The sequence below is a fragment of the Empidonax traillii genome, unplaced genomic scaffold (genome assembly GCF_003031625.1).
Source record: "Empidonax traillii isolate 1590-97213 ecotype Southwest subspecies unplaced genomic scaffold, ASM303162v1 scaffold229:size1690559, whole genome shotgun sequence".
NCBI lineage: Eukaryota > Metazoa > Chordata > Aves > Passeriformes > Tyrannidae > Empidonax > Empidonax traillii.
Genome location: NW_020955422.1, coordinates 1,200,196 through 1,272,045, shown reverse-complemented (window position 1 = coordinate 1,272,045; position 71,850 = coordinate 1,200,196). Strand labels below are relative to the sequence as shown.

At 42.7% G+C, this 71,850-nt stretch overlaps 3 protein-coding genes across 4 annotated transcripts in view; 2 read left to right on the top strand and 1 right to left on the bottom strand.

Moving 5' to 3' along the window:
- Nucleotides 1-2,832: 2,832 nt before the first annotated feature.
- CITED2 (Cbp/p300 interacting transactivator with Glu/Asp rich carboxy-terminal domain 2) lies at nt 2,833-5,778 on the top strand. The gene is made up of 2 exons (XM_027888027.1): nt 2,833-3,127; nt 3,767-5,778. Exon 2 carries the CDS (start codon nt 3,774-3,776, stop codon nt 4,491-4,493), a length of 720 nt encoding a protein of 239 aa, XP_027743828.1. The 5' UTR covers nt 2,833-3,127; nt 3,767-3,773; the 3' UTR covers nt 4,494-5,778.
- Nucleotides 5,779-22,087: 16,309 nt separating this feature from the next.
- Nucleotides 22,088-55,154, top strand: TXLNB (taxilin beta). 2 transcript variants are annotated; one of them, XM_027888018.1, is made up of 10 exons: nt 22,088-22,278; nt 27,216-27,632; nt 29,616-29,707; nt 33,293-33,463; nt 39,931-40,125; nt 41,776-41,874; nt 47,062-47,136; nt 51,902-51,994; nt 53,078-53,173; nt 54,262-55,154. In XM_027888018.1, the coding sequence occupies exons 2-10, from the start codon at nt 27,230-27,232 to the stop codon at nt 55,066-55,068; spliced, it is 2,031 nt and encodes a 676-aa protein (XP_027743819.1). In that variant the 5' UTR covers nt 22,088-22,278; nt 27,216-27,229; the 3' UTR covers nt 55,069-55,154. The 2 variants fall into 2 exon arrangements, with proteins under 2 accessions (XP_027743819.1, XP_027743818.1); XM_027888017.1 differs by having other exon boundaries at nt 41,755-41,874.
- A 13,292-nt stretch (nt 55,155-68,446) lies between these two features.
- HECA (hdc homolog, cell cycle regulator) overlaps nt 68,447-71,850 on the bottom strand; it is a 32,582-nt gene continuing 29,178 nt past the window's right edge. The window contains exon 5 of the transcript XR_003571673.1: nt 68,447-68,459. The gene's annotated coding sequence lies outside the window, so the exon portion shown is untranslated. The remainder of the gene's footprint in view (nt 68,460-71,850) is intronic.

Here is a 71,850-nt window from a genome sequence, read left to right as displayed (position 1 = left end):
TACCTGAAAAAACACCATCTGGGACTCTCCTTTTTGCTTTTCCTTTCCTTCCTTTCACCACACTCTACAGACATTCCAGTCCGGAAGGAATGAACAGGGATGCATCTGCAAGCCAGCCTCAGTGCCTGTCTGACCTTCCAATCCAAAATATTGACACTCAACCCGGGATCCACCTTTCCCTTTCTTTTCTATTGTTGCGTTTGACTTTTCTCAGTGATTCTTCCTCGATGGGCACATAAGTCACATTCCACTTTCAACTCTGCTCAGATTCTTCATTTGAGAAGCAACTCTGAATCCTGCTGCTTTCATTCCCACCTCTGGCCGTCTCTGGCTTTCTCCTGATATGCAGTGCCCTGATTTCTTGCTGTTCGACTGAGGAACCAATGCATGTATATTCTTCTTTGAAGAATATAAGTGAAAAGATTTCTTTAAATAACCGTGGCTTAGATCAGGAGAGGCAAACAAATGAGATTCGGGGTTTCCTGTGAGATTGGTGGTGATGGGCTCATGCTTTGTCCTGCATTCCCTTAGCTGCCTGTCACAAGTCTTCACACCATTTCCTGGAAAGCAACCAATTGATTGCGTTCCCACTTCGCTAAGGCCATAAACAGTGAAAGACTTGGCTCACCTGGTACCACTCTGCTGAGCCTTATCTGGACCCCATTGCAACCCCAATGAAGAAAACACCATCCTGCCTAATTCTCTGTATGCCGGGTGCAAATACTTGAAGATATGCTTAGTATGAGTGAGGTATCATGGAGGCTGTAACTTCCCTACTATTGCTTCTGGCAGTCTCACGCCAATTGTCCATAACTCACTTTGGCAAGCTGGCAGCTTCCAGCATCTGAAAGCTGAAAATAGGAAAGGGCATTTGCAGGTCGGTGATACGATGTGTGCTTGGCTTTAAAAAGGATTGCAAACTTAAGGCAGTGGAGAGCAAAAAGGCATACCAGTATCACCATGGATATGTGACATTAAACAAACCACTTGTCATGATACACAGATGACTACTTGCCAAATGGAACAGGATCTTCTTATTATTCATTGTTTTGCCCTGCAAAACCTGCACACCAATGAGAAAGAAAAAACTCCAGAAAAGTACTGTAACTTTTCTGATCATCCCTGGCCATACTGGTGATCTTCATTCAGTCAAACTCCCAGATGTCCACCTACTCATATGCATTTGAAGACCAAAAGGTGAAATTGTAGTGGGCACTGTACTTGATCGCTCCAGGAAGGGAAGCTGCAGGATGAGGTAACTTCCTTGAGGTAACTCTGACACTTTTAAAGCTTCCTGTCCTCCCAGCGCTTTGATTCCACCCCTGTTGTACCTCACAGCTGGGTATTTTCCTGGTGTCCCATGCATGCCCAACCACTACCATCTGCCCACATGGCTTTGTTAAGGCTCGCACCAGTCACACGGGAAATCACTCATCCATTATAGCTCATCGCGTTCAGGACCCCAGCTCTGCCTCCATGCAAAGGAGAGATGAGGTGGAGCTTACCCTGCTTTTGGTTTCACCTTTATATTTCACTGTAGCCAAGCCCACCCAAAAGGGGGCAGGACATGCCACATGGACTGCATCCCTTTTGCCCTCACCTGTGCCTCCTCAGGGAGGCCCTCCAGCATCACTGTACCTTGCAAAGCGCTTGGAAGAGCGCTTGAGAAACCTCATGTCAGCCTACATGATGGCTGCTCTGACCTCCATTCACAATTCCTACCTACTACTGTCCCCTCCGCGTGCCTGCAGACAGCTGAAAGCAGGAAAACAGAGGGGAAGCAGAAAGCCAGGAGAAGGCACTATGGAAAAGTGGCCCACCATCCAGCACTTCCCTGAGGCATGCTTCCCCCGGCCCCTCAGTTCGTCCCTACTACATCAGCATGGCTGCCCTTCAGGGAGGAGCTGGTGGATCTGGAGCAAGAGGCAGGAGGGCCGGTAGGGTAGGGGGTGTCTTAGATACGAATGGCCCCGCTGTGCAGTGAGGCAGGGCATTGCCGGGCAGGGGGAGCGACAGCACACGTGCCCAGCCAGGGCGACTGCCCGTGCAAAGCGTGTGCCCACCCGCACTCCTCATGTTCTGTTCGTCTTTGACACTGCAAGATAAAATCGTAAATAACGGTAATAAACCCCACCACACCGGCCAAGAGCAAGAGTGGGTAGGCACTCGCCCTGCACAGCCCGGGGGGCTGCGGGGCAAAAACAAGGGATGGAAGGACGTGGGAGTGGGAAGCGTGCCGGCACCCCCAGACGCACACCTCCCGCACGCGGCGCCCGTGCCTGTGGAAAAAGGTGGATTTGGGATCTCGCCTCCGGGAGAGCGCCTGGCCCCAAGGACGCCCACGCGGGTTCTGGGGCCTCACGCCGGCGGATCCGGGCACCTGCACCGCGGCGGCGCCGGAGGGATGGGCCTCGCCCTGCCCGGGCAGCGCCGCTGGAGCGCTCGGCCTCACGCGAGTCCGCGCCCGCTGCGCTGCAGCGACACGAGCGGACGGGGCACGGGGGGCGCCGGCGATGCCGGGACGCGGAGCCGGACGGGGCCGGGGGCGGAGGGTGAGCGGCCGCAGGGTGAGCAGGGAGCCTCTCCTGCCACCCCGCCACCGAGCCCCGCTTTGTTCCCGGGGGAGGCGCTGAGCGGGGCGCCGCAGAGCGGACCGGGTGCAGGGAGCGGGCTGCCTGGGCACCTTCCCGACCCTCCGGGCCCCTTCCCGCGTGTCTCCCTACACGCGCGTACCCCGCTCTCTGCGCGCGCGCGCTGGGTGTTCAGTGTTTTGGCTTTTTTCTATCCCCCCCCCCCTCCAGTTTCTTCACCCCCACCACCTCCTTCCCTCCCCCCGCCCCGCTTGCTCCAGGTTTTACTTCTGGTTGCCTGTAAGGGTTTTGCTCCTCCCTTCTGAAATCCTATATTAGCCGCGGCCAAAGCCGTGTAAGGAACACAGCTCATTGTTGGCAAGTGCCGATGCGACTCGCGGAGGGGCGAGAACCAGCTCCGGGGCTGCGGCAGCAATCGCGGCGCCCTCACGTCAGCGCCGGGGAGAGGGAGTCGGGAAAGCCCTCTCTATGCTGGGTGACTCTCGCTGACTGATTTCACCGCCACCTTTGAAGGAGAAAAAGAAAGAAGCCGGGAGGTGAGTGCGGCGGTTCTCGTGGCTGGTGCCGGGTGTCCCTTTTGTGTGCAACAGGAAAAACGTGACTGTATAAACACGCGAGGAAAGGTGTTTCTCAGCTGCCTCGGCTTCACGTCCTCATTTGTGCAGTACCGTATTTTTAACAAAATAATTGAGACTGAATTCCAAAAGTTGCGGACAGCGGCTAGGTGGGACTTGCCAATTCTTTGCTTGTTCCCTCAAGTTAGCGTGAGTGCCGTGGGAATCCGCTGCCTTCGCGGGCGAAGCCGGGGGGCTCGGGCGCCTTCGGGGCGCGGGGAGGCGGCGGCCGAGGCCGATCGGGACGCTCCCCGCCGATAGGTATGCGCGACTTGGAGTGGGAAGGCGTGCTACCCGCCAGATTAGCGGAGGGGACCGGGATTTTCGTGCCGCGGGCTCCGCTTTTATTTTTCCCTTTGTACTCCATGGTGGAGCCACGGTAGATTTTTGAGTTTGGGTTGGTTTTGGGGTGTTTTCCCCCTCTCCCGGGAAAGAGAGGACTGCAGCACCAGGGAAGTATTTTCAGCCATGGCCAGGCAGATGTAGCTGGTCCGGGAGAGGGCGGCTGGATGTCCGAGGAAGGGTGTATTTTCCTAATGTATTCACACGCTAACTTTCCAGGTGAGCAATGGCAGACCACATGATGGCCATGAACCACGGGCGATTCCCCGACGGATCCGGCGGGCTTCACCACCACCCTGCGCATCGGATGGGCATGGGGCAGTTTCCCACCCCCCATCACCACCACCAGCAGCAGCAGCCGCCGCAGCAACACGCCTTCAGCGCCCTGATGGGCGACCATATACATTACGGAGCTGGGAATATGAACGCGAGCAGCGGGGTGAGGCACGCCATGGGGCCGGGCAGCGTGAGCGGAGGGCACCCGGCCGGCAGCATGCCGCCCCCCGCCCGCTTCAGCGGCTCCCAGTTCATGGCCCCCCCCGTCGCCAGCCCGGGAGGGCAGCTGAGCGCCAGCATGCAGCTCCAGAAGCTGAACAACCAGTACTTCAGCCACCACCCCTACCCCCACAGCCACTACATGCCGGACTTGCACCCCGGCAGCCACCAGCTGAACGGCAGCAGCCAGCAGCATTTCAGGGACTGCAACCCCAAGCACGGCGGTGGCGGCAGCGGCTTGCCGCCCGCCGTCCCCCACGTCCCCGCGGCAATGCTGCCGCCCAATGTCATAGACACGGACTTCATCGACGAGGAGGTCCTCATGTCCTTAGTCATCGAAATGGGGCTGGATCGCATCAAGGAGCTTCCCGAGCTGTGGTTGGGACAGAACGAGTTTGACTTCATGACAGACTTCGTTTGCAAACAGCAGCCCAGTAGGGTGAGCTGCTGATTCATTTAAAACAAACAAAGGACTTTTATCGGTGCGAATGAAAACATTCCCCTAGACACGGTGTCTCACTTTTCAGGGCTTGAAAAGGTGAGAATCTGGAAAGCAGAGTCAAATATGCGCTTGAATTTTTTTTTTTTTTAAATCGCTGCCACCATCTTTTTTCTTTTTTTTTTTTTTTTTCGTAGCTTTGTCACTAACCTCCCCTTCCGTAGTAATAATATCTAGCAAACTCTGCCTTTTTATGTTGGTCACTCCCCACCCCACCTCCCTCTCTTAATTTCCTCGCAGTAACATGCCCATAATTCCCACAGTGCTGAACTGGTAGATATTAATCTTGGCAAATTCCTTAATCTTGTGGATTTTGTAAACGATGATTTTCAATTACTTGAACTGCATTCAAATTCTGAGTGAACAGGGAAAAAAATCGCATTCATTAGTTGGTTGCATGAACTTTGAAAGGCAGATACTACTGCACAAAAGCTGCCATCTTGCTTAATTTTTAACTATGCATTGCAGTGCAGACTAATTTTTTTTTTTTCTGAATACGCTAAACTGGAAGCTTAACAGATGTGGGCCAAACCTTTCCAGATCAGGAAAAGTAATACTGTTACTTAAAAAGTCTGCTACCCATTCCCCCTCCCCCATATGTATAGACAATAATATGGTGTGGATGGAATGTTGACTAGTGGCAAACATTTCACAGATATTTTTTTTTATTTTGTTTCTGTCTTCAGCGTTTTGACACTGTGCTAATATAGTTTATTCAGTACATGAAAAGATACTACTGTGTTGAAAGCTTTTCAGGAAATTTTGACAGTATTTTTGTACAAAACATTTTTTTGAGAAAATATTGTTAATTTATTCTATTTTAATTTGCCAATGTCAATAAAAAGTTAAGAAATTCTTTAGTTTTTCTAGAAGTCATTTACCAGTATTTTTCTTCAAAACTCCTCCCCACTGTCCCTGGTAAGTAGAACATCTATCTGTACAACCGTGTTGGTGTGCAAAAAGACATTCCAAGATAGAAAGTACACTACACCCATATATATGTCATGGTGAACTCGGTAGGTGAGTGGGATTTGAACATACTTACAGCATAAAGCCTCATGCGTAACATTGTAATATGCCTGTCAGTGTGGTTTTTCTGAAAAATAAAGTTGCCAAGGCGCAACTTTTTTGTGACTTGCCAACATACTTGCTTTAAATGTAGTTGTCCAGAGTTATGATGCATAAAGTATTTATTATATTTATCTATTAAACTTGTAATTTTATAAATCTGTTTTCATTTATATAGTAGACTTTGTTCTTTTGTATATTTATTATATCACCTGCAAGAGTTATGTAAAAAGGCAAATGTAAAAAGTATTTGTAATGTGGTGGGAAGGGAGGGTGGTGGCTGTCATCCTGCCCCTCTCACCTCACAACAGACTGCTGCATCTGTCCAGATCTGCATCACACTGGAGCCGATTGCATTTCATTTCCAGTGACTTAGGAGAAGGGGCATAGCATATATCCTTGAAGTATTCCACAGTGGGACATCTCTTACCCCTCTTTCCCAGAAACTGCTACCAACTGAAGCCACTGAGACAAATCCATACAGTTCTATTTAGAATATTTTGGGGGAAAATGTCCTTTATTTTAAGGCAGCTGATACTTTGCTCCTTGAATGCCAACTGTTGCTGCCTTCTGCCCTCATTGGCCCTTTGGCAAAGCTCCTGCACAAGTTTTTAGTTGAGAGAGCTGTGGGACCAGGACCCTAATAATACATTTAATCCTGTTTAACCATGCTTTTCAAGTTTGATACAGGAGCAGTATCACTGTGCTTCCTTTTTTGTCTACTTTTTAATCCATGTCTTTTGAATTTATTAGGAATAAAACCAGCATGGTGGATGTAGTTAAATTTTAAACCTGGTCACATAAACAAGGGAGGATATCACCACACAAGGGGAGTGTAAATAGCAGTGTTTTGAATCCAGCTGGGAAGTTAAACTGATTACAATTGCTAAGATTGTCCCAGCTGGTGAGAAAAGTGATACTTGGCCTTCTTTGCCTTTAAGACAGGAAGCAGCTAATATGTTTTATGAATGTTAAAAAACCATAAAAAAACAAACAAACCCAAACAAACCACAAGTAAAGTATCAGCAAAGGTAGAAAGAAGGAAGTGTACATATCTGGGAAAACCTGAGATGAAAAATTCTCTCTGCAGGCAGTGATAGCCCATTCTTAGACAATTCTCAGTGCTCAACAATTTAAAGAAAAAGCAACCTTCTGTTTTCAGCCAGTGATGGCTAACATTTTGTGACAGAAAATTTACCATCAAATGACAGTGAATGATAACTTACCAACTCGCCAATAACATAAGAGTGTTCAGAAGAATACAGCTGTTGATTTAAGACCCGTTGCCCAATTTGCTACTATATAAATCCTTTTTCCATTTCAAGGCTGTTTGATTGGTGCACGTTTCATTGCCCTCTTCTGCTGGAGTTTGGGAGGGTGATTTTTCTGATTCTAATCAACTTCTTGTACAACAGACTATCAAATTATGTGCATACCAAATTGCATGGATGTTTAAAGCCTCAACAATCTCCTAAAACAAAAGGGAATACTCTCACTTAAATGATGGGCACTTTTGCTTCATAAAGTTGGTTAAACAACAGATTCTTCACAGTTGAGACATCACTACTTAAGTCTGTCAACATTAAATCCTTCCATATAAGCTTTTCCAAGAATAGGCAGTTCCACGTGCACACGGGTAGAGTCTATTTGCATACAACTCCTTGTAAAACTCCTGAGAGCTGCTGCCTATAAGTAACAGCAGCTACTGAAAGCACTGGCTTTGGGCAATGCATCGCCAAGGGTTTTATGATTTCTTAAAAGTTGACCCCGGGGAAATTTGCCAAACAATCATATTGTCTACCTTGTCCCTTAATATCTAATGAAGAGTCATATACTAGTGGATAACACAACTGTGTATTTTCTTATTCATAATATCCACCAAGCAGTTCTGGGGGCCTGACCCTCATCTTGCCGGTGTGAACCCATTGGCAATACTCCCGATGGCTGAGGCAGTAATAGACTTTCAAGTAGGTCCTCTCTGGCCTCCACACTGCTTGGAAATACACTGAAGTAATTTATTATTGGAACCCAGCGATTAGTGAAGGATGCATGGCGACCCAGTTCTCCAGCTCCTCACGAAGGACACTGCCGTCCCGCTAAGTTTCTGTCAGTACAGGAAACTTGACCTCTGTACTTTGGCTGTTTTTCAAGAACTTCCAACATGGTACATGAGATCTGCTCCTCTTTAAGCCGCGGCCATAAATAGCCGCGCTGCTTTATTTGGAAGGGAGATCAGCCCTAAGCCGCCCCGCCACGCAAGGCGCGCTCGGTGGGAAACCGGGCGCCGATTAGCGCAGTCCTCGTCCTTCTTCCCCCGGGAATGAAGAATTCACGGGTGGGCGCCGGGCTGGAGGCCACAGTGGGGGAGCACCTACCCCCCTTACCCACGGGGCTGTGGCGCCCGGCGGCGCTGGGGGAGGCCCGGCCCGGCCCGGCCCAGCGTGGCGCGGCTGCCGCAGCCACCTGCGCGGGCGGGCGGCGGCGCCACGGCGCCCCCTGGTGGCGGCCGCGCTGCCCGCACCGCTCCTTCGCGGGCACGGTGGGGCTGAGGGGGGCGAGAGAGAGCCGGCCCATGGCCCAGGGCTCCCTGCCGGCCCTGGGAGGAGTTCAGGGGCAGTGCGGGGCCAGGGGCCCGCGCCGAGGTGTGGCATGGCTCGTAGGGAGGGGAGCCGGCCAAGGGCTCCTCGCACCCCTGCCCGAGGGGCCCCTGGAGTGCCGTGCCGGGAGCGCCGTGCCCGGGAAGAGCCTTGCCGGGAAGAGCCGTGCCTGCCCGGCACCCTGCCCTCCCGAAATTTCTCCTAGCGCGTTTAGAAGGAGAAGCAAACAGACCTTGTGAAAACATGCCTGTTGGTCTCAGGTTTTATTAAAAAAAAAAAAAAAAGTTATATAAACAAGGATTATCCCCTGCTTATCTTGTCTTGCTAGGGGGATTGGAAAATTCCAACATCTGGATTTGCAGAGTTCCTTTCATTTGTTTCTTTTTTTACTTTCTCCTTTTTTTTTTTTTTTTTTTTTTTAACTTTTTCCCCGGGGAAATGTTTTCCACACTGAATTGGATACAAAGCCCAGTGGATCTCTGGTGTTCAGCCAAAAGGCTTATGTCTTTGGAGCCCTACAGAACAGAATCATAGAATAAACCAGGTTGGAAAAGACCTCTGAGATCATCAAGTCCAACCAACCCTTGACCCAACACTGCCATAGTTACTAGACCATGGCACTTAATGCCAGTACTTCTTCTGAGTAGTAGTCGTCTGAGTAGTAGTAGGGTGGCTTCTGAGACAGCATCTGGCTGTAGTAGTCGTCCTGTTCCTAGCTTGTTCCTACCCTATTTCTTCTGCCCTCTGCCTCTGCTCCCTTCTAGCTATTTGGCACAGCAGGGCTTAATGTGTGCGCTGGTACCCAAGGGGCCAATACACCCTTGTATCAGAAACCCAGCAAAATTGGGGTGAGAACAGGCATGGGGGGAGGGAAGTGAAGTCAGAAAAAGCAGTTCTTGTCCCTGACCCCAGAACTGTCCTTTTTGAAGCCTTCTTTTTCTCGAAAATGCTCACTGCAGGTTTACTGCAGGCAGGAATAAGAAATGCCAATGTTACAGATCTGGGCTACACACACCAACCTTAACCTGATCTATTTCTGTATCATCACTCATAGGGATAGCAGTGTGAAGAAGGACTAGGTAACATTGACGGGAGCTGTTTAAATTATAAGACAAAGCATTTTTTAAATAGTCTGGCAGATATATTTGTCAGATAACACTGCATGTGGAATAAAACTTAGATGAGGAATAGAGGATTTTGGAACCCAAGGCAGCAGCATTTTCTCAGAATTTCATGTATTCTAAGTGCATCATTTTGTCAGTACAGAGGAGGTGTTTTACATAGTTTATGAAAATATATTTACACATTTCAATATGGTGCCACTATTGAGCTCACGCATAAGATAAAGCTGAGTTGGAGAAACTGCAACAATAACGAGATACATCAAATGACTGAACAGATGAGCTGCTGTTATGGTAGGTTCTCTGTTATTCTGTTTGCCTCATTTTAGAAAAAATTTTGCAACACCAGGTTTTTAATAGAGTTGGTTCAGGTACTGCAGTCCCTCTCTCAAAAAGTGCCCTTCCCTCTCTCAAAAAATTACCTAGGGCCAATTTGATCACAAGCCTGAAACAGATTCTGAAAGACATATTTACCATATTAAAAACTAGCAAAACATTTTCCGCCTTTCTGGGCTTTGTGAAATGCTAAGCACTTTTCACACCTTTTTCTTTCACTGGGTCATTTTGTTATCTCTCTCTATTGCAGTATTTATTTGACAACATATTACCTATTCTATAAGCAATAAAGTAAAAGAAAAGAAACTTCCAGATGTATCAAGTTCCTAAAACTGTGGCTGAAGTTATTAGTGTGAACGCACAGCATTCAAAATATTCAGCAGATGCTCATCACGATAAGATACTGAAGGCACACCTACTTATGTGCAGTTTTGACCAGAAGCCTCCTAACAATTGACCTGTGAGTTTCCTACTGCAAGCTGCTTTGCTAGCACTAATGCACTGTGCAGGAGAGGGTGAAGTTTCTGAAAGTGTATAAAATGTCTTATCTGCTGCTATTCAAATAGAGGTAATTCAGAGTATTTCAGATTTCACTCTCTCTTCCTGCTAGGATAAGCATTTAAAGGCTTGTTACTCAACCTCTTTTCTGTTTACTTCAAGCTACATTATTTGGTCTAATAATTGATATTATCTCTGCCTATAAACCCCATACTGTTATATGGGGTTTATACATCAACTTTGTATGAAGTAGAGTATGTATTTGAAGGCAGAAATGGATTCCTGGGATTTTCCAACAATGGGAAAGGACACCAAGCTTCTTCACATATCTGCTTTGTAGAGAAACTAAATAGTTACATTTTAGATTGCTTATAGGATTATAAAGGTTATAGAGTTATATTTTCAGTTCCTTCTGGGTTGCTTATCAGCACGTTGCACTAAGGCTAGTGTGTGATCCTACAAGAAGATGAAGGATGAGGTTCAAGCATGTATATGGAGATGAATATAAAGTCTTTCTAAGTAGCAGGCAGAAAAAAAATTAGTTATGACCATCACAGACAAAGTTTCAGGGAAAAGGTCTGAAGACTAGTAAATCCTAAACCACATGAATGAACAGGTACCTCTCCATGGAGGGATGGGGACAGGTTGGTTTTGCTTGTCATGTATGACAGGCACAACACTGTATGCCAGAAAAGTAGAGAATTCAAGAAAATGTGAGGTGTTAACCTTCCTTATGGACAATTATTTACACCAAAAACCTAAATTTTCTTTTGTGGATGCAAGTGATCAAAGCTGCTGTCAGATGGAGCCAGTGAAGCCTGCAGATCTGGGCACCAGCTTCTCTGCTCTTAAGTACGGACACAGGATTTGTGTCCTTGCTCCTGGGATGCGAATAGGGAGCAGTCCCATTCCCAGTCAGTCCTCACACTGGAAGCCATTGTAGCCAAAACTTAGGCTTGAAGTCTGTGCTCAGTCCTGCTTCTAAAAACCATCTTCTCTCTTTTTAAATCCCCTGTAATAACGTATCTCAGCTTCATCTGGTGGGACTCTCATGGCCAGGAAGCACCACAGCCCTGTGCTTCCTCATGTCCTCACTTCAGTTTGATCAGGGCAAATATAAGTCACTGAAAGTGTTTGAGGCAGCAGCATGTTTGCTTTGGGATGCATGGTCAGCCATTGTGATGGGTTTTTGCAGCTGTGCCCTGGGATGGCAGGGGCGGGCGACAGCTGGTCTGTCACAAGTCACCCTGTGTGTGACTTTGCCCTATAAGGAGAAGAGCAACCTCTGACAGGCATCTCACCCTGTTCCTGGCTTCTCAGATAGGGACCTACTGCAGGGCAGCCTGCCATCCCATCACCTGACTTCTTGGTCTCTTTCCTAGGCTGTCTCCTTTTTAGACAGGGTCCCCCTGCCCAACATTTTAATTAAGTGCTTTACATGAAAGATGACAATGAACAGATAATCACACAGATTTTTACAAGGAGCTGTTTAAATTTTTGATACTTACGTGTAGGTGCCTAGTTTCGGTTCACAACTTCTATATTGAAGCAGAGCAGTAGTTATTTACCATAACTGATAAAGCCTCGGTGTCAGAGCAGCTGCGGAGAGGCTGCAGTACTGGGAGCCTGTAGCTAGGTGTAGCTGAAGCCCTGCCTTTCTTATTGATTTAAGTACTTGAAAAAGCAGCCTTTTAATTTGATTTATCATATACATTTTAACTGAATGAATGTAGTCAGGCTGAATAGTGATGGATGCTTATGGAGTAGAGCCTTTGCCGAATGCAAGAATTGCATCTTGGCAATTCCACAATGCCTTCATAAAAATTAGAGTAATACTCATAAGTGACTCTTTGCTCTACTGGTTCCTCTTGCCCAGACCTTTTAGTCCTTGAGTCTTTTTAACATGGTTTGTTTTACTTGTAAATATTGCAAGCAAAGAAGTCCTCTGTTAGAGGTCTGTGTGTTTTTCCCCAAGGCTCTGTTACCAAGGGCTGGTGGAGGAGATTTTCTCCACAGGAACCAGTGAAGCAGAGCACTTCTAAATTCCAAAGCTGAACTAACAGTATTTTGGCCTAAGGAAGAAAAGGAAACTACTTGTCTTCCTTGCCTCTCCTTCAGATCTCTCTGGCTCTTACTGTACATAACAGCTTTGCCCTGAATGGTATTCTCATAACTGTGATTGAAGATAAGACAAAGCTCAGGAGGTACATTTGACTCTCTCTTCTTTTTTTATATGTTTACCTTTCAAAAAACAGTGGTCTTGATTTATTAATTGCGAAGAGTAACAGGACTTAAAATTATTATTCACCTGTGATTTTGTCCAGATAAGCTTCATCACCAAAATCTGTATCCATGGTCTCTGGGTTCATCTGATATAGGTAATTGCTTGGCCAGTGAAGTCCAAGTTAAAAATCAAGGCCTGACTGACTGATGGCTTACCTGGTATAGTCATAGTGTTGTAATGCCTTTTGGAGTGCAGGCAGCGCTTTATGCCAAAACTGCATTGCTTATTCTAAGTCTGACGCAGTTTCTTCAGCTTCCCCCAAGTCATCCCACCAGAATCAGTGGGCCTAAAAGCTCTCAGAACAGATTGTTTCTTTCAGGAGAACTATATATTGCTTGGTCAGGGTACACCATAGTGGTGTAAATCAGTCTCAGGTGTTATAAGTCCATCTGGAAAGTCTGGAGTGGTGTTGCTGGAGCACCTGCTTGATCAAGTTAAAGTGTTGCATGAGCACAGCACTGCAGGTGCAGACGTGAACCGCCCTCTGTAACTCCAACACCTCGTGTAATGATGACAATTTCAGGTTGGATTAAATCAGGATTCACAACCAGTGTGATGACTAAGAGTCTATCCAAAGTTCTTATTAGCTTAGTTCAAATATAACATCACATGTTTGAGTATAATCTTAAATTGGTGTTTGGGGTCAGGAATGGATTATGGCATGTTTTGATTCGTATTTTCCTCCAACATGAGCTTATTGGGTTTTATTACTGTTAAAATCATTCTGATAATGAATTACTAGGACCTTCTGATTACCTTTTTTCCTCAGCCAAAAGAGAAATAACTTGAACGTGTCTTCTTTCTTAGTTTTGTGGTTTTTTGAATCACCCTACTAGCAAGTGGCCTTTAACTACTGAGAAGGAAAGGAAGGGTGATGGAAATCTGATTTACTAACATTTTCCTAATTTTCTTCCTACCCCACAAAAATGAACAGCTCCAAAGTATTTTTTTTCAGTTGCTTTTGTCAGCCTCTTTCATTGTGAGGAAATTGCACGTTGCTTTTTAAGGAAGCTTAGGTACACTCATTTTGTACCTTGACACTTTTGTTTTTCTGGTTGCTCTGCTATAGGTGTATATAGTATTTAATATTCAAATCAATTCGTATTGCAGTAAAGCATCCATTGTTATCAGGGTGATTTTGTACTTTCCTTTAGAAAGGCAAGTTGCCAGCTTATACCTGCTTGTGCCAGCAGTTACTGGTTTCCTGATTCCTCAGTGTTTGTTGTCTGAGATGGATGATGATGCTGAAATGCTGCATGTCTTTCTTCTTCCACTTTTTTGATGAAGGTTACCTGGAAGATTGATGGCCTGTGGGTTTCCTTGACACTTTACAGTCTAGGAAGGAACAGGATGACCGAACAGGATTTAGAAATTGATGGAACCTCTCAAGGACCCAGCTCGTTGAACATGAGGTGGTGACATAAAAGGAAAAAGACAGAGCAAACCAATCTTATAAGAACTTCTTTTTGCTGTTGGTTGCATAGGAGATTGCTGGTGGCCCCATTGACCTGTATGCCCTCCAACACCTTTTTTGTTTTGTGACTGGAGAAAAAGTGAGAAAGAATAGGACTAAAGACTGGTTTTATTTTTTTTCCATTTTCTTGTTGATGAAACAGTCCACAGTCTTACAAATGGTGGCTACCCTTCCTACCTGCTCTGCCAACTGATATCCTAGTGAAAACATATTATGGCACAGAAGCTAACACTGAAAAACCTGGAGACGCAACCAGACAGCAGGAATCTGCTGTGCCAGGGAAGAACAAGCATGCAACAAAACAGCGGCTCTGGGTGACTTACCTACTGGCTGCCTTACAAGACAGGGAAGACAGGTAAGATACCAAATGATGAGAGGAAAAAAAAAAGAAAAAAAACACACAAAAAAAACCCTGAGAAGAGGTAAGCTTTACTAGTCATTAGAATAATGATATGACAGTCTTTGGATTTTATTTACTTTTTCTGTGTGGATTGTCTTAGTCACAACCTCTGAAATGCCTCAGAGATCTCAAAGAAGTCTTCTGAATTTAATGAAAGTCAGAATTACATTTTGCCGTGGTCATGTGAAGTACAGTTCCTTTGTATAGGGAAGATTCCTTTGTACTGGGTAACACTTATGCTCTCCAGACCTATAATTTACCTAATTTAGTCCTCTTTTGCTCAAAGCAACAAGGTTTTTAGGACATCTTTATTCAAGCTGACTGGACAGGTCCTATGAATTTGATGGAAATCCTTTGCAGAAAGTGAAGACACATAAAGCACATAAAGACACCGAGAATTTTTGCGAGGTGGACCTCCCTTTCACTCTGAGCATGTACCTCTGGTCCTCACATATAAAGCAAGCATGCCACAATTAAAGTAGAGAAGAGTCTGAGCGCATCTTGTTCCCATCTGCATGACCTTGGGCAAGTCATTATTTATTGTGCATTAATATGTAGCACTTTATGTCTCAGTTTACCCTTTCAAATAATGAGTACAATGAGCTTTCTGCAGTTCCTCACTTCTTCATGGTAGAGTTACTTAACGGAATTTATTAGATCCTTGCATGCAAGCTACTACACAGCTGGAAAACGCTGCCACAGAGTTAAATAGTAACTAGTGATGTATCTTGCAATGCTGTAGGAACTCGGACACTATTACAGATTGGCTGATGATGAGTATCCAAGTGAACTAGAATTGTTCTCTGTGATTCCAAGTGAGGTGCTAAATAGTTGATTCCCTCCCCCTCCCCTCATAGTTCAGCAATTCCCCATACTCCAAATAGTTTGGGAGTCTCACATAAGATAACTGCTCTGAGGCTATTGAGGGGCACTGAGATCTGAGCCATCCTCTCCTTCAGAGTGCCATTAGAGGAAAAACTCTCTGTAAATTCTTAGTAATAGAGTTCTGGAGACACTTCTGAAGATAGCTAAGACTAAATATTATGCACATATCTGTCCATATACTCCTATTCATGTCCAGGAGCTAAATTAGAGACCAAATTGCCTTTCACAATAAATATTATTTGCATAGGCTTTTTATCTACACAAAATGAAGATTTACTATATTCTAACAAGTTGGTGACATTGGTGCCACCTCTTGTATTTGTCTGTCAGCTTAGTAAAATATGAAAGGCAGTCTCACCTGATCTTTTCTTTATTCATCCTTTCATCTCTTGGGGTTTATTTTCTTCTTTATTCATTTGGCCTCACAAGTGTTGTTATGTTTAATAAGGTGCTTCTACCCAGATAGCTAGAAAATCCTTTTAGAAAAATCCAATTAACACTGTTTCCCAGTTTTGATCTGCCAGTGCCAATACACCTTTTGCATCCTTTGGCATTTTCCATGTAGTCATTCTCTTTCCACGCATGCCTTAAAATAGGTCATTGGTGTTTACATCAGCAGCACTTTTAGGCATCACACAGTAGCACTGCCACTTCTGCTGATCACTGCAGCATTCCTTCTGAACTAACCATTCATCATCCACCCTATCATTATCCTATAAAATAAGATCCTCATTAGGACCTTTTTCACCATCACTGTCTCTGTTATTTCCCCCCTTCTTTCTACAGATCTTTATCTTTCACCACAAATGTTCCCCTTATTTCCAAGTGTGTTTTAAGTGTTATATCAATCTGTGTTGTTCCAATTGTGTCAGCCCCTATTCTGCCCTCCAGTAGTCCTAGACAGGTTAGTTGTAACCTCATTGTTGTCCAGCCCCCTACTCCCCTCAGCTTACTTATGATTTTCAGCAGAATTTGGAACCTCGTTCTTTCCAGAGGAAGATGCTTGGCTCCAATTATGAGATACTTTCCCGCCCACGTACAGCCCATACAGATGAGAGATTCAAGCCTTCAATTTCTAATTTTCTTTATTCTCTGTGCTGCTCACCAGCAGGTGCTGCTAGGGAAATCAATGGCAGCTCCACACACGGAGCAGCTGCAGGACTGAGCCTTTAATGAGTCTTTTCCATTTCTAATTTTTACAAGCCAGTTCTAACAGCAATCTAAAATAAATGATACATAGTGATAATGAAACTGATGCAATTGAACATTACTAGCAAATGGAAGGATTTAGAAAAAGGAGGAAAAGACAAAAAAATATCTACCTTGTACAAAGCAAGTCAATTTACATTATCATACAGGAATCAATAATTTCCTCTCTATAACTCACCGTTGACCCAAGTACCACTGGCATTTAAAAGACTTCAAAATTATGCTAGATATGTGATTTTACAGCATGATCACATCTGAATTGGGCCCAGAGATTTCCCCTGGCAGGTTCAGAAAATGTTCAGGATGACAGTTGACTTGGCCCAACTATGTTCCCACTATGTGTTGATAGAAGATAATTTCTAGCCAGAGGAATATCATTTTAATACACAATTACATTACAAAAACAGACTGTTTCAGGATTCAGTACCTTTTTGAAGTTTCACACTAGATTTACGTTTGCTTATAATGGTGTAAAGCATCAGTAACTTCACTGTAGTACCAGAATAACTGGAAACAGCTAACACTGCTTTTTCCCTTCCCAATAAATTACCTTTATATATTGGGTAAGAGTTATTTTCAAATGGCAGATATACATTCAAGTGTGACTGCATGCCTCACCTGAGGGTTTTCTTTACCTTTTGTGTGATTTTTCAAGTGAAGCTATTCTCAAATTTGCCAAATTCTCCAAATAGCACATAGTATAATGTATTTATGTAGAGTCTGTCTCTTGGGCGAGCTGAAGCAGTGGAAATTGCCTGAAGAAAATTGAAACCCTGATAATTGATTTTGCTAGCTCTTAAAGTTTCAAAAGGCTTGAATCTTTCCAAGAATAAATCAAAAACTGTTCAGTAGCAGAGCATGGGGATTCCCTTCAGATTCTTACAGTGGTTTCTATACTAAAACTCAGAAATTATACTCTTAGTGATGAAGATTAAGAATTAAATTGTTTGCTTAAAATAGTTAAGTCTGTTGTCTATTGGGGTTTTCTGTGTCAGCTAATTTGGCTGCATTATTAACTACCACTGGTAGCCAGGATCTTTGAGCTGTAGAAGAAAAAGACCTGGCAAACATTAGGTATATGACAAACCCTTCAGGCCATAAAATCTTATTAGAAGGCAAATCACAACCTTCCAACCCTTTTGAGATTGATTTGGAGCTAGGAAATCTGTAGAAAATTGATGCAGTGTGGAACACCTGCTTTGTATACAGAAATAAATGCAAATATATTACTCCCCTCCCCCTCCATGTTTTTTTAAGTTGACACATGACTAAACGAGATAAATGATTCACAAGAAGTCACCATGCAAAATGTCTTATTGGTCCAGGTGTTTATGACATTTCTGTGGATATAAATTAAGCCCAATGGAGATTGGTCTTGACAAACTTTTCATTGGGACAGCATAGGCCTCTCAGAACATTGGTTCAGTTGTAGCTGCCAATGGCAGAAGAACACTGCCAGATTCAACAAGCTTCTGATTTCTAGACCACTGCTCACATGTGAACATTTTTGAGTGCCCCAAGACCCTTTATGAGGGCTCTTTCTAAATTATAATTATATGGGTTATGTTATAGGCATTTCTAAATCCTTCATAGACACTGTACTTTCATTATATATTTTACATGCCTGCTTGTTACTGTATATTATCATGTTGTGTGTGTGTTATATTATTATGTAATGACATGAGTATATTATGGTCATACTTAAACAGAACAGATCAATTTTATTTCATAGAATGGTTTGGGTTGAAAGAGACCTTAAAGACAATCTAGTTCCAATCTCCACATCATGGGTAGGGACACCTTCTGCTAGATCAAGTTGCTGAAAGTCCCATCCAACCTAGTCTTGAAAGTCCCATCCAACCTACTTCCAGGGATGGGGTATCTAAAACTTCTCTTGGCAACCTAGTTCAGTGACTCACCAACCTTACAAGAAGGAGTTTCTTGCTCATGTCTAATTTAAACCTACCATCTCTCAGTAAAAAGTCACTCTCCCTCATTTTTATAGGCCCCCTCTGGGTACTTGAAGGTGCTATAAGGTCTCCCCAGAACCTTTCTTTCTCTGGGCTGAACAACCTAAACTCCCTCAGCATTTTTTCACAGGAGAAGTGCTCCAGCTGGCTGGTCATCTTTGTGGCCCTGCTCTGGACTTGCTCCAACAGGTCCACATCTTTATTGTGCTGGGGACCCCACAGCTCCAGGTGGAGTCTCATGAGAGCAGAGTGAAGAATCACTTTCCTCAACCTTCTGGCCACGCTTCTTCTGATGCAGCCCAGGATCATTTCTAATATAATTGACTGAAATAACAGTGTTACAGGAAATGGTTCTGCCCAGGTGAAATATAATAGAAAAACCTGTATCTTTCATAAAATAAATCACAAACTGTTCAGCAGGAAAGCTGTGAAAGTTCATGGAAAAGAATTAAAAACTGATGTTCTCACTGATACAGATCTGGCACTGAAGTAGCAGACCATGTCAGTCCACTAAAGTCTACATCCCTGTGTATGACAAGACTGGGAATGCTTGTCCCCAGATTTTCTTCTGTTGCTGGCAGGAGGGGTCTCATGGAGCAGAGCAGCTACAATTTGTGTGGAAGAAGAATTAAGGCTTGCCACAGCTTGTGGTGAAAAAGAAACCCTAAAAACTTGAATTTCAAATGGTTTTAACCAACACAGTAGTGCCTTCAGACAGAGTCTGCATTTTTTAAAGCCCTTGAACATTTGAGAGAGAGACTCTAAACATGAACCATTGGTCTTTCACCTAAACCTTCCCATGGGACACAAAAAGAATACACAAAACTCCCAAAAGCAACAATAGCACTGGAGTAAGGGAGGAAAGCAGGGAGCATCAGCAGGTGTGACCTGAATCTTGCAATTGTGGAAAATGGCCTAGACAAAGAAAGGAGAAAGTATGTCAGAGAAAAATAGGAAGAAAATGCAAAAGCTTCAATAACCTTAACTTAATGATGAGCTTGTCCTTCCATCTGGTGAGGCTGAACACATTGAATATTATACAGAGCAAATGATAAATATAAGTGGAAATTTTGTTCTTCCCCAAAAAGCCTATATCTTCAGTAGATTTATGCTGTGGCTGAATGTGTTTAATCCAGAAACAGACGTGTAACATGCCCAATGACCTCTGTGTAAATGCCACAAAGCAACAAAGAGAGTGTAGAGTTATTGATATGCAATCCAGTTCACAGACGAACACACCTGTAAGATAAATTCAGCTTTGTTACTGCAAATTCTCGAGGAATAATCTAGCTTTAATGTAAAGAAGGTGCATTTCTCTTCTTTCTCACGTAGTAGAGAAAGATTTCTTTCTCTTCCCCGAAATAGGGCCATTAAATGCTGAAAGCATTGCAAAAGCAGAAACCTCAGATGCAGTGCAGGTTTCACAAGAGAGCATATTCAGGCAGCTCTCTCCTCAGTTTGCCAGATGCAACCATCCCAGTGTGCAGAGCCTGAGTGCCAGTCAGTGGGTTGTCCTCAGCATGTAAATTACCTGCATAGTTGTTTCAACACACTCCTCTAAATTTCTCTGTCTGAATTTCCCTTTCCATTCCCAAGGTGGTTATTTCAATTTACAGGCCAAAATCCATCAGAACCCTTTTTGTCTTCTAAAGCTGCACCCACAAACTCAGGAACACAGAATTTATCTGCCCCTTTCTATTTTCTGACGGTACCAGAGACTGTTCTATGTACTTGCTTATTTAGGAATAACTCAGAATATGTAACTTTGTACTACATACTAATTTTTATAATGATGATCTCAACTAATTTCCTGTTATCAGTACACTCTGATGTCTCAGGGGTGTGACCAAATTCCCAGTGCCCAGTGAATCCCAGCATGTCATTTGAGCTGTGATAAGGGTTTGTGTGCATGCTGTTAGGCTGTTCAAAAAATGAGCTGACACGTAATAGCTATAACCCCAGTGAAAGAGAGCAAAGCTGAATGTGTCTTGCCTTGTGTTTGCCAAGGAGTTCGGATATGCTGCAGTAATTTCTGCTTCTCAGCTGTTACTTAGCTGCTTGGTAGCTCAGTTGTGCATTTTGAAATTGACCACTACTGAGCCATCGCCAGTGTCTGAAGAAGACTGGAAGAGCTCATCTTTCCTTAAGCCACAATGCCCACACATGCCCAGACTGTAGGAGCTGCCTTTTCCAAGCAGAGAAATAAGACTAAGGAGAAACCACTCCAAGAGTGAACTTTTCATCCCATGGACTCTGCCTCCACAAATATAGCAAGTCCTTAAGTCCTCTCCAGTGAAAGTCTGAGACGCTGGCAACATATAGGCTATTTCTGAGCTGGTACTTCATGATACTAAGCTGCCCAGTACTGGTTTCTCTTATATCCCTTGTAAATCAGGCACAAAGCATTTCTAGTTCCTCTAGTGCCATGGTTCTGTTTGAAGGCTTACTCCAAATCACTGTAGTATGCATGGGGTTTTCCACATATTTTTGCTCTGAGCCTTATTTTTTTTTCACTGCAGACCAAGTCCGCTTTTTCTTCCATAGCCCTGGCTGCCGCTTCCAGCACCAGCCTATCATTTCTCTGTTGTTTTCATATCTGTGTATTAAACTGACCTACATCTCCTTCTAGGGAGTGGGCGGCAGATGGCCCTTAGGCGATCCAGCATCTCAAGATGCTGCCTGAGTGGCTTATGGGCCACATAATTGAGAAATACTGGTTGCTGCTTAACCAGAGTGCAGCTGAGCTCCCTGGGGAGCACCCTGCTTGTTTGTGTCAACAACTTTGGGCCAACCTGAGCTGGAAGGGTAATATGGAGAAAGTAGGTCAGGCAGGTTATCTTGACAGCAATAAGAGCTGTCAATATTTGGGAGATGCTGGGATCATGGGGGCAGCTACACCAGCCACCTCCATTATCATTGCTGCCTCAATGGGAGAACCTGATCTAATTCACTGGAGGAGCATCGTGATGGTTGGCGCTGGAGCACTTGTTCCATGATGAGAGGCTGGGGGAAGTGGGGTGTCGAGCATGTAGAAGAGCCAGCTTTGGAGGAGTTTATTAAAAGACAGAGGCAGGCTCTTCATAGGAGTGTAAAGTGGGAGAGCAAGAGGCAACAGGCACAATCTGGAACAAGGGAAGTTAAGGCTAGGCATAAAGAGAAACTTTTTCACCACAGGCTTCCCAGAGAGGTCATGCAGTCTCTGTCCTTGGAGATTTTTAAGATTAATATAAAGCCCTGAGAGACCTGGTCTGAGATCACAGATGAGCTTGCTTCGAGCAAGAGGTTGAACTTAAAGGCGTCCTGTGGTCCCTTCCAGCCAATGAGTCTGTGATAAAGAATCAGTCTGTTTTTAACAAATCCTGCCCAAATCCCAGGTTGCAAAGGGCAGTCACAGCTGGGAGTTCACATTATGGAAAGCCATCCCAGTTTTTGTGACAGAGACAGAAAAATTCAACCAATTTTGACCAATCCATAGTCAATACAGACAAATTTCACACCACACAAGTCAAGCAGTTGAGGGATTAAGACTTAAATTTGAAGGGTAGCAGCTGTTTAAGTATCCTTCCTTTATTTCCTCTTTCAGAGTGCTCGAGTCTCTAACCTCTTGTGCTATCTCTGTCAGAGCAGGGAATAGCCAACATAGCTAGCTTATGCTGCCAGCCAGCAGGCAGCTTCCCTGTGCACCTATCAGAGACCGTCCCCTACAAAGTGTGCATTCAGTCCCTGCAGTGCTTGCTCCTGCTCTGTCACTCTGTCCTTCCCTCCTCGTTTGGTCTTCCCATCCCTCTTCCCTCAGTGGCAAGATTACAGAGGCAGTGTCCTGTTGCTGGTGTGCTCTTGTCTAAGCCTTCTGCTTGACTTTTTTTTTCTCTGCTCAGCTCTTCTCTTTGCTCTGGTAAGTCAGATGAACAGCTTCCTTACTGTCACTGCTTGATGGCATGGCACAAGGGCTTTAATGTACTACCCTTTCGGACTGTCAGCCCACATTTTCTAGGAATAGCCTTAAAAACCTGGGCACCGTGTGACACCTGAGGAAAATGGGCAAGTGTCTAGGGCTGTTGGTGAAAGTAAGAAATGCTTCTTTTAAGAGTGATCCAAAAATTTTAAGATTACTTTGGTAGAGTTTGTGGTAGAGTTTGCCTTGAAGGGAGACAAGGGGCCATGGCTGGTTTACTATAACAGTAAGTGATCAAGGCTCAGGTGCTGAGACTTCAGAAAGTCTCCGAGTCTGCTTCTGAGCCTGTATGGAAACCTGCCATGAAACCTCCAAAGTTTTCTTCAGTTTTATACTAGAAAATTGTGCATAAATCATACAGCTATTCAAGTGTAGCAGGTAGCTGATATAGCTGGCTTTATGAAGTAACACATAGAGTGGTGTCTAGGCTATAAGAAACTACTTGTATTTTTCTGGAGGGTAATTGGAGCTACAGCAGTGTGGACCATTCCAGAGTTTAACGTTTGCTGCTTTGACATGTTACTGTAGTTTAATCTGGTGATAAGTCAAGGTAAAAATTCAGATTTTATCATCATATGTTCACTGCAAACATACAAATGTATGCAAAGCTTTGTTTTAGAGAATTGTGTGAATATGTGAATTTTGAGCATAAAGTGCTAAATACCCATGCCATTACCCGTTTTAGAAATGCTTAAAATAGCTCCTGGCTGCGGAGCAGGTGCCATGTGTCCTTCTGCTGGATACATGGGGAGGCAAAAGCTAAATATAGAACAGTTTGTAAACCCTCTAGAAGTTCAAGCTGCAAGAAGGAAAGGGGGAAACAAATCCCATGAAAAGGAAGGGGAAGCACACTGTCTGACAAAGGTAAACAAAACTCTGTGACAGTCTGTAAGACAACCTGCAAGAGAAGCTAGGAAGAAAACATTTAATTTTTGCTTTATTCATGCCAGGAGTGTGCCTGGGCAGCAGTGTTTGCTCCAGCAGTGCGAGGTGGGCTGTTGCAGCCCAGCGTGGGAACAGTTTCCCCAGCAGCAGAGGGATGGCTGCTGCAGCTCTGCTAAATCAGTCATTGACTCCTGCCTATTGACCTTTTACTTTGGAAATATCATCTGTTTTCAAAGCGCAGTGAAGGTAAGTTGTGCTGCAAATATGAAATATTAAGGGATATGATCAGAGACAAACAAACTCAGCATGTAACCAGACTGATCTGAGCAGCACACCTTTTGCTGTTGCCTCTGAGTGCAGCTGTGGCTGTGCTCTGTGCTCAGCTATTTTGAGAGCTCTGTTGTCCTCCTGGGTTTTCCCAAGTTCTTAACAGAGGGAGGAGGAGAATGCAGAAGAGTCTTTCTCAAAGAGGGGAGGCAGCAACAACCTCTGGATCTTGAGGGTGTTTCCCACTGGAGAAGAGGGGAACACAGTGACTATCTGTAGGCAGCAACCACAAATGTCTGGGATCAAGTTTCCATCCAAAGCACCAGGGCCAAGAAAGGCACTGATCTCAGAGCTGTGAAACAGGTCCAGCTTTGGGAACCCAGGAGGAAAAGAGTAAACAAGATGCAGTTGTCAGACTCAGATAGATAACCAGTCAGTCCTCCCTTTTGCCATAAAATGGGATAAGGCTGTACTGGAAATTCAGGTGCCTGGAGGCAATAGTAATGGTAGTAGGAGTTGCAAGACTCAAGAGGTGGGTAGTCTAAAATTAGGCAAGTCTGAGAAACCAAAGAATTCCTCTTCTGGACTCAATCACCTAATTTTTAGGCATTACTGTGTCTAAGATAGATTATAATGTAAACACTTTGGGTCTTGGTGAAATTGGCACTGAAAGTCTTCTATGACCTGATAAGGAAGAATTCCTTATCTGCATCAAGCTTTAACAGCCTGGAGCATGAGGAGAACCAGGGCCAAATACAGTAAAATCTCCCAGCGTCAAAGGCTGTAAGCAGGCAACCCTCAGCAGATGAGAGCTGCCCTGTCTCCCTCAAAATAAACTCCATGACCATGTGGAAGCTCTTGTGCAAAACAAGTTACAGAAGTCTTCACATACATTGTGTTTGTGCTGGAAAGAAGTTATCAGACCTCTGGTTTAGCCTGAAGAAGAACAAAGTAAAACATTTGGATATTTTTTTTGTGCGAGTAATGGTATGGCCTAGCTGGTATGACCCAGCAGGTGGGCATCCTTGGGTTAAAGGTTCATTGCTGGGTGTTTATGGGGTTCTTGACTGCTCAGCGTTCTGGGCTGGTGAATGGGACCTCAGCAGATGCAAATTGCTATGGTTTCAGAGACTGATTATAACTAATCCCCTTCTAGCTGGGAATGTTTGTTAGGAATGATTTCCTGCAAGGCCAGCTTGTAAACATCTTGTGTCCTTGATTCTAAAAATCCACTTTCTCTCATTCACCCACGTTTTTCCCTTATCACTGAGCAACACCATGCATAGATTGATTGCCACTGTTGATTTAAAACCTGCTTTATTTGCAGGCATACTTTGTGTTTAATATAAGAGGAAACCTTTGCCCAGACAGTGCTGCTCCATGAGAGATGGAGATGGGAGTTGGGAGGTGCCTAAGGGAGAGACTCGGAGTGTGGTGAGAACATCAGTTTGTGCCTTCTTGCAAAGAGAGGGAGATACTCAGAAGAGAAGTTCATATTTGGAAATGGAACATTTTGCAATCCTGTTCTCTTTCTGTGATGAGCATATTTAAAAAGCAACCATTTAAAACTGAGGATACACTTTGTGAGAGTTTTGTTCTGCCTAAACAAAAGCTTGTGATCTTGGGTTTTCTAGCTGATTGATTCCAACTGCCAATTAGCTCAAATTAAGGACTACAATTGTAAACGCTAACCTGCACATGTCAGAGGTAAACACATACTTCTAGGTTAGCATTTACACTACTCTCAGTGACCGTGAATTATTTGGCAGTCAATTAACCCTAGTTAAAAAAAAAGACCATAAACTGTAGGCTAATATTCATGCTATCTGGAATTATTTACCTGAATTGTACATATAGGTTCTTCCGTTTCAATGTAAATTAAACCCAATATGACATCACATCAGACAGACATAATTTTACAATCATTTTGCAGTGATATAACAACAATGGAAAGAATGAGATGCAACTGTCTGAAGGGTCTGTGAGACCAGGTCCAGATAGCTGCCCAAGCCATTTCTGCTGGCAAGTTGTACCTGTGGGAGGATTGCAGGGGCATGGATTTATAGATAAGAGTTTTCAAGCACATCCTGAGCCCCACTCAAAGCTTTCAATTATTTACTTGAGAGATGATAATTTATTCAACTATCTTATCTGCAAGCCTAGTCATATAGCTAGAAAATCAAATCTTGAAAAACGTTGCCTTAGCGATGGTCATCACTGCACTTGCAAACATCACTTTGACTGGAGAGAGTTTAATAACAAACACCAAGTCATTTATTACAGTAAATGACATCTTTCTTATCATATACTGCCTTTGGCCATGCTAGCTTACAATTTTGAAAGCTGAAGAAATGTAGACACTATAGAAGATACATGTTACAGCCTGCATGAACAGGGAACAAAATGCTTCCCAGTTAGGTCCATGTTTTCAAAGCAAGTTGTTTTTTAAAAAATAAGAAAGGAACTGCCTCCTTAGATGCTGGAACAGAATCAACCGAGCAAGCTTCTTCCTCTCTTCCTTCCTCACTAGCACCATAGTAAATCATATCATTAAAGAGAGAAACAAAAATCAGCCTGAAGAAGAATGAGAAAAGACTCATGGTTGAAAAGAGTATAGTCTGCAGTCAAGCAGAAGTAGGGACTAGTTGCAGAGCAAGGCCCATCTGTGCACCCCACACCTCTGTACTACATCATGAGGGCAACACAGTGGTGCCAGCAGCTCTGCTGGCACTCTGAGAGGGAAAGAGCCTTCTCTCAGCTGGGTTTTCTAGCTACATGCAGCTTCTGCTGGCCCACAACTTGCAGAAGCTGAGAGCAGGTGCCTGGGATGCTCTTGCTGACACCCTCATTGCCAGGTACTGGGTAAACTGGAGCAGGCTCTGAAGAAACACAGGTATGTTTGGGACTCTTATTTGCCTGGCTGAGTACAGCTGCTCAGAGACATGAGAAATCAAAAGCTTCCTGTTGCAAACTGGGAATAAATTAGCTGAAATGCACCCTGGAAAACACTATGGACTATCAAACCAAGTTATGTCTGGTTGGTTTTATTTCACTGTGATTTATTCTGTATTTTGTACTTTGTCAAACAAACTGTCAGCAACATGCAGCAAGTACAAGAGAAGGATGGTTTAGAGCTGTTTATCTTATTCTCTGCTGTTATTGTGACAGTACCAAACCAGGTCTCTTGTACATCAAGCACCATGTTGGGCTTTCCAAGGGCACAGCACAATTTTCAGTGCACCAGTTTCATTTAAAATATTTTTCATTATTATTGACTTAACATGTGCCAACAGGGGAAAAATAGGAAATGAAACTAATGTAGCTCTTAAGTGAAGCTGCCCATCTCTGTAGCCAGCATTGCAGGTAAACAGATCAAGAAAAGTAAACATGTGGCAAATGGTGCATTCAGGGAGGAAAATGGTATAAGTGACTCAAGTGTCATTTCATCTGTTGTTGCTGACAATGGGAATAGGAGGTTTTCCATTTTCTAGTGATAGATTTGGGTAGGTTTTTCTCTTGGAAAGTATAAAATTTGCTTTTCTTCTTGCAGGCAAATCACCTTGGTTATTTATTTAAGTGTGATATATTTATCAAGCCAGAGCTAATGGATGAGCTGCCATTCCAAATTTCACACAAGATCACTCACGTGCTGGCCAAGCTTTGAGAACAGTTCGATGACTAATTCTATGTGCTTTTAAGTTAACCCTCCATTTGTTTGCTGTCAGGTACTGCACTAAGGATGGAGAACGACCAGTCTCCCACATCACCCGAGCAGGACACCCAGGGGCAGAGTGGGGACAAACCTGCCCCTGGCTTGGTGTCCCCTGCTCCAGCCCCTACAGAGCAGCCAAGCGCCTGGCCCGAAGCAGCCGTGTGTGACATCTCAGAGGAGTTGAGCCGGCAGCTGGAGGACATCATTAAAACCTACGGGTCTGCCACAAGCCTGATGGAGAAGGAAAACACTTCTACAGGAACTGACAAGCCTGAGAAGGCAGAGCAAGGCAGCTTGGAGGATGGAGAGTATGAAGATGGAAATGAGGAGAGTGAGAAAGAGAAGCTAGCTCCTGGGGATGCTTCCAGAGCAAAGGAGCCCAGTGGCAACAAGGAGCAAAAGCTGGAGAAGAAAATCCTGAAAGGACTAGGCAAGTATTTACATAGCCCTTCTGCAAACACAAGTAAGAACTCCCTGGTCCGTGCTCTCTTCCATTTTAAGTCTCTGCCATGGATAATAGGGACCTTCAGTTACCACTGAAAATTACAGTGACCATTACAACTTTTCTCTAACTAATAATTATTTTTGGCATTACCCAACATATAGTCTGCATCAGATATTAGTCATTTTAAAAAAGAAAAGAGCCTAGGATTGTATCACACAAATCTGAAGTCCTACTGGGCCACCCGAAGTGGTTATCCACAGCTGTCAGTCTGACAACACACTGCACAAAGCCACTTCTCAGACAACAGAAACCCCAGTCTCTTGTTTGTGCCTCAGTAAATTTTTCTTTTCCTGCTTCCTCAGGTACGACTACTCACTGGTCACAAAGGTGGTAATGGTACTACTATGTGGCGTGGGAACCTGCAGAACAAATTCACTGTCATGCCCAAGTTATTTTTGATTTACTAAATTTTAGGAAATTTCTGGACTCATCATGGACTATATTAAATAAACGAATACATTTATTTTATCTAAGCACAGTGCTTAGAGAGCACTTCGGCCCTGGCAGGGCTGTTAGCTGAACTAGAAAGAAGTCTCAGCAAGTTTTTGTGTAGCTTGTCCTTTCTGCCCGGCAGCCACTAGAGAGCAATGTAGTTACATTCCAATCTAACAGACATGTAATTTATTTTCATTCCTGCATTTAACTCTGACCAAACTTCAAGCCTCTGCTTTGCATGAGAACCCAAACCCAACCACAGGCTAAGCTTGTAGAGAAATCACCACAGGATGTTCTTACAAGCAAGGGACTAAGCATAGGACAGAGCATAGACTTTTCTCCCCAAATTCCTTGAATGTCCAGAAGAAAGAAAGTTCCTCAGTTCCTATTTCCTTGGCTTTGGTGTAGTTATTGGTACCTCAGCAAGCTCACTGAAACCTTAACAACACATAGTTCTCCAGTTGCACTTGCAACAGTTTTCACACCAGGATTTGATTTTAGCTCTCTTCAACTTATTTATACTGATTTTATAGAGAGAATTTAGTGTGAAATAAAGGATTTTCTCCACTGGCAGTACTCCTGGACTGCACTAGACTTGAAATGGAAAAAGTCCAGCCTAAAGCAGAAAGCAGATTTTGTCTCACAGCCTCGGGAAAGAGGAGCATTTGGAAAATCATGTCCAAGCCCCAGCACCACAGCCAACCTTATCTCCAGGGATGCCAGGGACACTTTGTATTTGATGAACAAGTGGTAGTGGTGTTCAAGCTCCAGCTCTTGCTAGGGACTGAAATGAATACTGAGAGGTATCAGAGGAGTATAGCTGAAATGGCTATGTAGTGATTTAGCTATTCACACCCCAGAGAGTTATTAGACATTCTCTGATATATATACTCTCTTCACCAAGTCATGGAAGTGATTTACACCAGTATCATGTAGCCCAGACCTGGCTGGCAGTACCTACTACCCTCTGATTGTTGACTTCCACACCATAGTCTCCGTACCTAACTTAACTTAATCTTCCTTATGTCATGTATGAGTTGAGCAGCAAAGGAGCTGAGTACACCAGCTCTGATTCACTTTCACTTGCAAAGAGATCTATCCCTGGGCCTTCGGGGTCCAGGACCTTTCTCTCCCTATTTCAGTCAAATGTGCCATGTGCCACATTTCAGTCAAATGTGACTTAATCATGTTGCAAAAACATTAAATGAAAATCAGATTACACAGGAGAAAAGCATTTCACAGATAATGCTTTTGCTAGAATAGAGCACATTACTGAGGTCTGAAATGGAGGAAAATTCTAGCATGTTTGTTCTTATGGGGAAAACCCCAGAAGTTCATAGCAAAAAATATTCCTTTCCTTCCAAAATGCCTCATTTCTCTCTGAGTTTTTCCAGATCTGTGCATCAGTCTACCAATTTTATAACAGAACATCAACCAAACTACCATCAAATCTCCTCTTCTTCTTTTTTGAAGGAAAAGAAGCCACCCTACTGATGCAAAGCTTGAATAAACTGAATACTCCAGAAGAGAAGTTGGACCTGTTGTTTAAGAAGTATGCTGAGTTGGTTAGTACAGCATTGGTTGTTTTCTGTGCAATCTGTCCATACAGGAAGGGAAAAAAACATGTCATGCAGCATGGACAAACCTCATGTAACAGTACTGTCTGTTGTGCTAAATGAACCCCAAAATAATTGCCATGGTCAAATAATTATGGGTAAGAAGGTGAAAAAAAAAGTAAAAAGTGAGGAAAACAAGCTGAATTTTGGGTCAAAACATTGATGAGGCAGAATATTCGTACTTAAAAGCAAATCTACCAAAGTGACCCACACTGCAGACTAATGTCTAGGCTCTTGTCTTTACCTTCTGCAAGGAGTTTTGCATGTATCTGTAAGTGGGTATTTCTTTAAATTATGTATGGTTCATTTCATTAAAATTAAAATAATACAGGACAGTATAAAATATTAGGGAGCAGATAATAAACTGGGGCTAATCATGAGAGAAAACACAACACAGTGAAATGAAGAGTCAAAGTCCCTGCCAACATAACATCACCCCTATAACAATGCCACCTACCCAACTGTGCTTTCCACACAGAAGGTGGGTTCTTTTCAGGCGATTTTTTTTTTCTAAGTAGTAAAAGGACTGTATGAGCATAAGCTGTGGAAATCTTTCAAATGAAAAGGCTGCAGCATTTTATAGTTTGTGGAGTGCTGAAAAATGTGCCAAGCAGACCATTGACTTTGTAATTGGTTTTATGCACAGATGTGACCATGTCTAATCATAATGTGAAGTTTAGCTTTCCCCTTTCTCGTGTGAAATCCTCTGCTCATGGTTTATCTCATGCTTAAAGGGAATTCATGCTTTCATATTAATTGAAATAGGTCTTCTTCCTCTATAAAGTACTCTTCACTGCATTAAAAGAGCACTGGAGCAATGTTTAAAACAGGGACCTTACTGCCAGTAACCCATGCAGGAGAAAGGTGCTAAAACAAAAATACTGAGCATTTGTTTCTGACATACTGTGCAATGTCACTGAAATAAATCATTCAATAAATACAACTAAAAGCTTGTTGGAGAAAGCCTTACACTGCTCACTCAGCATGGCTAAGAGGCGTAGTGTGATTAATAGCTTGTCAGCAGTTGGCTGTAGCTGTTACTGCTCTCTCTGCTCCCTCAGTCTATCCCCATCACACACTGCAGATCACATCTTGTTTTGCTGAGTCGTTTGCCAGCCAGATCAGCCCCCTGGTCTGGTGAGCCCTGTGGTGACACAAACACTTGTTGCAGCACAGGTCACAGGAAGGTGTAGCCATGTGGCAGATTGAGCTTCCCCTGCTTTAGGGGGACCTTTGGGGCTGGTTGTGGCTTAAGAGGCTCCTAGTACTTGGGGACCCAATGCAGCACCAACCCTTCCCCATGGCCATCCAATGATATGTTCTTTATCGGTCAGCACGTGCCCTGGCACAGTCTGTAGTGACTGTGAGTACACAACAGAAGGCATCAGGGAAGAGCATGGGCTGGTGAAGGAAGAAGCGGTGCCTGTGGGGATGCGGAAGCAAGACAGCATAGCCATTTGGGCACAAGCTGTGACTGGCTTGTTTTCAGAGGTCTTGAGGGTCTCATAAGTGCTGGATGCAAGAACCATATGCTAATAAATAAATAAATAAGTGTAAGTGTAGTCATTTTCTGCAGTGGGGTCAAGATAAAACTTTTTTTTACTAAGTTGACTGTTTATTTCTCTAGGTCAGCCTTCCAAAAATCATAGTTCCTTCTATTTGCATTTAATTTTAGCTTATATTTCATTAATTATTTTTAAAAATTTATCATTGGCAGCCCTTTTGTCATTCCTATTCCTTTCTCAGTGCAAAAGTAGTCTTAGATATTCCTGAGAACTTTGAGATACAAGTTTCTAGCACAAGTTATTTTAATGGAAAAAAAAAAAAGGCAAAAAATGCTTGGATGAATTCTTTTATTATGATTAAGACCTACTTTATTCTAAACCACCTATCTCATGCACTGTTTGAGTGAATAATGAAATTTGGACTCAGCATTGGCTGCACATGCAAAATGTGAAGCAAAAAGAATGTTTTTTATGTTTCTCAAATGAAAAAGGAAGGGAACAAAATCAAGCTTATAAAGAAAAAAAAATTCAACCTGAACTATAGAAAGGCTATTTTTTTCCCCTACAATACTAGAAAAATTATTTCAGTGTTTGAATAGATTCAAAAGGCCCTATTCTGTTCTATGGGGGTAAAACACAATGCACATGCTGAAAGATGGACATAAACTGTAAATATACTCCAAGCTGGCGATCGCGTTGTTTTATGGTCCGCATAGGTGTAATTTGATTGATAATACACAGAATTCTCTACTGTAAGCATAAATTACAGAACAACGGCAGAAAACATATCCTCAGGCAGAGAAAATGTCAAATATGATGCTTGTTGACTGTCTTGTTTGAGCTGCACATCATTCCCTGGTGCTCACAGACTTTCCCTGTCATACTAGGGTTAATAATTAATACTGGTGGCACCATATCATTAAATAATATAGTCTTAATAGCAACTGTTATTATTAAGGTTTGCATGTTGCAGATCACGTGCTACTGTTTTTTAACCAGAAAACATCTAGATTTAAGAAATATTTCACAGTGTATGCACACCTGTGATACAGTGGGGAGGGCTCTTGTGTGTTGGAATGCGAGATGAAATAATTAAAAGCTTCAGAGGGGAAATGCTTCTTTGACTTGACTGTTAATTTACAGTACAGGAAATTTTTTCCAAACAGCCAGTAATAAGCATGTGTCAAAAGAAATGACCAGACTGTGCAGGGACTGCTATTAGCAATTCTGTTGCTGCCCCTCATTCTCCCCTCCATATACACTCTCCTCCCCACTAGCCCTCTAGTGAAGGCAGGAGCCATGCACCCACAGGAACAGGAGGTTCCCAAATGAATGTCAGGGACTGTCCACATTTCCTTCAGTAACTATATGGAGACAAAGAGCCTAAAAGAGTTTTGACTCCTCATAACCCATCCCTATTGATAACAGGACCTCCAGAAACACAGCTGACAGATGCTTCCATGTGGCCCTGTAAGTAAGAGTAGGTGCCCACATGACATTTTGGGAAATGCTTCTTGAATTCTCCTCCGTCAGCAACAAGGTTCCCACACAGACAGCATCCCTGGTTTCCAGCACTTGTCTTGCTGTTTTTTCCAGAAGGTTCCTGGGTATTTGGGAAGCCACTTCTTTTTTGGGAAACTGTAAAAAAGAATGAACAACTACTGTGTTATCTCATGATCTGGAGAAATGTCACCACACAAAGCACTATTGACTGTTCTAGTTCCTAATGTTGAAATAAAAATATAAACCTCATGGATGTCCTTCAAAAAAAATTCAAACCAAAGAAGGAAGGGCTGAAATGGTGTAACAAGAGTGTTAAAAATTATGTTCACCCACCCACCCAGCACACTTAGAACTGTTGCAGTGAGCAGTCTCTCTCCGGCTCCCTCCCTCCTCTCCCATTAGCACTGATAAATACAAAACATTTCCTAAGAGGATAAGTGTGAACACTTTGCCTAAACCAAAAGAGCTCATTTTCTTTTCTTTTCTGCCTCTCTTTTTTTCATTTTAATCCCTATTTCCCGTCCAGCTCGAAGAACACCGTGCCGAGCAGAAAAAGCTGAAGTACCTACAGAAGAGGCAGGCCCAGATCACCAAGGAAAAGGACCAGCTGCAGAGTGAGCACAGCCGAGCCATCCTCGCCCGCAGCAAGCTGGAGAGCCTGTGCCGGGAGCTCCAGAGGCACAACAAAAACCTCAAGGTGGGTGGTGGCCTTATCACGGTACTGAGAGTGGAGGGGAAGAAGATGCTGATGCCTTCCCATCTTGCTCTAGTACCAGGTCAAAGAGATGTTTGCTTCTGTACTTACAATATAGAATTATATCTTATAATCATATTTATAATAACTATAATATATGTACAATATATTATACAGTGTATGTAGTATATAATATATATAAAATATATATTATCTTAGTCTTGAGGTCCATTTACACCAAGACCTTTTTTTCTCCTTTGGAAGTATCCAAGCACTTTGGATATTGTGTTTGTCCACATTAGTTGTAAGCCCTCCTTGCGTGATAAGCCCTCCTTGCGTGATCAGGGAGCTCAGCACAGAGAAAAGCAGTGGTGCTAACAGACCAGGCCCCTGAGACTGCAGATGAAAATGCAAATGCATGGACGGAATAACAGGGAGAACAGCTTTGCTCCAGTGGACTCACAGAATGCTGGTGGGTATTTTCATGTAATTTGAGTACTTGGGCTTTTTCAAGTGATTTGTGAAGGTCAGTCAATCAGGACGTTTGCCTCAAGACATCAAACATAAGACAGGAAGAATGCCAACATTGTTTGTGGAAGTAATTTGGATTACAAGAATCAGTTCAAAGAGGAAATTTTCTTGAGTATCAAAAGGCTGGGATCCATATGTCTGCCTACTGCTTAGTGCATCACACCATTTAAATGTGAAATTTGTAATATGATTATGCTTCTTGAAAAATTGTAGGTTTGCAAAGTATTTTACTGTTGTGATAGTCCTTTCTTTTTCTGAGGACATGTTAGTGACGGTGGTTGTATTATTATACAAAAAGCCTCTGCTTTGATCTATTCAAACCCCTTCTTTATGGGGATATAGTTATGTATAGAATTACACATATGAATTGTCAGCATCAAGAATTCCACCTGATATAACCCCTGTTAACTGTGATGGATTTTCATTCATTTCCACCAGCTCAGGAGTGGGCCTTCAGGGTGTAGCTCTAACTTCCATTGTACACTGATAAGAATACAGCTGGGAGGGGGCAATGGTCACACATACATTTAAACTATGTGCTAGTAGAAGGATAAAAGCAGTTTAACAGATGGGGAAACTAGAAGCAAATCTCTGTGCCCAGTTATAGTTGCACAGAACTGGTAGTGAAAATTAAATTTGTGCCTGTAATTTGTACCAGATCTGAACTATACTTCAATATTGATCCACACTGACTTACCAGACCACCAGTGGGCAAAATCTTTCAACAGAAATACGAGCCAGTTCTAAAGTAAAGAGTACAGAGTACAATACTTTGCATAGATTTAACTGAGATAACTAAACAAATAATATCAGGGGAGCAAATTGGTGGAGACTGGGATATAAAGAAAAACTAATTATATTTGGAAAACATATTTGGAAAAATTTTGTTGAATTTCTCACACAATTTCACAGCTACTTTATGCTTAATAATCTACTAGAGAGTATGATTTTCCCTTTCTCTTTTGTATATAAATATTTCATCATACATTTCAGCTTTACATTTAGGAAATTCTTCTTCCAACATCTTTCCACTTGTTGGACTGTTTTGCCTTGTGACTAAGTCTTCTAAATAAACCTATCAATTTCAGACTCTGTTCTGATTTTTATCCTATGCTTATGCCAGGAGCCAGGAAAGGTACCTGAGTTGATCTGGTAGTAGGAAGAAGTGTTCTAATTCTGGCCACTTCTTTCAAAGAATTTGGAGACCTTTTAAGAAACCCAATATACCATCTTTCCTCTGGTTCCTGTGCTTTCAGTGCAGAAAAAACAAAGTTAAATAAGACAGTGAGACAAAATAGACTTGCAGAATATTTCTGAATTAAATTAATAAACAAAATTATTCATTATCTTTATCCAATTTCATCTCTCTCAGAATTTTAGCATAGTTCTTGGAATATTTGCCTTTAAGCTTTAGCTCCTGACTCTTCAGAAACCCCTGTTCTATTTATTTAAATGAGTGCAATTTTCTTTCATTTAAGACTGTACTGACAGGGTTCAAAAGATGAAAATCCATTAAATGCTATTTTAAAATCTCATACTTAAATGTTTTTATTTTGGTTTTGGCAGGACAGAGAAGCTGATCCATAATTTTTTAGTGCTTGGGATTAGCACCCCTGATTATGTTCCAAATCATGGAAAATAAAATCTGTAGGAGACTGTGCCATTTCAGTAATAAAGGAGAAACATGGCCTGCCCAGATCATGAACTATCCCTGACTTACCATTGTATCCACATCACGTCATGTCATCTTCACTCAGCTGATGTGTGGAATTCCCATTAACTGGAGATCCATGCAGCCAAGTGTTGATGAATATGCAATGTGGAATTGTATTGAAAATCCACAGGGCAGATCTGAGAAGAAAAATTTCTGGTTAGTATTGGACATCAGCCTCAAATTCTGACTTGCATACAGCCCAGGTATTCTGATTTTTTCCTTGCAGTTACACGGACATTTAATTCTCCCTCCAAGAAAAACAGAATAAAGGTTCATGAAATAGCAGAGTGTATTCCCACTGCAATCGAGAGTAGCTCTCCTATGACAAATAGCAACTCATTTCTCTGCATGGAGTTCATGTTCTGCCAATTATCTGACGGTTTGGTAGCTACATAGTATCTAGCAGTGACATGAACATCTCAGGTCCCCTGTCCTTCCTGCCACCGAGCATTAAGCAGTAACTTTCATAGAAATGTCACAAAAGTCAACAGCTTCATTTGTGGGCTCAGCTCCAAACTGGCTCAGACCATGGTGCCAGAGAGAACAGTTTATTGAAAAAAAGAATTTCACTCTCATATCCTCTTGGCTGATAGGACTTCAGCAGACCAACCTGACTTGAGCTGATCCGTAGAGGCATGAGGATAATTCCAGAGACAACCACGCTCTTCTATTTTCAAATTACCTCACATTCCTGTGCTAAATCCCAAACTGCAAAATATCCTTGTCTTGATTTTACAAGGTTTTATTCAATGCATTCTTACATTTTTAGCAGCAAAACACAAGAGTGAAAGCAGTATTACAGTAGGAGACAAGAATATGTCTTTGAAAGGTTGACATGGAGTGTGAAGATTAGGAAAAGGTATAGAAACAATAGTTTATTGCTGGACTTCATCTTTCCACAACTGGAAATCTGAAAATAATTTTCAATGCTTAATTTTTTTTTCACAAAAATTGAACACTTAATTAAAAGCTATTAAAAGAATAAGTAGAAAGTAAAGCATCTGACAAGACCAAGCATTGTATGCATGTTAGGAATTAACAATGATGATGCTGAGAATTCACTACCCCAAACACCCTCTGGCTCTGCTCCCTAAAACCAAGTCAGCTAGGAGCTCTGGGCTCCACACAGCTACTTCAGCTGCAACAGCAGTAACACCAAAGAGTAATCAATCTTCAGGACTTCCATCTGGGGGAAATCTTCAGGATTTTACTTTACACTGTGTTATCTTGAAATGGGAAACACTAAGGAAGTATCAGGTGACAGCGACGGGTACAAGCAAAGAGCTGAAGCTGTAGCCTTGTGATAATAAAACCTGGGTGATACTGATGATTTGGGGTTTGCCAGACTGTGCCTGCCCAGGTGAGGTGGGTGAAGGGGAGCTGGCCCCACAGCCCTGAAGCAATGCTGGCAGGGATAAAGGGCTTTGATGCTGGCACTATGGGCATCCAGCCCTCTCCTTGGCTCCAGTGCAGACACAGCCTCATCCATAGGCTAATAAAGGCTCAGGGATTAAACCAGACACCTCCATAGTCCCATCACTATTCTCATGGTATTATTTGGAGAAGCCTGTGAGATTAAAACCGTATTACCTTAGAGACCAGGCACCAGCCTACCATCAGCTGGGCACTGACAGTGACACAGCGAGCTCCACTCATGGCAAAGCACCGAGCGCAGAGGCTTTTGGCCCTTGGCACAGGGAAGAGGCAATGTCTGTCAGTCTCTGTGCAGTGCTGTAGCCACACAGTTGTCCTTCTGCTCAGCCAGCTCCTCTCACCCACACCGAGCTTTAATCTGTGACTGGGATCTCAAGGATTTAACAAATGAGGGACTCTGAGCAGCTCTCTGAGACACACACCAGGCCCCCTCCCCAAGCAAATATCTTCCTCAAATATATTTTCCTCTGAAGCAGAAAAGATCCAGAGAAATACTGTGTCCTGCAACAAAATGCTTGCTGGCTCAGTGTCTTAAGCATGAATCTTTGTTTTGTCTCTGTGCTCTGTATTGCATAATTATTCTACCTCAGAGGAGCAGGAAATAAGATCCTCTGAGTAACACAGGCACAGAGGGTTGGTTTGTGTACATTTACATGATTGTTACTCTCAGGATGTCTCATTTCACCTTGTAACAGAGCCGTTTGTTGTGACAGATGCACAATCCACCTTTTTTTCTGTTTTATATTCAGCTGGATTTATTACACCAGAGAGCTTTAAATCACAGCAGTCATATGTTATAACACTATTTGGTCTACTGAAACAATAAATTTTTTGAGGAAGGATGTTTTGAAACCATAGAAATAGGACTCCAGACATGCAAGTTCAATTTCTCACTTTGACTTCAAGAAGTTAAAGCACCTGGTCACTCTTTTTCCTGCTCAGGGCCGCACTTCTATAATGGAGAACTAGGAGGCAAGAAGAGTTTTTTAAAAAGTGTATTAGAGGTTGTGCTTGTTTAAAAGTAAACTGGCAGGAGAAATGAACCCAACTCAAGAGAGATTACAAGGCAGAGTTACAATTTACTACAAAGATTACAGTAAATACAGTGATACAGAGCAAACTGGTTTTAACCCCCAAAGACAGATGTGTAACCCAGCACCCTGGGACAAGAACAGAAGAGCGTTCATTGGCCCCTGTGCTGAGCACCACGTGGTGCCTCTGGGTGCAAAGTAAAAGGAAAGGAAACCTGTCGGTTCAGATGATGGTCACAATTTTGTTGAAGTAATGATTGCAGTCTCGTCGAGAGTGGCAGTAGCAGTCCTGCTGGACTTTTGGTCCTCCTCTGGATCTGACGAGTGGTACCAAAAGCCCCAAAACCCGAAGATTATACATGCTCAGGTTCAGGTGGCAATGCCCAGTATCTTCCACAGGCCTGGGAGTTTCACAGTGAGTGATTTAACTCAGTGAGTCATGGATAACTCTGCTTTGGAAAAGCATTCCTTTACTAAAAAAATTTAAACAAAAAGTAACTAGAAACAGAACAGAGCAGGGCTTCATGGTGATTTCTGTGTACTATGGTGTTATTACTGGCTCCAGTGCTTTCCTCCCTCCACTCAAGATGTTGCAAGCAAAAGGACAAACATGCCCTACCTTGAACAGCGTTTGTCCTTCATCAGGCTTGTGTTGTGCATGCTAAGTAGAAATTGGGTCATTTGGTATTCACCTTACTTTCATAGTAGGGCCTGAATCAACACCTTTTATGTCACATTCATGATACAAATTATACCCTATTAGAGTCAGCTAAGGCTTTATTAAAATATATTTATAGAAAATATCCATATGCAGTGTTATCAGAGATTTTTATGTAAATGACTATGCTAGCTGAAACCTTATTAGAGTATGCCATTTGCATGCTATGGAGTGAGTTCTTAACATGGTCCTGGTATGATTTGCAACTACAGCAGATGTGGTCCTAGCCATTCTATATCAGGATTACATTCCACAGAAGGACAAGCTGTCCTGGAAGCAAATAAGTAGGGAATAAAAATAGTCCATATTTCTAGATCCAAAGCAATGAATCCAGAGTCTTTCTGCATTGTCTTTTATGTAAACAAATCTAAAACAGAATATCAATAATAGGTAAAAAAAAAAATATATATAATTCTGAATGTCTGCTTTGATTCTGTAAGAAACAGCACACAAGCTTTCTGTGATTCCACTCACTAATAAATTAGTGCAAATGTTTATGTCAGTTAAAAAGGAGAGGAGAAAACTTGAGGAATTGGAATGTATTCTTCAGCAATTGATGGATTTCTCTTAAAAATTAAAATCCCAAAGGCCATAAATTTGATATGAAGATTCCTAGTTAACAGGAGGTATTTTAAAGGGTGATGTTTTAATTCAGTCAAAGAGAATTTTGATAAAAGAGCTTTGGACTGCTTTCACTAAATATCTTCTTCCAAAGCAAAAGCTCTGCTGCAGTATCATGAATCAAGACATGCATGCATGTCCTCTCTTTCAGGCTTGCTTTGATCCCAAGCTCTGCTCTACATCCATCTTTATAAATGCAAATTCTTTGTTCCCTAATTTTTTCAAGGCCACTGTGTAATTTGCTCTGTAAATTTAGAATCACGCCTAATGCCGGAGCAGATGAAAGCAAGAAAATCTCCAAAGAGGAATGCAAACATGTAAAATCCTTCAAAGGGAGGCCTTATGCTACTCTGAAACAGTATCTTTCTGGAACTGCTTATTATGCCTCTTACTTACTGTGTTCCCTCCCATTTAACAACAGGAGGAAACAATTCAGAGGGCACGGGAGGAAGATGAGAAGAGGAAAGAAATAACTAACCACTTCCAGGGCACACTAAGTGAAATCCAGGCTCAGATCGAGCAGCAAAGTGAGAGGAACATGAAGCTCTGCCAGGAGAACACGGAGCTGGCAGAGAAGCTGAAGAGCATCATTGACCAGTACGAGCTGCGGGAAGAGGTAAGGGCAATGCCCCGGGGAGTGGAGGGGACAGGCAGCAAACCCAGCTGCCCCAGGGAAATCAGAAAGCACTGCCAGCAGCCTCTCTGCCCCGCCAGCTATCGTTCAGGTGTCTCACAGACACACAGTCCCCTCTGAGTGGGACTATGCCTGCAGCAAACCTGACAGGCTGTGCGGCCATGGAGTTGTAGGGGACAGTACCCCACCCATGGCACCCACAGCAGACTTGCTGCTGTGGATAGAGGTGCCGAGTCACACAAGCAGCAAGGTGCATGTGCCAGCTGTCTGCTAAGCTGCCCAAGGCTCCTCATAGCTCCCCCAAATCCCTGGGCACATCTCCCAGGATCCCTTTCCTCCTTCTTGCTAAGCTCCCACTGAGCACATCCCAGCTCCCATTTTGATAGACAGCCTGTTCTGCTGGTGACACCAAATATACTTTGTTCCCTCCAGATACACTTTGCTGAGAAGGGTTCTGATGTAAGCGATTTGACCCTTCCCCAAAGCAGAAAATTAAGACAACAGATAAAGGAGGTCCTTTGAAGTTGAATAGATTTTTCTTTTTTTCCAGATGAAATGCTTGCCCTAAGATCTAGCAGATAATAGACAGACGGAAAATTATTCTTTCTGTAAACACTGCAATTGGTCAGAAAATTTTGACACAAAAAAAATCCATCCTCCATTAAAATCCCAGCTGTCTTTTTTTTTATTTTATGACAAATGCTAACAAGTATCATAGTGGGTCTTTTTATTGTTTTTAAATACATTTACTGTGAGCCTCAGTGCAATCAGACAACATTATCATACTGAATAAAACATAAGTAATCTGTCTGTACAGTCTGGAATAGCTGATACAATACCTGCATTTCCAAATCTGTTGAATCATGTATGAAGTCATATACTGAATGCAGGAAATGTACATTCCTGTCTTGTGGTTTCTATGAGACGAAAATGTAAACTCAGAATATCTGCTCCTATGAATTTTACCTAAATGAATTAAGAGTGAAGAGGGCTATCAGCAGCATTTATCTCCTGAAGGTCACCATGGAGCCAGACATTTTACAGTATAGGGGAGGACTCTTGTTCATCTGGTCTGATCTCCAGATCCCAGGCTCTCCAAGCCCACGTTGTGCAGGTGAGGCCAGAGCAAAGGGGATTGTATTTATACAGAGGATGGCATGGGCTGTGCACATGTTCCCAAGTACTGTGGGTGTGATTTACACATTTGTCCACACAGTGCCTTAGATCCATAGGGGATTAAACAGCCAAAAAAAAAGTGTGTCCCCAGCATATTTATTATCGATGAGCAATTATTTGATCTTCAGCCATATTGGATTATAGTGATGACTTCATATGTAGACCATAAAACTGGCAAAGATGCTAAGGCGCTTTTTTTCACTACAATAAGTCAGAATTGATAATGTAAACCAGTTTCCCTTCTCATGCAAAATTTGTCACAGTTTGTTCTTATGAAAGCTGTGATTTTTTAGTAATTGCAATAGGTTGGGTGTCTTCTTGTTTTGCAATATTTTTATCTTACAAGTGTTCTGGGTAGTAGCTGTACATGCATAAGTATGAAGGTCTATGTAGATAATTAAACCTGCACATTCAGCAGAATTTATTTTCTTACAGCACCTTGATAAAATATTTAAGCACAGAGAACTTCAGCAGAAACTGGTAGATGCCAAGTTGGAACAGTCTCGGGAAATGATGAAAGAAGCCGAGGAGCGACATCAGAAAGAAAAGGAATACGTACCTATCGTTCTAATCTGTCTGTCTTTTTTCTAACTTTAGGCCAAAACAAGCCCTGCATGCTATTTCACTAATATATTGGTTCTTAAGGTCCTAGCTCATATACAGTAGCAGAGAAAATTTTATAGCTACCATCAATGCTTACTGCAAAGGAACAGCCTCTGAAAGGCTGCTTCCATTGGCATTTACAGTTGTAGAAGCAAACTGCAGAGCAGTAGGTTAGAGTATAGGCTGCTCTAGCTAACTCACTGTTACTAGAGTGAGTTGATTCATCGTTGATTCATTGTGATGTTGAGTCAGGTGATGCCATCAGTTTTCAAATGGCTCTGGTATTTGATACTCCATCTCCCCACATGATAAATGCACACATCCAAAAAATCAGAGAGGAGAACAAGAACATGGCTGAAGGCTGCTATTCTCCCAAGTTCAGAGCTTCCCCAGGCATCCACCCGCAGGTTCAGTTTTGCCAGTGGAGGAATCCACAGGAGCTGCTTGCTGTGACAGAGCCTTTCCTCCTCCTCCCTACATTGGTCTACCAGCCAGTCTTTCAGGCAGGAAGGGTCTGGGGCTGCTTAGCAGCCTTGTCTGCTCTTCCTTCCTATCTGGAGGAGGGGACCTCTTTATCAGGGGCACAGGAAGAGCAGATCCAGGAGGAATGTCGCCCGCAAGCACAGTTGGGATGGGAAGAGGACACTCCTCCATCTGTAGTCTCACACATTTTATGACTCAATCAGACCAAAATTAATTTTGTCAGACTGTCTGGTATTTTCACAGCAACCCTCACATCTACAAAGGATTGGAGTTCGACACTGACACATGGTACCTCTTCTCAGCAGTGGCAGCAGCTGAGACTGCTCAGGGGGAGTGACAGGCTCTCATCAGCTGGAAGAAAGCTTTAGTTTTCACCAGTTCTCCAGCTAACTCAGGAGCAGCAGGAGAGAGCTCTAAAGAGAGAATATTTATCCCCTCTCCATATCTGGAAAGAGATATATTAGCACAAGCATAGCTAATAGGTATCTTAAAGTATGGACAAAAATGTGGGGCTCTGAGTCCTGTGATTAGAACACAAGCGAAACACAGCAAACATGTCTTACCAAAAATTGCCCATATGAGTATTTATCCTCTTTCTTTGCACTGATTTCTTTGTGGCTGTAACCCACAATCCTGCTCAGCTTTACTATCAGCTAAAGAGGGAGGGTGAAGAGGGGCTGGGGCTTCTCTGTGTGCAAATCTGCATGTCACTGCATGACATTTTGACTGGTCCAGCTGAGTTATTCCCATCACTGTGAAACATACAGTGGGGTAAGGCCAAACCCCAAAATTCCATTCATGACCATTGATTCTTGGCAGATTTAAACCCCAAGAAACATGTCTAAGAAATCATTTGCAGTGGCAAAGCAAATATGGAATGTATTTTACTGCTGTCACTGGGAGTTTTGCTACTGACTATCAAATTTCAAATACTGGAAAAAAACCCCTTAACATGGAATACGTAAAAGACCAGGCATTAGCTCTGTGGAAAACTGACATATACAGCCTTGTATCAATGATCTTTCTCACTGTGTCTCACAGAATATGAGTTCTGGGGCTGCGTGTTGCCTATGACTGGCCCTGCATCTAGAAAAAACTACTTTATGTAGATTGTCCAGAACTGGTATACACAATTTTGGTATTTTCATTTCTTTTTAAGTAGTGAAAGTCATCACTGTCTACAATTGAGAGTGGAAGATTTTCTTTCTGGCTTTGCTGTATGTATGACTAGCACCTATCAAATAACAGGTTCAAAAACAAGCTGCAAAACCTTTAAGCAGTGGGTGTATAATAGTATGTGCAGTCTACAAAGAATATTTTTCACGCTGTCCAAATTAATGCTTAAAAACTCTGTCTTTGAGGCAGGCTGGTGATATATGGCTAACATCACTTCAGAGCAAGGCAGACTTAGCTGAAGAACTTAAGTGGCAGGCCAAAAGCCATGCAATGAGTCAAGGCACAATAAAGCATGTCACAACTCATCACAGGTAGCCCAGCACACAGAAAGCTGGTCTACACTTGGCTCCCACATCAATCCAATTGATATGCTTAGTCCCACCCACCCAGCTATTGTGCCAGTGTCTGTGGGAGTCATGTATACACATGTATGTATGAAATCAAGGTGATTTTAATGGAGTTCTCTCATTTCGCTGTAACTCTCTTCAGCTCAGTAATGTGCAAAGTTAGAACGGCTTTCAGAACCTTTCTCTCCATAGCATTTTCTATATCCCTGTGTGTGACTTTTGCTGCAGGATTTTGCAAATGTCCTTAAATTAAAATTAATGTATTCTTTTATCTATTTAATTACTCTTTGAAGGCTCACTTTAATGTCTTCCTAGGCAGTTCTTCCATGTAGTAATCTTTGCCCCTACATAAAACTTCTTTACTTCAGATAAGGAGAGATGTCCCCTCTTGCAGTCTCTGTGCATCTCAATAGGCAGGTCATCTCATTGCTTGCACAATTCACTCTACACGTACATCAAAGATTGCAATTCCCTATATAAGCAGCAATGGTTCATAGTGTGTGGTTTTCACAAAGGGTCAACTTGACCTAAGGATGCAATTTTATTATCATCCTGTAACTGGTGAGCACTACCTGGATTTCTTCTCCCTACCATACATTTTCAGCAGTTGTAATACAAACTTTGATGTGCAATTAATCGCAGTTTAAAGCATCTGTGGCTTTCAAGTATATGACTGCAAGGCATTGATCAGTTTTCTACATAACTGGAATTTACAGAGTCTGACAGCAAAAAGGGAAGCTTAATTTTCTCTAAGCCAGTCCCTAGATGCATGTCATTAAACAGGAACTGGTCCTTTTAGTCCTGAGCATGATGTGACTGTCTGGGCCTCCAGCAGCTATCATACCTCTAATAATAGAGTGTAACATCACCACACTTCACTCAAGTGCTGCTTTGTAAACACCACATGCAATATTTATTCATTTCTTTATACTTCAGCCTCCTTGTTACCACTTCACAGCCTATTAATAAATGTATCAGTTCTGATTCATTTTCTCTCAGCTTGGTGTTTTCAGATGACCTCGGGCTGCATAGGAACACATGCTAATTTGAGCAAGGCTCTCTGTGGCTTGCTTCCTTTACAGAATAGTTCATTAACTCTTGGATTTTTACTGGCTGCAGAAGCCATGGGTCAGTAAGAGAAGAATTTCATTAATAGGCAAAATAAGCAACTTTTCTTTGCCTTCTCTGTCCATCTGTTGTGCTGTGGCAGGAGAGACATGGCGCAAGAGGTGGGACCTTTTCATTATTCCAGTCACGCTAGGTAGGAAGGTAACCCCGGCTGAGATTAAAGCAATATGGATAAAAGCCCGGTTCTTTGAAGTAATGATTGGCCTAGAGACTGGGCAGCTGTGAAGGTTTTCAAAAAGGTTTTCATTAAATCATTCAAACCTGATGCCCTATAATTCCTAAAAAAACCATAAACAAGTAGATATCAAAGAAAGGTGAAATATAAATATCCAGCTCCCATCCGACTTTAAAAAAAAAAAAATCATTCTTTTTATGTGTGTAAAACATACCCTCTTCCAAGAAAATAAATGCATGGACTGAAACTCATTTAACCCAGGCCCACCCATACCATCTCTTTTTACTGGCTATGACACAACCCATTTGAAATTTTAGTCAATGAAATCTAAATTCAAGAACCTGATTTATTTCCATTGAACCAAACATAAAAATAAATTCTCAAAATAAATATTGAGAGGCAGGTAGAAAACAAATAGAATGTGACATCTCTTCATATAATGCATACTTGAGCTGTAAAACATTCTTGTCTAGGAAGTTGTAGATGCCAAAAATTCAATGGTTCCAAATCAAAGGCCAAATTGATGGAAGAAATATTTTTCTAGAGCTTATAATCCCTTTGCCACAAACAGATGGAGGCAGCCAGCATTCTAGGGTACATTCTCATCTCTTTTGTCAGGTTATATTCAAGTAGTTTACATGTGTTATTTCCAATAGAATGATTAGAATAAAGGCTTTTACTGGGGATCAAACACATTTTCTGCACGTGGTTCTATTCACCTTTCATTTCAAATATAAGAGTAGGGTCCACTGATGTACACAGTTCTTTTAACTTTCAATACAATTTCATAGCCCAACTATGTTATTTTAAATCTAATTTACAGTACAATTTAAGCACAATTCAATCCAACAGAACAAAATCTTGTGGTAAACTAACTTCTTTATGTCTCATTTCTCAAGTTATCATTAGCATTCTTTTTCTAAAACACCTGACTGGTAAAACACTTTATAAATGTTTAGTAGGTGACGGGTATATTTCTTCAACATTTCGGTAAATGTTTCCTGCTTTCAGGTTAAACCAATTGCTAAAATATTACTGTGCACTGTTGAAGTGCTGACTCAGAACTGCAGGCAGGAAAGGTCTCTGTACACCTCATTCTTACAATTCATTCAGCCTCAACCAACCCTCCAGCCGGTCTATCTGCAGCCTTCACATCGGAATGTGATTTTGCCAAATACCTGGGAGTAGGGAGTTACATATTCCCAGGAGCAACTAGGAATGAAACTGCAGTCAAGCTCTTCCTGAGCTATCTCCTTGACGTAAGTGAGAAATTTATCACTCTGAGCTGAGATTCTCCACTTGTCAATGCAAACAGAGCCCAACGATAACAGACAGCAGCAAATATATGGCCTTTACCATGCATTCCCTTTCTGAAAACTTGCAGATTTTTTGAGGCATGTCTCACTGTGACCATGCTAAGTCCTGATCATGAATGCAAAAGGGAGTTTGCCATTCACTGGAGAGCAGGAATTTGGCTGGAGCTTTGCTGAAATGAATGTGCCACAAAGTATCACAGCCATTCTCTAGAAGTCTGGTGAAGATATGGTTAAATACCACACTTTTTATAGCCCCACTGTACTGCACACTTAATTCCAAGTAGTTTTTTAACTGCTATTCAAATGTTTTTTTGGAAGCCAAGTGGCCTGTCCCATGTCTCAAGTTAACACTAAATACCCTGTCTTGCCTAACTCCTCTAACTACATTCGCCTGAAAGTTAGATCACTCCTTATTACAGTAGCAGAGGTAGATATATGAGTAGCTGGAGAATGAGGATTTCCAACTGATAAACTAGAGACCTAACAATTTTTCTCTCTGTTGCCCAAAACACAGCTCCTGAACCAAGCTGCAGAATGGAAGCTCCAGGCCAAAATGCTAAAGGAGCAAGAGACTGTCCTGCAGGCACAGGTGACGTAGGAGAGGTTATTGCATGGTGTGCCTTTGTTTCCCAGTTTTTAACCCATGAGGCCTGTTCCAGGTAAAGTATCCAAACTACTTTCTGTGTATTCCTTCTGCCCTCATTCTACATCCCATAAACTATTGCAAAAGAAACAGGTTATTTTCAAGCCCACTATAAGGTAATGCCCATAACTGTGAATCATACTGTGCCACGTGGGTTGCTTAGTCTGCAGAAGAAAAGGCCCTGGGGAAACCTTTTTGCAGCCTTTAGATATTTAAAAGATGTTTATAGAGGTGGAGACAGACTTTTTACCTGGGCATGTGGTGATAGGACAAGGGGTAACAGTTTTAAACTAAAAGAGGAGAGATTTTTATTATATATGAGGAAAAAATTATTTACTGTGAGGGTGGTGAGACACTGGAACAGGTTGCCTAGAGAAGTTGTAGATATCCCATGCCTAGAAGTGCTCAAGGCCAGGCTGGATGGGGTTTGAAGCAACCTGGTCAAGTGGAAAATGTGCCTTCCCAAGGCAGGAGGGTTGGACTAAATGATCTTTTAAGGTCCCTTCCAACCCTAACCATTCTACAGTTCTATGATTTATGAGTGTTTACAGTACTCAACCACAGAACAACATATGTATCTTGGCTTGATTATACACCATAACTACCTTCAGGCAGGCTGATAATCCAGCAAAGCACTGGGGTATATACATATCATGAAACTGAAGCTGATGTGCTCATGTGCTTTTCTGAACTGGAGTGTGAAGGCACTGTTTTCATTACCTTTAGCAAGAATTCTGTCTACTAAGGGCTTATACAAAGGGGTCACTAGGATTTCAGTTAATTGTAATTTGAAACTTTCAATAAAATAAAATTACTTGCCAAAATTACACCAGGAGTCCAGTGGAGTGAAAGGCAGTCAAAACAAGAAATAAGCAGTATACAGTATATACTACACTCTGGGAGGAATGCAATAATCAACACTGAATAGTTGAGGGAGACCTTGAATAGAGGAGTGAGAACACTGGATGACGTACTGGACTTTCCCATCAAAAAGAGAGTATTAGTGAATTTTCCTAGACTTACAGAAAGAGTCATGTAGACTTATCTTCTTTGTCCTGTCTGTGAGAAAGATTAGCAGAAGCTTGAGGGCGGTAGTGTCAATCTTTCAGCCCCTCTTGCAGCTGCCAGTCTCCTCACCCATCAGGAAGCCTTCTCCTAGCTTTGCTCACCATTAATCCTACTGGTAAGTTGTTCCAGCTTTGCCCTTGCAGATGGTCTATTTGCTACCTGTTGAGCAGTCAAGAAATGCTTGTGTTAAAGTGATAACCTGGAAATGGGCTAAGAGGGGTTTGGTTCTTCACGTGTTTTTTCAAGGGCTAAGATAAGCCAGTAGCACACTGAAGAACATCACATAAACTCCTGCTGACACCAGTTTGACAGGTTCTGCAATCAAACCTCAAAGGCCTCCAGCTGAGTCTGTCCCAACTGCAAAACCTGTTCCAAATTTTCTCAGAGTGATTTTAATCAAACTTTTATGTTCAACCAGAAAAAAGGGGGTTTTATCCAGGCAGATCTCTGTAGCCAGTTTAATGAAACTGAAGGTATTGGTAAAAGCTACAATATATTAAGCATACATTTGAAACAGTAAAATTGTTTTTAGAAAAAAAAATCCAGTCAAAAAAGTCTGCAAAAGCATTGAAAATACATGTGCCCCTTTCAGTTTTGTGCAGAGAAACTTAAGTGATTCATTTGCTGAAATGAAACATAGAGTTGTATAGGCTCAAGTATGAGGGCTCTGTCCCTTACACATCAGCCTCCCTTTGAAATTACTGGGAATAATAACACTATTAGCATTATTTTTGTTACTTTTGTTATTTCTAGAATGGTAGCACTGAAAGGCCTCCCTCATGGACCAGATGCCATCATATGGCAAGGTGTTGTGCAAGTGCTGAACAGAAAGAGCATAAAGAGCTCCTTGATGCAAACGACACAAAAAATAAATAGATACTATGTCCCTTCCCTGGAAGTGTTCCAGGCCAGGTTGGATGGGACTTTGAGCAACGTGGTCTAGTGAAACGTGTCACTGCCTATGCCAGGGATGGTCTTTAAGGTCCCTTCCAACCCAAGTCTTTCTATGATTCTATGATTAGCAGAGGAACAGCTGCATGGAAATTATGAGAAGATATTAGCCAGTGAGATAGGGAGAAGCCATAATATAACCCTCACAGAAATACCACTCCATTTCAGAGGAGGTGATGAGCACCCACCGCTTCCTCGAGTTGTAAGGAACTGGGGACATCATCTTCATGCCAGCCTGTCTCTGGGTCACACAATGTGCCTGAGATGGTCAGTTCTGGCACTCCAAATGGTGACAGGCATCTGGCACCAGCTGAGGGTTACACCCAAACTGTGGTGGTGCTTCCCAGGATGCTGCACACTCTCCCCAGGTATGATGCTTAGGCAGATTATTTTAGCTTCATGCATTGAAACAAAGTAAGAATATAGATGGCAGCTGAGGTTTTTAATTTTTGGTAGCCAGCATAGTGCAACCACTAGGCTGCAGCAATCAAGAAGAACACAACAAGGCCAAAGGGGTGCCTCATTGAAGCATCCTCTCAGTATGGCAAAGCTGAGGTGCCCCCACTCCCCAGGGCCTCGCACTGGCAGCAGCTCTACCTCCACTCTCCTCGCTCACACAGTCAGGCTGCTGGATTGGCAGTGGGCAGCAGCAGAGGGGTCCTCGTCTTTCTGACCTAGGAGGACAAGTGCATACTCCTAGTGAGGGACAGCTCTCACAGCCTGTTCCCAACCACCACAAAAACACTCATTTATTACTCAATTTTAAATTGCAGAAGCTATTCTTGGTGCTGTGGTGCTGCCTAGGGCCCCAATTGAGGTCAGAGCTTGCCCTGTTCAAACAGGAAAGGTTTTTAATTTAATTAAACAAAAATTGGAAGGGAAAAGCAATGACAGAATTGAGGTGAGCTTTTTTAAGGCAACAGGTCTGGGCTAGGAGCCTCAGTTTGCTGACTCCCACCCCTGCTCCCTTACCTGGCTTTGGGACGCTCAGGCATTTCCTCTTAGAGCTATGACATCTACTCCAAATGTCTCACTTGATATTGGTGTCCCACTTAGGCTGTGGCACTTGGGCTGCTAAAACAAATCCTCTGAGTTTTTGCTTGTGCCTAGGTCACAACTCTGGATACAGCTTTCTATAAATACACACAAGCTTCATGTCAGCTAGCTTTGATGTTGGCACCACAGAGAACTCTGCACAGATTAACCTCCCATGTCTTCACCCAGCTTGGTGGGGAAGGGCTGCAGCCGGTGCCTTGTTCACAGCCACCGGGGCCATAACTACTCAGGTTAAACTTAGCTGGAACACATTCACAGTACAGTGCATTTATGGCTGTGACAAGGGGCATAATAACAACTAGCTTAAATGAGCATAATACATAATATAACTGCACCTGATTTCAAAATCAGAATTAAGCCCAGTCCACCACTAGCAATGTTTTCTAAATCTTCTTTTCCTCAGTAACTGCACAGTAGTATCAGGGGAGGGGATGAGTCGGCTGGCATCACACAAAAGGAAAGCTCCTAGCTACTCATTTAGCCAGCTCCCTGCCAATGTGGAGAGGACAGCCAGCCTCCACCCAGACACCAGAATACTTCAGGCTGCTCTTGAACCTACCCTGCCTCAGCAACCACATGTTATGCCAATAACTTTTTCTAAGAGCTGTCAGGCTGGACAGATGAAATGTCTGGTCACCTAAACACTGCTAGGGATGCTTTGGCACTAGAAGGAAGTGAATAGGCTGGAGATGGTCTTCCTTTCCACAGGAAAAAAACAAAACAAAACAAAACAAAACCAAAAACCAACCAAACAAACAAAAAAGAAACAAACCCCAAAACCCAAACCCCCTCCTCCCCACCAAAAAAAGTGAAAAGCAAGAAAATCATACAGAAAAACTAACTTCAGATCTTTAGAACCCCTAATGATTTTAGATATAAAAAATTGGTATTACTGACAAAATACAGGTATTGGTGAATTTTCTCATGGCTGCCAGGAATAAACAGCATGATATGGAACCCTAGTAGTCTGAAATGCTGGCACATTGCAACACATCTTTCTTCTGCTCTGCTTCATGAAGTGAAACTGGCAGAAAAGGCTGGCTGGAGATAATTTTCTCTGCCTTTGCTGGCCTTGCCCACAGCTGCAGTCCACATGCAGGCTACAAAACAGAGCTGACAGGGTACCCTCCCAGCTTGCTCAAGCCACAGTGCAGGGATGCATCTTGAAGGAATACAGTGCAGAATCACAGTGGTGAAAGTGAAGGGTGGGCTTTGTTTAGTGGTAGGGTAAGCAGTGATATTCCTCTTCAGCAGGGGAGTCCAGGGAAGCACAAAGAGTCCACACACAGCACTGCCTTCGCAGCTCCAGGCCACAGCCTGAGCCACCGGGCAGAAAGACAGAAGAGGGGAAACTGTGGTCGCAGCCTGATGTGGGGATGCCTCTCCCCCAGCTCACTTGGGGGGTCTTTCCATTCTTACTCAGTGTACCTTTCTGCAACAGAGGAATCAAAATAATTTGCAACTTTAAAAAGATGCATAGAGTTTCTGTTCTCTGATGTCTGTGCTTTGTATTCCCCAAACAGAAGCTAATTTCACTGTCCAAATGCAATAGTTATTTTATTATCTTCTGCCAAAGTAGAAGTTCACTGTCCTGAAGATTCTGAAATTACTATGGGGTTTTTTTCTGTTAATGCAGATCACTCTCTACTCTGAAAGGTTTGAAGAATTTCAGAAAACATTGACCAAAAGCAATGAAGTGTTTGCCACATTCAAACAGGAGATGGAGAAAGTGAGTAGTAACTCATGCCTGAACTTTGTAATTGATACTTTCCTTTTAGATTTTTATATTTCTCACTGCAATAATTGTACCTGAGATGGGGCCATTTCTTCACATTTTGAAGAAAAATCTCATCAACATTCAAATAAGATTTGGGACTCACTCAGCCACGACTGATAGCAGGTTAGATTTCAGCTCTGCAAGCTGAACATCTCATTTCCCTTTTCAGCTAAACACTTAAACCTAAAATCTAATGTGGTGGTTGTGTACAGATCCCTAAGACACACCAGAGGGGGAGCCTGGAGCCATGTTTGTCAGACCATGTCTCCAGGAGTGCTCAGAAGCTTCTGGATGACTGACACTGGTACAGAGAGCTTGGCATAGGCTTTCCACTGGAGTGTGTAGGCAGAGCTGAAGCCCACCAACATCTTTCCACTGTGTGGAAACAGCCCAGAGACTGTTTCCTTGTCGCAGAGGTCATGAATTCCTGTAGTGAATGGAAGTTAAAAACCAAACACACCGACATGCTGTACCTGCTTTCATAATAAACAATGATCTCCTCTGCCACCAGGACTCAAAATCCTCATGCTCTGATCCAAGCAGTCTCTAATGATTCTTCATAGAGAGTTTACTCAGAAAACCAAAGGGAAAAATGAGGCTATTTAGCCAGTGGTGTTTTTTGGAGGCAGCATAGAGGTGACTAATCCAGGGGGAACATCCTTGGCATTGACGCCTCAGAAGATCCAAGCCCTTCTTTAACTTCCCAGCAAGGTAACACTGTGGTCTGGTAAAGAGACAAACAGAATAATTCCTCCATTTCTTTGCTTTTTGTTTTTGTGATAGTTTGTATGCTGGAAGATGGCTATAATTAACTGCTCCTGTTTTCGAACTACAGACTACAGGCTGAAAGTTATACGGCAGTTACTTAAAAATGAAATCCATCCCTTAACATAAATTATTACTTAGCATGGACATTATGGCTGCTGGTAGCAGAGTTATGAGCACAGCCAAATACTCAAATAAAAGGGCTGCCCTAATTTTGTCCTGTAGCAGGAAATTTCTGTTGTGAATCAGCTTTTCTTCCTGCTCCTATAGATGACAAAGAAAATGAAGAAGCTGGAAAAGGATACTGCTACATGGAAATCCAGGTTTGAGAACTGTAACAGAGCATTACTGGACATGATAGAAGAGGTGAGCAGTCTTTCTCATCTTAAGATGCTTCTTTTTCCCCACATAAAGCTTTAACTAGGAGATAAGATAACCTGACACTGCCAAAAGTCAGTGAAAATTTTGGTTTTGAATCTAAGGGGGTTTTTTTCAAGCTACCTTGATAGTTAGATGTCTTTGGAGAAAAAGACAATCCCAGCTGCTAGGACTTTTAGATTGTGCAGACATTCACTATGTCCATGAGAAACTGAATTATGTAACTGTGAATTTTAAATGCTCCAAAAATGGGTAATTGTTAATGCTCTCCCAGAGAGGCCAAGTGGCACTAGTTCACTTCATGCTACTTTCTTTCAGCATAAGAGCATCCACCCAGAGAATAAATGTGTTCTAGATAATGAACTTTAAATTCACACCTTTCATTAACTTCCTGTGTAGGCAAACTATTCAAGGGTCAAAAGCAAGTACTGGGTCTCACCATAGTTTTAAACATGGGGCATTGCAAAGGAAGTTCATAAGCACATTGGAACTCATTCAAATAAGATAAGAGGCTGCCTGAAGTTTCACCCCAAACATATGCTGAATTTGGACCAGGTCTTTCTTGTTAGCTTTGCAGCTCTGTGCTATTACTGTTTCTATTTTTATGGTTTTCTGTATTTCTTATTTCCTCACTGGGTGTAAAAGCAGAAAATGTTCCAATTCAGGCTGCTCTGACAACACCCAGAAGCAAAACAAACAAAAAATAAAATGCAGCTTGTTTTTCTCTAAAATACACACCCACACCAAGCAAAAGTCCAGGTAGGCTTCTGGATGCTTATCAGTAAGGACATCCGCTATGTTTTTCCAGCTCTACAGATCATCAACAGGTATTCCTGCAAATATTTTGAGTGGAATTGATCTGAATATGTATGGAGAATGCCAATAGACTGTAGTAACAGGGATGAATTTCCTCTTAGTCCAAAAGACCATAGTTATTGTAGAGCAGTTGGTGAAAACCTGGCAGCATCCCACAAGGGCTGCTTAGGTCTCAAGCTGTTTCCTAATTTCCAGTTCTACTAATGAATTGCATGCACCCAAACTGAGTCTGCACCTTTGTCTGATATCTTTGACTACAGAAAGCCATGAGGTCCAAGGAATATGAGTGCTTTGTGCTGAAAATCCAGAGACTAGAGAACCTTTGCCGTGCTCTGCAGGAAGAGAGGAATGAATTGTACAGAAAAATTAAGCAAGCACAGTTCCCAGAAGATGTGAATGGAAATGGCATTTTAGAAGAAGAAGAAGAAGAAGATAATGACGATGCTGATACGAGCCCTTTCCCCTCTGAGCAGGCGAGCATTGACCTGGGTGTGAATGACAAGAGCATGCTGAAGGAGCTGGCTGAAGGTTTCAGCATGTCCCACAAGGCAGAGGAGTCCCTCCCAAGCAAAAGCAGCAATCCAGGGACCTCTGACACTCAAACATGTAATGCCACCCCAGAGCAAGAACTCCCCTCTCCTCTCACCCCACAGTCAGAGTCTGGGAAACACTGTGAGCAGCCCAGCACAAGCACACCAGTGCCCACTGAACACATGCCAGCACCCACTGAAAGTATGACAACTCCCACTGGGAACATGCCAAAGCCCACCAAAAGCATGCCCACACTTCCAGAAAGGGTGCCAGTGCCTACAGAAAGTGTGCCAATACCTCCCGAGAGCGTTCCAGTACCCACTGGGAATATGCCAAAACCCATTGAAAGCATGCCAGCAAGCCCCGAAAACGTGCCAACACCCACACAAAACATGCCTCCTCCCCTTGGGAATATGTCAGCACCCATGGAATGTCCACCAAAAACTACAGAATGTGTGGATGACCCAGCAGATAGATCTGTCCAAGGTCAGTCGGCTGAGCAAAGAGGGGACGCAGACATGGAAGCAGTGGAGTGAAGACACTCGTGTGTCCAGGCTTGTCTTCTGCAAACCAGAGCTCTGCTTTGCTCTGGTTGCTCTAAATGGATAGCGTTTGTTTTTTTTTTTTTTTTTAAAGAAACAAAAATGTGGGTTCTAAAACACACTGATGTACTTGAAGGCAAATGTAATACACTTCTCTTTGCTATCACTATCCAGTAATATCGAGTCTGCAAATTTGGCAGTCCTTCATCTGCTTGAAGTATAACATTTTCTTAATGACAGGAAAACACAATTAAATCATGGGATCTTTTTTTTCCCAGGCATGATGAGTCATCTCATTCAGCAAAATCATTTTAAAGTGTTTTGCATATTTCAAAAACCTTTGCAATTCACACACATATATTTAAACACTCATAATTAATTCTACCTATTTGTTTTGGCATTGCATAAAAGATGGCCTCCTTGGACATACAGTGATTTTAAAAAATGAGATAAAAGAAATCTGTAATTACAAAGCAAAATAGTGAAACCATCGCCATGGTCAGCCATATCCAAGGAGTGGTGCAACAGTGAAAGGTGAATTTTTGTAAGAGGAAATGATCAATCAGCACTGTGGCCTAAACACCCACCAGCTTTCAGCTTTACCTTCCATTGGTCTTTTCTGCTCAGTGTTCTAAGAGAGGTTTTGTTTTCAACAGAACTACAGAGAAGATGATAAAATCTTTTATAGATTCCCATAAAATAACTGAAAACAACTGAAAAGAAACTTCCAAACTGATGGCAATTCCCAAGGTAGGGGTCACAACCCCCTTTCTGCATCCAACAGAAAACTGCTACTTTGTCATATTGTTTGGGATCATGAGCCCAACAGTGGGGATCATGGCTGTTTTCAGCTCAAAAATGAGGTCAGAAGTTGGTTGCAGATCCCAGTTTCTAGGAAAGCAGCAGAAAGCAGACTGGAAGATACCAATACGTATTCCAGAGGATAACCCTGGGATCATGCTTCTGGGTGGTACCATCTCTCCCAGTTACAGCCACATGAACCTGTTCACCACAGCTTCCTCCTGGCCCCGCTGTGTGTTCTGGTGCTCCCAGGAGAAGGGCAAGGACACTCACGTGTCACCCTGTTCACTGGAGCAGAGCACAAGTAAATAGCCCAGAAGCAAACAGGTATCAGGGAAGCAGGAATCCTTTTCACAGACACTCCCAGGGGCTGGCTACGCTCTTATCCCCTCTCTTGTCTAACTGGTTCTTCCAGTCTGCCTGCCAACACACCACTGCTTATTAATGTAGCCACCTCGTCAAAAACTGCTTGATTCTGGTGCCAAGAACAGAGATGAGGAGGGAAGGAGGCAAGAGAGGGTACCCAGACAGTTGTACATGGTCTCAAGCAAGGAAAGTAAGAAAGCTTTTTGGAAGAAGGCCAAAAAATCCTGTTGGCACATTTCTTATTTCTCATCTCCTTCTTCTAAATTCAATCCAGGCATTTCAGAGTCTGAGCTGGATGGCTTAAGAATTTGAAAAGGGCAATTAAACAAGATGTTCAGAGGCCTGAAAGGGAAATGCTGCAATCAAAGAAACCTATGTTTACAGACAAATCCCAAGAATAGCCTGAAGACAAAGTGACTCATTCAAGCCAAGGTTGACATACAGGTGAACCAAAAGGGAAAGATGTCATCTTTGGCAGACTACGGGAAACAGTGGCCACAGAGCCCTTCCAGCATGCCACCCTCCAAAAGTGGGATTTGAATCTTTGCTTACTGCCAACATGTTCCTCACCTTGGTTCAGTAGGTCTGTGTCTGCACTGCCTGGCCCAGCATTTTCAAGAGCTAACCCTTGGAATATATAGAGCATGAGTTGCAACAGCCTGTTTGGATATGGCCTTACGAGTAGCTGTTATGGCTACACTTTTCAAATGTGGATGCCTTATGTTAGATAACAAGACCTACAGGATTTATTTAATCACCTGAAAGTAGATCATTCAAGTCTTAGTTACCTTAAGCTTCTTTTATAAGCAGTGGAGAAGAAAAGGCATCTTTTGAGGACAAGTTATTTCATGGTAATACTGGCATCCAAGACAGAAGGAAGTACTTTCTCTCTGTAGATGCCATTTCTCTTCAGATTGAAGAGCCAGTCTAAGACAAGTAGCTTAAATTTGTCTGTGATTAGGTGTCTAAATTAGGCAACATGAATCCCATCAAATGTTCAGATTCAAGGTTCTATGTGAATGGCCATCTCTCAAAACCAAGCCAGTTATGTGCCTGTGAAAATGTTAACCTATAACTAATCCTTATCCTAAGATAAAAATTTACACTCACCTGATATATTTTTTTAGTTTCCCTTGACTTAAGTCTGTAGAAATATAGTTTCCATTACAAATACAAGTTTTGTTTGTTGTTAGGGTGACTTTCAAAATTAATGGGATTTATATACTTGTGATGTTTTGGAGATTTTCATTCTTGATTTTGTTTGATTCTGCTGCCATTTTAGTAATTACCTGCATGAAACCAACTTCATTTTCTTCAAATAGGCCCTTCTTTTTCTTCAAATAGCCTTCAGTTGTTGAAGTTTTCTTATACATTCAAATATTCAATTCGATAATAATGGTCTTGCAACTTTAAGTTGGTTCCATTTTACATAATCATTATGGTCACATATTTAATTATGTAATTGTTGCCTTATTACCTTCCAACTTCAGCGAGCAGGGAGACAAGGATCCTGCAGATAAAAACTTCCTACATAGTTGTGATTTATTCTTACAGCATCATTCCTCCTGAATAATTACACAGCCTTCTGGGAAAATCACTCCCACTCTATTCCGCCTTCCTCATTTTTGCCCTTGTCATTCTAAAACTGGAGTCACATACTTGTAATTCCTATTACTCTGTGAGTTTCTATCCACATATCTATTGCTCCTCTTCCTTAATACCATGTACCAACTGCATTTTATCCCTGCAGTTTCCTCCTCATTCTCAATGTGTACACACAGCACTGAAAGCACAGGAGAGTGATCCTCCCAGTTTTTTGTTTCAGGATTTGGCTTCATGTGTTTGCAAGATGGGAGAAACGAATTGTAGGGAAAATCCTGGCTAATCCCAGGCTGCACAGAGCATTTAAACTATGGGGGATGGTTTATGTGTAATCTCATGGCCTATAGAGGCAGGAGACTCTCAGTAGAGGCGGAAAATCCATAAAATTTAACCAAGCACCTGTTCATTGCATCAGACTGGAAGATTAAACCACTATCACAGGTTTCCCTGTGCTAACCTACTTTCTCTCATTCTTCTTCAAAATTAATTCCTAGCCTTCTCTTGCTCTTTTCTTGCACTGGTACCCAATACAAAACTACCTCTGCATAGTAGCAAAGCCTTTGGAATGGCAGTCTGCATGACAGCTCTGCTGCACATCCCTTAGGTACCTCTGCACTCAAGATACAGAAACCCATGACGCTTCTGTGATCATTTGGAGGCAGTAAGTAGCAGTGAGACATGTGTCTTCCCAGTGCTCATCACCATTGTCATTATCTGTCATTATTCTACTGATACTGCCAGTCTCATCAATCCTGGTGTGTTCTGTGGTTGCCTCCTTCAGTCTTGCTTTTATTTCACATGGTTGTTCCCATACCACCAGGCACAGATTTGGAGGTGAGGAACGGTGGTGATGACAGCTATTTCTTCCTTACTAAACCCAGCCATTGCTGCACTGCTTCCAATCCAGCAACAGTCTTTATTTGCAAAAGTTGCAAGGAAAGAACAAAAATATTTTTTCTTTCTGTATATCTAACCTTTTGTCAGCTCAAAAATCTGACAGCCCTCCTGCTGAACATGTAAAATACAACATCTTTCAATAATCAAAGTTTTTACGTATGTGAGAAAATTTTCTTGCTAAAATCACATTTGTGACACTAACATGACACCTCTCACCTAATTTCTGATCCCTGAGGCAGACCACAGAACTGATAAGTCTTGATGAGAGATTAGTAAGAAACAGATGATCTGTTTCAGCTTAACTTTTCCCACAAAACTGAAGTGAACATAGGCATGGAATATACAGTCCAGATGACAGAACTGCAGCAATATTGCAAATGACTCAGAGCAGGAACATATGGTAAAATACAGTGAAACTTTAATTCTAAGCTTCATTATTAATGCCATCTTTAAATTCACTTTGTCAATCACATTGCAGTCAACTGCATATGCAGTTTCATGCCCAGATTCGCACCACTCATCTCTCTTTGCAATGAACATCATTGCACTCATCGGTATTGAATTTAGACTTTTCTTCCTCCTTGATCAGAAAGCAGCAGGACTCGTTCCTCATCTGGGCCCACGCACCACCCCTGTGTTGCCATTCATGCCAACACCCACCCATGACCTTTGCTGAGACAAGGGGGAAGCACCAGGGACAGAGATAACCCTTCCCTCCAAGCAGTCTCACCAGCAACACAGCACACACCAGCTGAATGAAGGAGTCAGGAGAGCAGGAAGGGCAGACACAGAGAAAGGGCGTTTGCTGCACTGGTGCTCTCCCCTCCCCCCTGAATTTTTTGCACTAACATCGTTACTGCTGTGCAATGCTGGTTTTTTTCTGCTTGGAAAATAATTATCACACCCCTGTCAAAGATGCAGGAGGAGATAATGGTTGTGGCTGTGAGAGTACAGTGCTGGGCCAGTGCTCAAACCCCAGGGAAACCCAGAAATGTCAACATGCAAAGCCCCTAGAGTCTCAGAGCTTCACACGGCTGACAGCTCAGGCTGCCCTGCAGCCTGGCCACTCATCACACTTGACCCCACACAGCAAGTCAAGTGGTAACTGCTTGTGGGCTGCAGATGGCTACACAAACCATAGGTCAGCTCCATCTCCACAGGCATAGTGAGGGGCAGTGGAAGGTCTCACATTTTGGTCTTGACTTTGAGAGACAGATGGCAAAGAAGATACCAGGACGTCCCTCATTTGTGAGCAGAGTAGCTTCCACATTCCTTCTGATATGTAGAGACAGTCTGAAAGAAAGGGCATACAAAAAGCCAAAAGAGGTGATGGTTCAGAAATAAGCCCAGAATAATGTATTTTACAATATCGACATCACATGTATATGAACAAGAGTCTAAAGGGAATGCTCTTTGCTCCTACTCAAGGGAGCCACATGATGTAAGCTTGCCCAGACAGAGCAGCTGAACTCCTGCATCCAGGCTAGGGAAGTTCTGGATTTACCCTGAGGATGTTACAAAAGGACGCATGTACACTCAGTCATGTTGCCTCATGAGGTATGTGCTCTTTGTTCCATAAGGATGTCCTCAATAAGGAGGAAACAACGGTATCCTTCCCTGTCACAACTACTTTCAGCCCTGTCTTGAACAATGGAAAAAGCTCTACATTTCACTGTATTTGGATACTAGCTTTTTTTTTTTTTTAATGCATTTCTGATTTGAGATTACTTTCCCTGTTTATCCCATTGAAAGTATTCTTATGCCTAAATGAAAAAAAAAGGTAGAGGCTTCAGCGAAAGTCTGTCTCTGACAAAGTTAGTAGGCTTCAGCTATGAGGTGCAGATAAAATACTTGCAATCCAGACTGAGAGAAAAGCAGCCTTAGCAAAAATACCCTATGCTTAGCACAAAAAAAAGGATCCTAAGGCTGTACTAAGATGTTGCACTTTGCAGCCATGAGCTGTGAGCCAAAGAAGAGATGAAGAAAATATGTTCACAGATCAAGAAAGTAAGCTCTACACTTCTAGAATAGTAGAATAATTTTTTTTCTTTTTTTTTGCAAGGGTAAGGGGGAAGAAAAAAGGGGGAAAAAAAGGGATGTGCAGTGTTAAGATGACTTATGACCTCACTTTGGGCTGAGGGCCACCTGTTCTGGGTTGTAACACAACAGCAATACACTGCAGAAATACAGACAGTTAGGGCAGGGGCTTTCACTAGGTATAAATTATAAGAAGAGAATCCATCCAGAAACTCTTAACAGAGAGAAACCTTCCAATAATGAGTTTATTCCATAATTATTTATTTTTTTAAAATCTTGCTCTGATAATGCTGGCCCTGCCACAGTAGAAAATTAAGTTCCAATTATCTGCAGGTATAAATCAGAGGAGCTTCCTTGGAGCTAGCTGAGCTCCACACATTGACTCCAGCAAGAATCCCATCCAAAGGGACTGAATTACTGGACCATTAGCCAGTCCTCTCTTCCTATGAAGCAAACATTTTCCCCTGAAAATACTTCAGAGGCCCTCACAGGGACAGAATGGATCTACTCAATTAGAATTTAACCAACGCATTGCATTTATTGAAGCTACTTTTAGAAAAAGTGCCAAAAAAGCATTTTTTATTGATCACAAGGGGCCACAGCTTCCACATTACAGCTCATCCAAACACCAAGCACTCCAGTGCTCCAGCTCACATTCTCTCCTGAAAAAGGATGAAAGGCAGACCACCATCTCACCTGTAAAGACAGGCTGAGAGCTGGAGTTGTTCAGCCTAAAGAAGAGAAGGCTCCCAGGGGACCTTGTACCAGCCTTCCAGTACCTAAAGGGGGCTTATAATAAAGATGGAGAGAGACTTTTTACAAGGATGTGTACTCTTAGTACAAGGGGCAAACTGAAAGAGAGTACATTTAGACAAGACATGAAGAACAAATTCTTTACTGTGAGGGTGGTGAGGCACTGAACGGGTTGCCCAGAGAAGTTGTGGCTGCCCCATCGCTGAAAGTATTCGAGGCCAGGCTGGATGGAGCAACCTGGTCTAGTGGAAGGTGTCCCTGCTCATGGCAAGGAGGTAGGAACCAGATGATCCTTAAGGTCCCTTCCAACACAAACCATTGTATGATTCTATGATTTCTTTAACCACTTCACTGACTTTCAGCAGCTCTTCACTCTTTCTCACACTTCTCCCACCTAATGGGTGGTCTAAACCTGTTCTGCTTGCTGCAGATTGCTGGACAGTCGTTGTTAAAAACAGAACAAAACATGATTAAGTTCAGTTTCATTTCACATGAGATCTAAGTCAGGACTGACAATACTGTTTGAGCTGCTGCAGCAGCAACTCTCTATTTCCACACTGAGAGATGTCCTGCTCCTCTCACAAGCTTATGGCTCTACAGACCCTCCTCTGCGCCAGCTTTGGCACTTATCAGGCTCTCTGATGAACTAATCTAACTCACTAGCCCAACAGAAAACTAATGCAACTGAGGAAAAAAGGATTATTTTCCACTATGTTAGAATGCTGATAGATAAAGTGGGAATAGTAGCAGCAAGCTACTAGGTCAGCTCAGGTGTACAGAAATCCTGCTCACTTACTGCATAAACATAGTGTGATTCTTCCATAGCCAGAGATAGAATATAGGACTATATGGATGACTATTGTGAGCAGCAGGGTTTTTGTTATTTCTTAAACTCTATCTACCACTAAAGAGCTTCTTCCACTTCTGCTGGGTATCACAGTCTCCTCTCCTGTTTGGGTGTTGGCACTGCCTGACCCAGTCGTGGGATGATTTAAAGTTTAACCTGGAAAACAACTAATCTTGAAAAAGAAAACAAAATGGTTTTTTTTGCTACTGCAGTTCTCAAAAATGGCTTACTATGGTGTTGTGGTGCTACTGCTTCACTTGGTGCAGAAGCTGAGAGAAGCAGAGGGTTTTTGAACATCCATATGTCCTCACATATCAGTAACACTCAGGCCATGAAAAGCCCTTCTGGCAGAACACTCTTATTTCACATCACTTCCAGTTTGCAAAGCTGAGCAGTTTTCTAGGCAAAAAAAGCTACCTCAAATGCCAGGCTGTGGCAGCATCTGACTTTGCAGCCCAGAGGGAAAAGATACACTGTTTAACACCATGAATACCTTAAAGAAAAGCTTATGGTCTAGACACCGGGGGACTGAAGAGATTCTGAGGTCCTATCCCCACGTGCCAGCTCAGTGAGACCTACGGTGGACACAGAGCTGGGAACCCTACCAAACTAAGAGGGCTGGGAGAGCTGGCTTGTGTGATTTGGGCACATGGATCACAACAGACCGCACCCAGACAGGGAATATTTCAAGGTTCGTCCTAGCTTTATCATTCCATGCTAAATTGTCAGATATCAGCAACATTACAGTTAGGCACTGTGATAATCTCTTTTTGATCCATCCCTTGGAGAGCATTACTAAAGGCAACAACAACAACAAATAAAACAAAGCTTTTTAAAATCAGCATTTGCTGAGATTCATTGGGTTTCTGGAACTTCTGTTTTCTCATTTTAGGTGGTCCTGGTGCCCTATGGCTAACACTGGAAAGCTTCAGACTACAAACTGCCAGCTAGTTCAGTTTTTGGGGAAAAAAGTTTCAAGCTGAACACCCCCAGTCATATACAGCTGAACACAGCCAGTCATATACAGGAAAAAACCCTAGAGTTCCAAGAGGAGAGTCAAGTCGTGCTACTCATCATGCTACTCAGCTATTTCTTCCTGGATGTTTTCACCAGTTTCCACAGAATTAAAAATAAAATGCCAGCCCTAGCAGTAAGATGACTTACGGCTTCTTGCCCTGTTCCCCCATTCAAGGCATCACTCCCACCCAGACGCCGCACCTGCTGCCCTCGCCAGCATATTGCTGTGCAGCTGCACTTGAACTGGGTCACTCAAGCAATTCAGGTTAAAAATATACCACCACCATCACCAGGAAGAGCTAATTTTAACTCAGATCATTGCAGTGATCCCACAGGGGTTTTTTTTTTGTGACAGTATCTCAGGAAACTATAATCTGAATTCTGGTCATTGTAACTCTAACTGAACTTCACCCATCCTTTGCTCATAAAGGAATCCACACATTTGGATGTTAACTCCAGAGTATAATGCTGTTTTTAGAGTTAATGGTAACCTTGCCTTGACTATTTTAAGAGACATCTCCTGGACTGAAAACAGAATTTGAAAAGTTGTACTTTAAATCTCAGTCTGACCCTCTACACAAAAGACAGGGAAGACATAATATCCAACACATGATAATGAGCAGCTCCAGCATTTGGAAGTTTGTGTTACATTTTCTGCATATTCCATACAGACACCCTGGGATCTCACACAGGAGAACAGAACAAGTGCCAGTAGTGGGGTGATCACTCAAACTTTAAGGATCATTTCTCTGTTCCCAGTCATTGTGCTAGATGTTAACTGGCAAATTTCCCCAGCAATATGAACGTCTTTTCAGCAATACGAATTTCTTTCTTTCTTTGCTTATTGTACTACAAAATGTTATTAAATCAATGCATATAAACCACAGCATCCCAGAACACAAGACTATTACAATGGAGGCTGAATGTAATGTTCAAAAAATGAGTGAAGTCCAGTGAAGTCCATGTCATTTTTAATAAAAGTAGTCTTTTTTGTGGGTTGGTAATGCAGTGTTACCTCCTGAAATTCAAGGTCACATTTGAATTACATCAGCTGGAGACAGTTTGGGTTTTAAGTTTGTGCTTCTAGACCACTGCTAGACTGCCAGACCATTCCACAAAAGCACACCTTTAACTGGTGCTATTTTGTACAACAAGAGAGTCTGTTCGGAAAAGTCTTGATGACAGAAATAGCAGCTTGACTCAGGGTCAGGAAGATATGGACCTGCCACCATGAGAGCTGTCTTAGCAGCAGTTCTCTGCACCTGCCTTGGTCAACCCATCTCTCTCACTTGTCATTTTCTACATCATTAAATATACCCATAACAATTTAGATTAAAACAACTGCAATTTACAAGCACAGTACACAAGGGCATGGTATATCCAGCTGGCTCCTCAGAAAAGTATCAGTCATGGTTTAACCCCAGATGGCAATTAAATATCATGTAGCCACTCCCTCCCTCACTCCCCTACCACCACAGTGGGATGGGGAGGAGAATCAGAAAAGGTAAAACCCATGGATTGAGATAAGAACAGTTTAATAATTGAAATAAATAAAAATACAACAATAATAATAACAGCAATAATAAAAATAGTAAGGAAAAAGGGGATAACAAAGAGTGTGGGAGGACTAAAACTCAAGAAAGACGAGTGATGCACAATACAATTGCTCACCATCCTGATTGATGCCCAGCCTATCCCTGAGCAGCAATCAGCTTCAGATGCTCCTGGTCAACTCCTCTCAGTTCATATCCTGAGCATTACACTCTATGGTATGGATTATTCCTTTGGACAGTTCATGTCAGCTGTCCTGGCCATGATACTTCCTGGCTTCCTGTGCACCTGCTTGCTGGCAGAGTGTGGGAAACTGAGAATTCCTTGACTTAAGAGTAAGCACTACTGAATAATAACTAAAACATACCAGCTACTAGGAAGAAAATTAATGCTCTCACAGAAAAACCTAGGACAAAAGTAGATTGAACTTCTCCTTCTATAAAAGATCACACTGACCTTTTGTGTGCAGAACAGTGGCTGAAATTAATCCATTCAGGACTTCCACATCTTTAGTGTATTATGTTTGCTGTTATCTCTATGCTATTATTTCTATGTCTATATACCAGTAGAGATCCTTGAGGGAACACAGCTTCATCCACAGCTACTGGTGAATGAACATATACCATACTAACATCTTAATTATATATTAATGTAACATATCATGTGATGCAGCATGTTCTATTATAGCTGTGAAACATATAGACCTGAAGAGCTGTAGTAAGGCATTTTAATGGTGTAAGCTCTGTAACCCCACAGCTGCAGGTACACATGGCAACACTGCTGCTCTTCCTGGTGCCCTTCTCCCACAGGGAGGAGCTGGGTTCCCTGCTGCACCCTGGAGAATCCCATTGGCACTGGTAGATAGCATGGGGAGACATAGAATGCAGACACCAGGTGGTGCACCTGGAACTCCTGCAGTTATTGCATTATAATCCCTGCTCTTGGGACCCTGTGACTCAGACAAATGAATGATCTTTCTGCCTCATATTCCTGCTTGTAAAATTTGGGTAGTGAATGCGGTTGTGAGTTATTTTGAGTACAACACTTATGGCTTAGTAAGATTAATTGCTAATTTAAAATGCCATTAAACATCATAATCATGCAATCTTTTATGCTTTTATAGATCCCTAGAAGTCACCTCCCCTTCCTAAGAGAAGCAGGACCAGTTTTGAAGGTACATCAGGTTGCTCAGGTCCCATCAGTTTCGAATATTTCCAAGAGTGGAGACTGCATGTTTCTGGGTACTTGTTCCCATTTTTGATTTTCTTCAGAGTGAATTTTTTTTCCTTCTATCTAATCTTCCTTAGTGTAGCTCAACGTCCTTGGCCTCTCTCCTTGCCACTATGTATCACCATCTTCTTTATAGCCTCCCATCTTTAGTTTAAGATTCTCCCTGAGCCTTCTCCAGGCTGAACACAACCAGCTCTTATTTGAGATGACATGGGACATCCTGATTTCTTAACAAGAACCCATGTATGTGTTTAACTGCAGCAGTGACTTCCCAGCCTGCTTGAACTGCTCTATCCAAACAAAGCAGCCACCACTCCCCATTCATCTACCAGTCTTCCTAATACCTCACCATGAACTCCACCACAGCTCAAACCCTCACCAATTTTACCAGTGTACCAGCTTGTGTGATGATTTTCTAACCCAACCTGGTGAAAATACATAAGACAGCTTTAGATTTAGTTATGAAAATGCTCAAGCAAAGCAGATCATTTGACCTGGCTTTGCTCAGGTGATGACTGTGTAGGCTGGTGTGCCAGATGAGCAGAGAAACAAGTGTTGGCAAACAGGTGGGATCATTCAGGTCTGTTGGGAATGCAAAAGCCTCACCCCCTTGCAGCTGCAGCTCCAACAGGATGTGTGACACGGCAACAGCTACTTGAGCCCTACCTCCCATAAGCTCAGGTTCCTATACTTGATAGTTTTTCTCCTGAGGTTTTGGCAAAACTTTCCAAGTCCTCAGCAGAGCAGTAATTGTTAACAATAACATTTACACAGGTGTATGAACTTTCCACATGTACTGTTCCTGCTTGTCAGGCAAAATGTTACAAGGATTAAGAAAAAAATGCAGTACCAGAAGAACTTGGTTAAAGCACACCCATGTGTGTTACATTCAACCAGAGAAAACAAAATAAACAAAAGTCTTTTCTAACCCTTAAAGGTCAAGAAGCCTAAGTCAATCTTGTAAAGACATTTTATCTTGTCACATCAGCCTCCTACTGAGAAGCCCTATAGAATAGAATAGAATAGAATAGAATAGAATAGAATAGAATAGAATAGAATAGAATAGAATAGAATAGAATAGAATAGAATAGAATAGAATAGAATAGAATAGAATAGAATAGAATAGAATAGAATAGAATAGAATAGAATAGAATAGATGGAATGGACCTACACTGATCATCTAGTTCAACTGTCTGACCACTCTGGCACTGTCCAAATGCCTCTTAAGCACTGACAGGCTTGGAGCATCATCTGCCTCTCTAGGAAGCCTGTTTCAGTGTTTGACTACCCTCTTGGTAAAATAATTCTTCCTAATGTCCAGTCTGAACCTCTTCTGGTGCACCTTTGAACCATTCTCATGTGTCCTATCACTGGATTCCAGGGAAAAGAGATCAACAGTTCCCTTTCCACATCCTCTTCTCAGGACACTACAGATAGCAACAATTCAGACTCCTTTTCTCCAAACTAGACAAGCCCAAAGCCCTCCTCCACTCCTCACAGCATATGCCTTCAGCCCTTCCATGAGCTTTGTTGCCCTCCTCTGGATGCATTCAAGGACCTTTGCATCCTCTTTAAACTGTGGGCCCCAGATCTGCTCATAGTGCTCAAGATGAGGCCACACCAACATTGAATACAAAGGGATAATCACTTCTTTTGACCAGCTGTGTTTGAGTCACCCCACGATGCAGTTTGTTCTCCTGGCAGCCAGGGCACATTGAACCAGGTGCCAACCAACACCCCTAGATCCCTTCCTGTGGGGCTGCGCTCCAGACTATCCTCTCCCAACTTATGCTTGATGCTATGCTATCCTGGGTGTAGAATCTGCCATTTGGACTTGTTAAACTTCATCCCATTAATCATTGCCAAGTACTCCAATCTGTCAATAGCCCTCTGCAAAATCTCTGAGTCATCAGCAGTTTAGTATTATCAGCAAACTTGCTAATGGGACATTCAACTCCTGCATCCAGATCATGTACATTGAACAGAAAGCTACCCTACAGGGCATCTCCCAGGGGAATTCCAACCAGCAAAAACTTAACAATAAATGTGTTATAACCCTTTTAAATTCTGTTGGACACGTATTTTTGTTTTGAAAACTTCTGCTGCAACAACTTAGCTAAGAGTCATAGTCACAGCTGATGACCAACTATTTGACTGCTAAGACTTGTGAAATGTCAACCATTTGGTCCCAAAAGCCAGGGGCAAGCTTAAGACAGTATGATGAAGTTCACACGGTTTGCACCCTAGCACTATCAACTCCAGGACTGAAGCCTGTCTGAAATATCTTCCACTGTGGCCATGCAGTGTGCACCTACAGCAGTCAGAGGGAGCAACAGTGCTACGGAAGAAAGTTATTTTGGGGTCCTCACCACCACACTATACAGGTTTTCAAAAGTGCAATACTGACATCCCTGGGTCTTGTTCATGCCTGTACATTTTCAATTTGATGTGGTTAAACCAGTGCAAGTTTTCACACGCACGTTTATTGTGCCTTGACCTCCATCAGAACAATCAGAAGAAAATTATAGAGTTCACAGTTACACAGTATTTTTTCTGAAGATTATACACACCCACTTTAAAATTTGGCCTACTCTCTCTGACTTGGCTCACAGAACTGCATTTCCACTAGTCAGCAGCTGAGCACAGCAGGAAGAGAGGATTGAATAATAATCCGGCCTGGAAAGTCCAGCTGCTTTAGGTGTGTGTTTGCACAGACACGGCAGCTGAGTGGTAAAGGGACATGAGGGCAGCCGTGCTCTCAGACCAGCAGCAAAGCAGGGCTGGGTACTCCAGCGCTCCTCTTCTGCCAGCACATTTTCATCAGAGGTCAGACGTGAAGCACGGCAAAATCCACACAAATAACAAACCTCCAGTAAGGTCAGGACAACACTGCCACCCCCATGGAGGAGAGTGCCAGTGTGCAGACACCATCCTCAGCAAAAGCTGACTGCAATACACAAACTCCCCTCTCATGGTAACCTTGCATTGGGCTGTGCCCAGTGCTATGGGCAGTAACTCCCACCAGTTCTAGTGACCATAATGGTAAGACAGAGAGATCAGTGGAAGAAGCTTTTTGTACTTGACAGTGGTTCCTCCCCAGCTAAATTTGATATTGCAAGTAAAGTAGTTATCAAACATCTTGATTGAAGCACTCCTAGTCTTAACCAAAGCACCTGTCCTACTAATTCCTCAGTCTGTTGAGTCAGAACGTTCCTCCCTCCAGCCCTGTTCTGCTGTAAGCTCTCCACAGAGGAAGTGAAATGTTAATTCTCCCATCACCTCTTTCAAGCCTTCAGCCAAATGTCCTCACCTTACTGTATGAGTCAATTTTCTGATTCTTTTCTTCCTGTGAAAGGGATTTAGAGGATAAACTCTCATTAATATTATAATTCTTATTAAGAATTCCTTGCTAATGAGAGATCTGCAAAACACATGACTAGACTAATTTGTACAGTGCTTATTCTCAGCAATACCTGTACTCTGAAGTTATTCAAAGCACTAGCACAAATCTTCTGGCATAAACAGGCACAACCCCATCTACATAGACTTCAGGAGACAGAGGACAACTACATCGCCAAAATCCCAGCTTGGCTTCCTGGTTCTGCTGCATCTGGTTCATCTCTCATTTTTTCCAGCCACAAATAGGCAACTCCTGAGACCTACTTCTGTTAGGATCTTCCCACAGAAGCAGAAAGATGGGTGGGCAATCCTGCTCCGCTGCTGCACAGCTGCTCCACCTCCATGGGCACACCACTTTGCACTCAGCAGTCACACTGTGGCAGTGACAGTGTGCTCCCACTGATCTTCTGCACAACCAAGGAAGCAAGGACCCTCACCAGATGTCTGTGCGCTGCAGGGAACTTGAGCAAGCTTATGATGTTTTATGTTCCCCTCGTTAACAAGCCTTACGACACTGACGTGCACCAACAGGGACAGTTAAGTCCTGCTCTTTTTTTGTCTTCTTTTTCCATGAAAGCCTTTTAGAGAAATAGTTCTCAGAAGCACATCACAAGCATATCACAGATGAGGTACTGTGATACACAGAGGCAAAATAATTCAGCTCAGTCATACCCATGCTGGCCCTCTCCAGGACTTCAGACTCTCCACGAGGCATCTTGTACCTGTAAGCACTAAGGTGCAGAGCCAGTTCAGTGGGTCTGGAAGGAGCCAGGTCCATGATCTCCCTGGCTATGAGCAGCCCTTCAGAAGCTCCAGCATGAGTGGGAAGGCAGAGGTAAAGAAGTGGAACAGGGACTCTTCCAACCAGAGCTAGAGGAATTTAAATTCAACAAAGTACAAGCACTGTCAATTTTTAAGCGAGGACTGCTTAGAAAACCATCAGGAAGAACTGCCATAAAATTTTTCATCCCTTACTCTGCAGTTGGCTTCTACTCCAACCAACGTGGCTGCCATGCAGCCTGCAGCAGTGAATTACACTTTCTGTGGCATTTTGCCCCTGATTATTAGGTTCCCGTGTTCCACCCAGCCGTGCACCAAGGTCTGCAGCTGCTCCCCTTCTGCCGTCAACACAGCAGCCCATCTAGTGTTGACTGCACCAAATGGAAAAGCTGCCCAAATGGCAAGGAAAGACTCCCACGCAGTTCAATATATTCTTTGGCAGAAGACTGAAATTTAAAAGCATACTAAATTCAATTACTATTCGTGTAACTAGAATATCCTGGTTACAGAGCTTGTAACCATAGCAATCATTTAAACAAAGCTTTAAAGAAAATATTCTCTTGTTTTTAAAGTACTGATTCTAGTTTCTGATTCAGTTTCTCAATCTTTCTCTTGTTTCTGATCTGAGGTGCTGTCTGCCTCCAGGTCTTATAAAAGACACGGAAAAGCCTAGCTTAGAACCACGGAGTATCCTCAACCAGTACTTGTGTCTTGTGCCAATCAAATGATGCTTCCTAAACATACAAATATGGAAGGATCAGTTTGTCACGTGGGGATTGGGAAGTTTGCAAACATTGTACAAGTAATCAGCTAGCAGGGATGTTTCTTAGAACAAGTCCCAGGCAATTAAACTGAGCCTACATTAATCACATTCCAAACACAAGGTATTACTTCAGTTGGAGCCTGACTCATTTAAAAGCTCAGGCCCTGAAAACAAAAAAACAAGGAAAAAAAGGCTGAAGTATTTGGCAATGGGTAATATGTATTTTTATTTAAGTCCCCTTGATTTTTATGGCTGGATTACATTCTATCTCCACAGACTCCATTCCACGGTTACTATTCTTGTATTAGTAAAAGCCATGCAGGCATCCTATAAAGGCAGCACTGATTTGTTATTCTCTAACCCTATCTGGATAACCAAGGAGAATTTTATTTTGAAAAGATCCTGCCGGAGCTTTTTATTTTCAACTGCTTGTTAAATGAGTATGTAGCAAGGAAAATGGGATACACAAGCCATAAGATGGATGGGATCTGCACGTGTGTTTTTCTCACAAGAAAACAAGTGTAGTACTTGTTTAACAAAAGGGAGTAGCTTCAGGGTTACATTGTATAATGAAGCCAAATGCAAACTCTCGAATATACAGCACTCCAGGCAGGTACATTACAAAAAGGAAAGTAGTTTCTTCATAAAAGGAAGGAGCAAATTTCTTCTTGAAGCATGACTTGAGAGTTCCTCCTGTAATGCCACCACAGTTGGTTTGGCTCTGCGAGCTTGG

Excerpts from the sequence above, each read along its gene's own strand:
- CITED2 (XM_027888027.1), top strand. The coding sequence starts at position 3,774 with ATGGCAGACCACATGATGGCCATGAACCACGGGCGATTCCCCGACGGA.
- TXLNB (XM_027888017.1), top strand. The coding sequence starts at position 27,230 with ATGGAGAACGACCAGTCTCCCACATCACCCGAGCAGGACACCCAGGGG. Across the intron at positions 33,464-39,930 it reads GGCACAACAAAAACCTCAAG|GAGGAAACAATTCAGAGGGC; the intron begins GTGGGTGGTGGC and ends ATTTAACAACAG. Across the intron at positions 51,995-53,077 it reads TCAAACAGGAGATGGAGAAA|ATGACAAAGAAAATGAAGAA; the intron begins GTGAGTAGTAAC and ends CTGCTCCTATAG.